The 72089-nt window shown below is 37.9% G+C and overlaps 4 protein-coding genes, 1 non-coding gene and 1 pseudogene across 12 annotated transcripts; 1 reads left to right on the plus strand and 5 right to left on the minus strand.

Moving 5' to 3' along the window:
* Positions 1-10787: 10787 nt before the first annotated feature.
* Positions 10788-12574, minus strand: LOC140820195 (serine/threonine-protein kinase STY17-like). Its single transcript, XM_073180524.1, has 5 exons — positions 12086-12574; positions 11603-11683; positions 11371-11424; positions 11166-11300; positions 10788-11088 (listed from the first exon to the last, which is right to left on the minus strand). Exons 1-5 carry the CDS (start codon positions 12125-12127, stop codon positions 11023-11025), a joined length of 378 nt encoding a protein of 125 aa, XP_073036625.1. The 5' UTR covers positions 12128-12574; the 3' UTR covers positions 10788-11022.
* On the minus strand, positions 12495-42459 carry LOC140820193 (serine/threonine-protein kinase STY46-like). Its single transcript, XM_073180521.1, has 6 exons — positions 41917-42459; positions 41186-41300; positions 40648-40733; positions 13136-13252; positions 12961-13015; positions 12495-12611 (listed from the first exon to the last, which is right to left on the minus strand). Exons 1-6 carry the CDS (start codon positions 42102-42104, stop codon positions 12495-12497), a joined length of 678 nt encoding a protein of 225 aa, XP_073036622.1. The 5' UTR covers positions 42105-42459.
* Positions 13971-15754, minus strand: LOC140819776 (TOM1-like protein 4; annotated as a pseudogene).
* LOC140819929 (uncharacterized) lies at positions 24341-34745 on the plus strand. Its single transcript, XM_073180207.1, has 2 exons — positions 24341-25922; positions 34327-34745. Exon 1 carries the CDS (start codon positions 24497-24499, stop codon positions 25790-25792), a length of 1296 nt encoding a protein of 431 aa, XP_073036308.1. The 5' UTR covers positions 24341-24496; the 3' UTR covers positions 25793-25922; positions 34327-34745.
* LOC140820352 (small nucleolar RNA R71) lies at positions 24995-25101 on the minus strand. Its single transcript, XR_012115428.1, has one exon. It is a non-coding gene; the product is annotated as a small nucleolar RNA R71 (small nucleolar RNA).
* A 2161-nt stretch (positions 42460-44620) lies between the features above and the next one.
* LOC140820228 (arginyl-tRNA--protein transferase 1-like) lies at positions 44621-48463 on the minus strand. Of its 8 annotated transcripts, none has more exons than XR_012115383.1 (5): positions 47840-48463; positions 47392-47671; positions 46857-47008; positions 46458-46596; positions 44621-46320 (listed from the first exon to the last, which is right to left on the minus strand). XR_012115383.1 is itself a non-coding variant. In XM_073180563.1 (5 exons), the coding sequence occupies exons 2-5, from the start codon at positions 47401-47403 to the stop codon at positions 44874-44876; spliced, it is 462 nt and encodes a 153-aa protein (XP_073036664.1). In that variant the 5' UTR covers positions 47404-47430; positions 47840-48463; the 3' UTR covers positions 44621-44873. The 8 variants fall into 8 exon arrangements, 1 of the variants encoding a protein (XP_073036664.1); XM_073180563.1 differs by lacking the exon at positions 46458-46596 and having other exon boundaries at positions 44621-44891; positions 45862-46142; positions 46857-47009; positions 47394-47430; XR_012115380.1 differs by having other exon boundaries at positions 46458-47008; positions 47392-47430; positions 48059-48463.
* Between the last annotated feature and the right edge of the window lie 23626 nt (positions 48464-72089).

Genomic DNA, 72089 nt, shown 5'->3' on the forward strand with positions numbered 1-72089 from the left:
TTTAGTATTAGCCGATCACCCAGATCTCCACGAAATACTTTTTTTTTTTTACTCGGGTAGTGTCATTTTCAAGCTACAAAGTTTTGGCGCTATCTGTGGGAAAAATATACCGATCAACATATAAAATCAATTCAGACATAAACATCTCTAAACATTACTCTACATATTAAAAAATATATTGAGTCGGATTTAGCTGAGCGTGGTAAATAGTAGATGTTTTTGGATAACTTCATCGATAGAGTTTAAGTAGGAATTTACAAATTTTCCCTAATGTTTTATCTGTTGGAATATATTCATCGTTAGACCTTTATTTATCTGTTAGAATATGAAAGTCTAATAACTTATGCACATGACACATGATCCCTCTCGCTAGCATGTTTAATGTAAAATGCACCTGCACAAGGCTTCAACCACAGGGAATGTTGGCGCTTCTCAATCAAAGTAATCCAAATGTTGCTACCACATTTTTGTCCAACACCGAAAATGTTTAACATAAAAGGAAGGGGATGGAGGGGGGGCAGGAACAATAATCTTTTAGGTTGCGCAAGTAGAATCTTAAACGCAAGACCCTGTAGTCGATACAGATCTATGTGAGAAATCTTTATCCCCAAAAATCAGCATGTAAGTTGGCAGGGGGATTTTGAACTGCCCACAGTAACATGTCTATAAGTATTCTCAAGTGAGAATCACTTTTACTAGAGCACTTAAATTAAATATACCAAACATTATAAAATCAATTCAGACATAAACAACTCTAAACATTACACGACCTATTAAAAATACACGGAATCTGATTTATTTGGATGAATAATGATTGAGTCATAAACCATCAAACGCCCTCAATCTCGAGTAATGTCAACAGGCTGGAAGTTGACAAGAGTAGAAGTTATCAATAGAGTTTCAGAAGGACTCTACTGCTTGTGATCTTTATAAATTGACCAAAGTTACTAGAATTAGAGTTGGTGGTAATGTTGGTCGCAAGTAGGCGGGGTACTACAATAGATTATGGTTCAAGTTGTTACAGTATATGTCCTGTAAGCCAACATTGGCTAGGGAATTTATTGACTCAGTTGTAATAAACAATCTTTATTTTAATATAATTCATTATTTCATGGTTTGTTATTTCTTTATCTGTATACTCATGTGATCAACTTAGATAAAGACATTGATTATACTTTAATACGAATGAATCGTAATTCGATGTTGAATCTCATTTGTAAACACTGTATAATCTAAATTCGTTCCTAGTCGATTCAGCCGCCTAAAACATGGATAAAGGTCGCTTGAGCTCGAGACTAGTATATGTGATGTTATGTACCGCATTCCTTGGTAAGGGCATAGAGATGTCCAAACATGCAGATGGGTAGTCATATGATAATTATACCGAACCACCCTCCCTCGGACTTTCCAAGTGGTCATTCATCGAGATGATAAGTCTGTGTTTATGATTGTACACCATTAGTCCTTACGACCCGAGACAACACTGAGGCTCTATATGCTAGGGCTATGCTTTGACTTGTATACCGACCCCAGGAGGGTCATCAGGTGACGAGATTGGGTACAGATGCGACACATATAGGAGCCAGTGCATTGTAGTCGAGAATCACCGCTCACCTACGGGTGTTGATATCTTATGTGATCTGATGAAATAATAGTATCTGGAATCTCTGACTAGAGTATGAGATATACGTTAGAGAAGGAGTTCTCCAATTGTACATGTGATGCCACTATTTATTCTCAAAGATGTGTCACATAGTTATCGAATTATTATGCAACCCTCGATAAACCAATGGTTGTAGATTCGATCGGGATATATGAGATTAAGGGACTGTACTGTACGTTAATCATAACCGACTGGTTCTTGCAGGCACTACCAGTGATACCTAGGAGATCATGGGGAGATGCTACTAGACACTCTTATCATGATTTGATGGGTTTAATCAGAAATATGATTTTTGACATTCTCGTGATCAATTTTTGATACATAGAATGGGGAAAATTAAGGTAAGCCCGAATGAAGGATTATGTCCTGAATCACAAGAAGTTGTGAACCCACGACTAGCTGTATCCCTGAACCATTGAGTGTCACACAAGCATTGGATCATTTGTTCCTGTTGAGAGAATAAATTCAAGAAGTTGAATTTATATTATGATATATTAAATTCAATGAGTTGAATTTATGATAATTAAATTTTGAGAAAATAAATTCAAGGAGTAGAATTTATGAGATAGTAAATTCAAGAAGTTGAATTTATGAATTTATGAAATTTGGAGAGAATAAATTCAAGGAGTTGAATTTATTGAATTTGAGAATTTAATTTATTAAATTGAGACTTCATATCCTTATCTTGAGTCTTCAAGTCAACCCTTCACCTCAGATTGAAGATAAAAAGATCAACCTTAGACCGAATACTGACAAGGGTAAAACTTAGGTTGATACTAATGAAGCTACAATTTCTCCATTTCGGGTTTACCAACAAAAATGGGATAAATTATAAACAAGGGTAGGCATTAACCCAGCTACAATAAGGGTTGATGTTTCAAGGAAATATCCTAGAGTATGGATGAAAACAAATTCATATCCAAAAGAGGTCAAAGTATGAATTCGGAGCTCTTGCCTCAGTTTATACCACATCACCCAGCTTCCCAGAAATTTCAAGACTACCTAAATGGATCCAGGAAGTTGTTCATAAAACTTGGGCGAATAAAGATTATGTGCCCTAAGGAGACATTATGGAGTTTTCAATACAATACCAGAACCAACAGGGAAAGGCTCACAAGAAGCTTTTCATTTTATCAAGTTAAGGAGGCCAGATTCAAATGTCCAAAAATTTATCAAGGATCCTCCGTCAGAAGAAACACCCCTTGTTGCTTCAATAACTGAAGACGACATTTCCACCAGAAGAGCATGGGGTCTATGGGTCTGTCTTACTGAGATGGACAAAGTCAAGTTTCCGTTTAAGATTTATCATAATTCAATAAACATATCATTAATGTTAAATACTATGACAGGAAAAACCACAAGTTTTGCAGAAGATCTATTCGAAAAGAAAAGAAATCTTCTGTGGAATAGCAGTTGTCGGGGAATAAAGAAACTCGTCGAAAATTCTGCAATATGGCTCATATGGGAAGATGGTCAGAACAGATCTACCCAGAATGCCCAAACCAAAAAGTGCTAGAATTCGGCAAGGGCTTCAGACCTCGAGCAGACAGGAAGCATCTTGCAGAAACAGGACCAAGTGGTGAAGGACCACAGACACGTTTTCCTCGGGGACATCAAAAGTTTAAGTCCCAAAGAACTAGAACATTTAACTAAAAAGATAATGTACCTTGAACATGTGATTGTAGGTCGTTTTGCTTTATTAAAATCTACACAAACAAAAATAAATCGAAACGACAACTTTTTTCCTCCTATTTTATAGTATTGTAGGTCGTTTTGCTTTATTTTCTCATATTGGTCTTCCAACATTTTATTTTTTAAAAAAATAGTTTTTTACGAAGAATTATTTATATTTGATCTCTAATTGTAGTCAGAAATTGGATATTTATTTCGGTCGCAAATTTGAGAAGGATTATTTTGTGGGATTAGGGACCCATAATTAAAATACCAAATGCAAAAAGATGGTCTCTAATATGAATTTTTTCTCTTAAAAAAATATAAAATAAAATCCCAAATTTGGTCTCTACTCTTTCGTTGGATCGCAATTAATTATTGACCACCCCGCAATTAGAGACCGAAGCTCAAAACTGCCCACTCCACGATTAGAGACTGAATTTATTGAACCGGCCCCTAAATTAAAGACCGATATTTTAATTCACATGCAAATGGTTGGGATCGTAAAAGAGTTTAGAGGATGGTAAATGAAATTCTTAAAAAATTTCTAGAAAACTCGAGTTGGTCGCAACAGTTATTAGTTGTTAATGTATTTTCTCGAACGACTATAAGTTAACTGAACCATTTAGAAGATTTTGAGTACAAAAATATTACGATTAGACTAGTGGTACAATATATTCAATGTTGAGTTTCATATCTTTCGAGATCCACCCTATGATATGGGCTAAAAAAGCCAAAATAAGTGATTTTAGCCCTTACAAAAAGAAAACTGATTCTTAAACCCCTTTCATGCTCATGTCACGTCGAGGTACTGCAGAAGAAAAAACAGCAAAATCCGATCCAATTTATCATAATCGATTAGTTAACATGTTGGTTAACCGTATTCTGAAACACGGAAAAAAAAAAGCATTGACTTATCAAATTATCTATCGATCCTTGAAAAAAATTCAACAAAAGACAGAAACAAATCCACTATCTGTTTTACGTCAAGCAATACGTGGAGTAACTCCCGATATAGCAGTAAAAGCAAGACGTGTAGGTGGATCGACTCATCAAGTTCCCATTGAAATAGCATCCACACAAGGAAAAGCACTAGGATTATTTTCTTCTCGGGACCTTTACCTTTTTTTCCTGATGTGGGAGTTAGAATTAATTCCCGTTTATCTACTTGTATCCATGTGGGGAGGAAAAAAACGTCCCTGCGATTTGGTTTGATGCAGGATGTGACACCCTAAAAACAAAGGTGCATAAATGCATTTTTATTAGTATACATTTTATTATTTTCACTTTTAAAATTTTATCACATTATTTTTCGGTACAAATTTTATTTGTCCAAAGTATCTAGAAATACATTAAACTACACTTAAAAATTCATCAAGCACTATAAGGTTCTCATTTCAAAATCAAATACCCAAAATATAATAAAATATTATAATTAAACTCAACATATATATTAATTAATTAATTACAATAATTATTAAGTTCAATATAAGATAATTAGGTTCAATAATTAGATACACGAATATATAGTAATATTAAGTTTGGATAAACATGAGATTTTTTCTATTTAATAAATAAATAAATAAAATAATATAATAAAATAAGGATGAAGTCTCGGCTATAAATACTGAATACCATCTCCAAATCACAAATTCAAAACTAACGGAGAGATCAGCCGAGAGAAAAGAAAGGGAAGGAAGAAAGAGAGAGAAGAGGAAAGAAAAGAGAGAGAAAAGAAGAAAAAAAATAGAAGGAAAAGCTATACATTTTCCGAAAAATCTCAATAAATCACCAACTATTCACCTCATATCATAAAACAATATAGCGCTGGAGGTGACGTAAGAGGATCGACCGAAAACAAGGAAATCCAACAAAGATATTCCGCAAATCGTCAACGGTATCCGTATTCAAGCTAGGTACTTTTCGCTTATTTTTCTTATAGCTACACACCAAACTAGAGGTCGGCTTGAATAACACAGTTGTACCTCTTGTTGCATAGATGAGGTACATACCGCCCGTCATTCCAAATATTGCCGGAACTAACATTTTCGGAATGCCGGAGTACCCTAGTTCACCATAGGACGATATTTAAATCTGGTATCGTTCGGTTAGGAATTCGACAAAACTTTCAATAAGAGAATTCAAGATCATAAAAAGTTACACATGCTGGAAACAAAACGGGCCGTGCGTGGCCGTCGGACGACCAGCCACACGCCGGAACAATCAGTGCGTGTAACTCACGTGCCGCCGGAACGGCGAATTTCCGGCGGCCGAACGTTTCTGATTATATTTCCGATTTTTTTGGCCAAATTTCGTAATATTTGGATATACCTTCTAATTAATATGAATTTTTGAAACTTAAGTAAAATCAACCGGGTTAAATTTTGAACAAAAAATAATCTGGAAATGATCAGCTAATTACTTAAAAACCTCTAACATATAAATATCATTCATAATATATTTTAGGACTTGCTCCAGGAACTCGGAGTATTAATCAAGCCTAAACTGTAAGTTAACAGGTGAGGAAATTACTATTCATTCTTCTATTAAAGCCCTTGGCATTTGGCCTCGAAATTTCAATAGCATTTATTTAATGTTCAAATATCATCCACAATTCATTTCAATTACTGATATATTTCCTTGCATATTTATGAATGGATTGATATATCATTAATTAATGGAGTCATGGACAACGGATTTCGGTCCGGAAATTGAGTCCACTGGACAACGTGGCTTCGGCTCGGAAAATGAGTCCAATGAACAACGGGTCAAAAGTCCCGGGTATATGGTTCATTTGAACAACGCGCACCGAATATTTCGGTCCGGAGAATGGTTCACCCGGCTCGTAAAAAGTGCTCAATTAGAGCCACCTATGTTAATTTATGAATTTTCATTTATTTATTATTTCATTGCATATCATTCATACTATCTAATTTTTTATGCCTATTATTTCATGCATAATTATGATAAAGTATTATTTAAAAGCCATATACTAATTTAAACTCACTAAGTCCTCAAAGACTTAACCCTCTATTTCTTTTCGTCTATTGTAATTTCCAGACACAGGAACCCCCGTATTGGAACAAGAGGAAAATAACTGAAGCTGAAATAAGAGCATTTGAAAGTTGGGATGATCTGTTTATAAATTAATGTTAAACTTCCTCTGTACATATGAATGTTAAACTTCCGCTGTAAAATAATTGTACATATTTGAAATAAGAATGTAAATATTTGTAGATAATCTTTAAATTATAGTAGAAAGTAATTAAATTTTTATCTACAATATCTTTCTAATAATAATAATGGTAAAAATAAAAAGAGAAGTTATAAAGAAAGATTGAAAGAAAAAAAATGTGGCACTTAGTAAGGGAATAATTATGAATTCCTAAACCGGGCGCTACACAGGAAGTAGGGGAAAAGAATTCTTAATTGTTGGTACAAAAAATAAAGCAGCTGATTGTATTCATGTAACATGAGAGAGATTTCCCATTCCTTAGCCGGAAAGATTTGAACATTTAACAAAACGGCTAGATAGGAACAATAAAACAGATATAATATTAAAGAGTTAGTAAATGAGACATGATATTTATAGATGTTCAGTTATTAACAACTCATATGTCACATTTTCTTTCACTTAGGAATGGATCTACTAAAAGACTTTGATTTATATAAACCTTGTACAAACTCACTTAAGTTAGAGTTATCACTGCTTAAATCGAAACTCTTTAGTGACAATTCAAACAAAATTGTAAATAAGTCTGACTGTAATTGGAACCCTTTGGTGCAGACAGATACAACACAACTCTTCAACATATAGCTTTGAATAGCTAGAGTCGGTGAAGTGACACAATTTGATCCTTGATGATTTGATATTAAATGTAAATGTGTGCTAGCTAGTGTACAACTCGACATTTGAAAGAAATAGATTGCACGAAATTTTGTATTAAGGAGATTGTAAAGACTTCATTCTTTCTGTTTCTTCAATCTTGAATCTACTTATTTATGTTCAAAAATCTCTAATGATCGGAAAATTTTCAACGATCGTATGTACTAACATTCGATAATATGACATTGTCAACTTCTCACAGTACACTGCATTTAATGCACATTTATTTATTTTTTCCTTTATATGGCTTTGGGTAATTCGACTTATGAAAAGTTGATTGACTCTTGATATATAAGGAAACATTCATATTAATGGAGAGTTGATAGGATACTGTGCATGATGTGTCATTGAACTTTAGCTTATAGAAATGTCCAACTAGAATTAGTCTGCGGCTTGTTCTACTAATGCGATCTAGTTGGATTGCTGATTGAACTGGAACAACTTGATATAATCATTTCAACGAGAGTGCAGTCCGGCTTGACTTAACGTCGTCGATTTAGAAACCTATAAATAAATATAAATAGCAGTTAGACCCTAAAAAACTCGAAACTGCCGAAACTGTTTGTTATCACCAAAACTTATGATATTTTAAATCTAACACAAACGCAAGGTAAAACACAAGTTTATTTTTGTTAAGAATATTTTCTATTTTTTTTCCAAACTTTGGCTGATTTTTCCATGAGTTATATGATATATATTGATAAGGCCAAATCTTATAAAGATTTTATTTTATAATATTTTTTTATCTATAATTTTTATCCCTAATTATGTGTCTTTTTGAATTAATAATTATAGATTTGAATAAAAAAAAATTAAAATGTCTAAATTAAGAGATAAGATAAATTTATAAAACTCCAAAGGAAACAAAATATCAAAGAAATAAAATATTCTTATATTTTATTCTTTGAGAATATTGATATTTTGGAAGAAAATCTGTGCATGTCTTGATAAAGATGAAGCCCTATTTTTGAAAATAAAATCTCTACAATTTTATCTACAAGTTTGAACTTGACATTGGCTTCAAGGATTTGGAGGATTAGGCCCATAAAAAAATATAAAAGGAGATTACGCAGAAGAAGTGAAGGAGGAGAAGAAACAGATATGTAAAGAAAGTAGAGAGAGGAGAGAGACGTGACAGAGGAAAAACTCCAGAGGAGGAGCCAGAGTATAGACACGTAAAGAAAGTAAAGTTAACAGAAGAGAGTAGAAATGAAGGGACAGAGATAAAAGGCAGAAACAGGAGGAATTCTTCAACACACCCCAAAAATCACGGTGAATTCCTTTCATTCATTCTTAATTATGTTTTTTTCATTGAATTTAAATATGAGTCTTCACTTTTGTTTTGAATTTATGGAATAAATTTCTTTAGGCTAAGACCACGATAGGGCCAAACAATACTTTGTTTGGTATTTGATTTATTTTCAATATATTATTTTTCTTGATTTTAATTGTTTATTTAATATTTCTTGTCAATAATCTGATCAACTATTTACATGTCTGTTGATTAATCATGAATTGGAAGATGATTGATTAAATATAGCAACAAAGACGTCATCAACATATGGTTAAACTGACTAGAAATAATATTCTGTTTCAGTGTACAGTTTTAGGTAAAAACTGAAATTCCACGAAGATTTAATGCATTTAGATCTAATTAAGTTCAATTAGAAATAATTGGACTGTTAGATTTAAATAGTTTTATTAACTCGAGAAATCGTTTAGTAAATAAATTGAAGATTTCAGCGTGATTGTCAAGGTCTAAATAATTAATTGAATTTTCATACGTGTCAATATAGAAGAGTTTGGTACCATTGTGTGTCTTGGTTCTTTATTTGAAGTTTAATCTCTCCTTGACCTTTGAATATGTCGTTTTTAGTTGCAATTATTTTATTTATTAGTTTAGATTAATAATTCATATATTTATTTATTTTGTCTAGCTTAAGTTAAATGATAAAAATTCTAGTAATTAAATATTAGTCTCTATGAGATCGATATTTGGACTCATCATCTATTTAATATAATTTGACCTAATCCGCTTGCTAGATTTATTCCTAACCGAAATCGTCAGTCACATATATTTAAAAATTTTATGTTGATAATTTTTATATCAAAATACGCAATAAATAAATTTAATATTTAGTGTTTATTTACATAAATGAATAGAGTTCACTTAATATTATATTGTTAATTACTAGAGAACATATTATATATTATGTAAAAAAAGCATAATATAAACTAACATAAAAATCTTACTTTTGTTCTTAAATTTTTTAAACTTCATAATTTTTTAGTGTAATTAGATTAATACTAATTTACCCTGAATAATATTATTTATTTTATTTATAATACTTTAATTTATTTTAATAATAATTATTATATTAATAAATATGTTTTTAATATGAATTAGTGTATAATTATATTTTATATAACATTTATTTTAGTCGGTGTATTTAATATATGTAATAAGTTCTTAAGCTTGTATAATACACGTGAGACTCAACCATTTATTAATAAAAATAAGTTTCCATCTATACGTTTTTTTTCTTTATTTTTCATGAATTATATAATTATATATATATATATATATATATATATATATATAATTAATATTAAATTTTAAAAAATTTGACAAAAAAATAGAAGACGAATTAATCAAAATTAAAGTGGGGTCCTTTCTTTCTTACTTTTTTTTAGGAAGATGAAATTTGAAAAAACAAAATAAATTGTTGGGTGCGATAATTGATACTATTGAGTAGAATAATATAAACGTGATGTTTGAGATGTTGTACGATTTAAAATATTTGAATTACATCATTACTACTAGTTATAAATTTAAGTAAAATAATCCTGTATAAATATTACTTAGTGCCCACAATTAAAGTACTCTCTCAGTAGTGATAGAAACTCTTTCCCAGCATACCATGTATAGACTTGTCAAATTGGGTCGGGCCTTCCCACTATAAAAATTGAACGGGTTGGGTTGATAAAATAGCAGCTCGTTTGGAGGCGGGCCAAAAGACTGAGCCCGTTTGAGTTGCGAGCCAAGATGGGAAGGGCCTAAACGGAGCGGGCCGGCCCGCTAAATTAGGATATAATTTTATATTTTTAAATTTTATATAAAAATTAGAATAAGTCTCCTGCTCGTTAGAATTCGACATAATTGATGTTGGAAAATGAAATCAAACATAAAAAGATATTTTATTCTCTTCAATTGAACGATAAGAATTATAAATATTGTCATTTAATTGAAGAGTAGAAAAAAGAGAAAAAATATGTGAATTTCTTGAGTCATTTTATGATACTGCTAATTTGATCTCTGATTCTTCTTATCTTACATCAAATTTGAACTTCATGCAAGTTTGAAAGATCGAGGTTTTGCTAAATGAGAACTTATTATTTAAATCGCGAATTGTCTGACAATATGACTAAAAATAAAAAATATGCGAATTACATGACAAAAAAAAATACAATTTCCAACTCCCCGTTTTTTCATAGAACCTGATAATATATTTCAGTGGCGTCTTCTTTTTATAAAAAAAAAAAAAAGGAAACATTCTTACAAACAGATGTTCAAGAGAATGTATACTCGAAGAGATTCAAGTATCAAACAAACACAGCAAAATTCAATTTATTAACATACCTAAAGTTATGATCTTCTTTTTTCACAATATACATATTTGTGGCAAAAAAAGTGACTTCGAATATACACAAAACTTTGCAGGCATATCTTTTGCTTCAAATCTTCACAAAAGAAATAAAAATACCATGTAGATTTTTGCCTTCTTTCATCTTCAATGGTTATTCATCCATTACCTTGACATGATTCTCCCAGATTTCTCCTTTCCCTAGCCCTTTCTTCTTCGAAAATCTTTTCAAAGAGAACAAATAAATTTCAAGCAAGCAACTTAAGAACGAAAGACGGTAGAGAGAGAGAGGGACTACTACCTTTTTGGTCATGCATTGCAATATATCTGTGATTTCAGAAAACTCCGGTCTCAGAGATGGTTCTTGCTGCCAACACTTCTCAAGCAATTCGACCAACAACGGGTGCGTGTTTCTTGGTATTGCTGGCCTCAGACCCTAAAGAAACCGGCATTTAGCTTCGATATTTCTTAGAAAAGAAAGCTATTTCCTTGCATGAAAATATTACCTGCTGGCCGACGCAGACTGCTGCCTGTAATGGAGTCATGTTTGCATAGGGAAGCTGGCATTTCGAAACCAAATTAAGTGACTTGAGCATAATTGCAACTCACAGAAGTTCAGTGATGAACACTGTGGGTGACGATGGCCCCACTCAATTTGAGTTTCTCCCCCAAACACATTGAATTGCCACAAATCTTGGGTCCACCTATTGATATATGTATTGCTATAAAAAAAAGTACCTTTCCAGTCAGGAGCTCCCAGAGCACAACACCGAAGCTGAACACGTCGGCTTTGTGACTATATGGCTTGTGTTCAATAACCTTCAAAGAATATAAGAAGACTAAACATTAGGCAATTCAAAATGGTTCGTTTTCAAGGAAGAATCAGACGCTTTCCCCTCTAAATGAAAATCTATGTTCCAATTTCATATATTTCTCTCAAGACAGTAAGTTCTGCACTTCTAAATACAAGGGTAGCACTAATAAAAATTTATGGGCCGACCCCTAGTTCAAGGGACTGACAATATCACACCAATGATATTTCGTTTTCATTATAACGGGATAAACAGACCTTTGAAACGTTAGTATGCCACAAGTTAATTGTTATTAAAACACAAATCCAAAGGGATACAATTTTTTGAATCAAATTGACAGATCAAAGAATTTTCTTTGTTCACTGGCACCAGACTACCATAAAAGTGGAGAAAAATAAAAAACAAGAACCTCAGGAGCCATCCAACGATATGTTCCGGTTTCTGCCGTCATAATACCTGACTGATGTTGCACCCGAGCAATACCAAAATCAGCAATTTTAACCGCCTATACAAACGTAATTTTGTCACAGAAATTTATAGAACTTCCTACAAAATTTCACCCATTGAAATAAACATTCCTTCAAAAAAAGATAAGGATGCCCAAGATAAATTATTCTTAGAAAAGACAACAAATATACCTCAAATTGGCTCATGTGATACACATACAAAAGTGTCATTTTGGAACTTTTGGAGGAAGTTTGGCTTCATTTTTTGGCCTCCCTTAACCATCCCCCAAAAAATGTATTACCTCCTTTGACATCTTCCAATACGAACATAACCTTTAGTTTAACTTTTCATTATCCCCTAAATATTCAAAACTATATTATGTACTCTCTATTTAAACCATCCACAAAAACTATATATATGTGATTTGACATCACCAACTCCAGCACATTCCCACATGATATTACAATCTCAGGCATCAGGCAAGTCAGCTGTTTCAGATATACAGTTATCAAAATAAATAATATATGGCTGTAGATTTTGGAGAGTGGTCACAAGAAACAGTGACACGGGTGGATCATCTTTCAACATAATCAAAGTTCTAGAATTAGTGAATGGAAACAGTACAAAATACCCAACGAAGGAATAAAATTAGAAATATAATGTAACCCCCCATCGAAAATACAATCTTCAGTCACAGGAAAGCAATGACAACCATAGTATCGTTTATGAATAAATAAAAGGCTCATGAAAGTTTATGTACTCATTATATGGCATATAGGATAAGAGAATTACTGGCATCCACAGGCATTTAACTAGTTCAGAATGAAGAGACATTACCCCACTAAGGAGCTTTGTTTTGTCTTTCGTTGATATTGTTATTTCAAGCTGTTGCCTGAAAAAATCACATCCCAGCCCATACACATTGAAAAAACCATAGTAAAATTGACAGTTCAAGAGGAAAAAAAACACATTCTAAAAACTCAATATAGATCAAAATCTTTCAGAATATTACCGAGTTAACTCCAATTTCTTACTCATAGAGCCATTCCTGTCAGGAGCATCAGATTCATCGGTTTCATATGAAAGATCAGTATTTTCAAACATCCCAAATGCCGGTGGAGGATGAAGACTGCAAATCGAAACAAAGGACTTCAATATCAGATGCACTTTTTACCTCGTTTTGTCCAGGGGTAAAAAAGCACCTTTTGGATGCATGTTTACGTAATTAATTTCCTACTGTTTGCACAATATTTGGTGTTGCGGGCGTGCCAGGTGCGAAAATGCATCGATTTGTGTAAAAATGATAAAAATCTAACTTCTAAAAACAAACGAAAGTGAATTCTAAATTTGACCGTCGGTTCTAATCTCCTAAAACAATTATAACGCCAAAATGAAGAAAACTATTGGAATTGGAGGAGCAAACGCTTGTTTATATTTTCAATAAACCGTAGGAATTTACAAGACATAAACATATAAATATAAAGTTGTTGAAATCTAAAACGAGTGAATGCTAGAAATATACTAGAAATCTTAAAAACTATCGCTTGAAGATTGAATTTTTTCAGAGAGTATTTTTGCAGATTTGTCTGTGTAGAGAGTTGTGTGTGTCTTTCTGTGCTTGCCGATCCCTTCTTTTTCTTCGCTGTGAAAAGTGGTTTCTTCCACTCCCCCATGATCTCCTCCTATACGCTCCACGATCTTTTCTATCTGTCCACGATCTCCCTCTTCTCTCACGATCTTCTCCATCTGTAGCGCTTTGTGACCCGTTTTGAATCAATTAAAAATCAATTGCCACACTTGATGGGCCTATATAATTCAAGTGGGTTTGTAATTAAATTGGGCTTCTATAATTAAATTGGGGTTCTATAATTAATTATTTTTAGCCAAACAATTGCCCCCGCAAGCATTGGCCCGTGGGCCAAAATGCTTGTATGTAAACCAGCTTTAATTCTTTTATCGGTCCGTGAGCATTTTCTGTAGAGTGAGTTTGTGATTTTTTGGGCCAAGCCCAATTCCTTAATGGATTTTTCACTACCCAGTAGAATTCCCTCCCACAGATTCAAATCGTGATCTTTGGCCCTCTTTCTTCATCTCTTTCGGCGCTGCTCTTCGCTCCTTGCTGCTATCGGAACATCGTTGTTTCTTCGAATCCCTTCGCCCCTCCTTTGTCATCGTTTCTCCCACGCCGTGGTTGTCGAAGACTTACCGATGGCTCAAGATTCTTCTCCGGTGCGCCCTTCTGAACCAAGCGTTGCGGGCGCGTTCTCTGCCTCGGCCGTCGCCTCCATCCCGCCGCCCATCACGTTCCCTGGCTCCGCTACCGGCCCTAACCCGTTCCTTGCTGTCTTTGGGTCGTCGATGGGCTCTCGAATGGGCGCTAGCCAATCTCCCTCGGAACAAGTGAACTCCCCACTCGGCTCGGGTCGCCTCAAGACAAGTTTTCTGTTCCCAACCATGTTGCTGCTGTTTTCGGATCTTTTGCGGGAGTTCAATCTAACCTTATTTGACAGGAATGGTTGCATTTCCCATCTTGAGCCGACCCGTGACTGCATCGATAATCTTCTTCCTTTTATTGATATTGCCACTGAAACAGCAGGTTTTCCGTGGGCAACATCATTGTGTCGGCTAAGAACTCGCTGCAAATCATCGTTTAAGGCCAACCCTTTGCATAGAAGATCCTCATCTGAGGTATCATTCACAAGAGCCATGACTCGTTTTTGGTACGAATGGCACTGCTCACCCAAGTCAACAATAACCTCGTCCTTGATATCTTGAGAATTTTTGGATCCAGGGCACCAAGTATTTCCATGAGAACATCTGCAAGTCCCTCAACATTCAGAATTTCTGGCAAGCTGAGTCCAGAAGCATCAAACTCAAGCGCGGCTTTAACAACAGCTTCTTCATAAACAGTAAGATCTCCTAAATGGGTTTGTGGCCGAGTGAACAATGGCACACTATTTTCCCCTCGAGGTGGAAATTCTACTCCAGTAAGCAGCATAATACTGGGGAAACCTTCCCCTAGGTCCTTCCAAAGCTTCCTGCCAAGTATCTATCAACACTAAAATCTTCTCCTTCACATTTAAATCGGGCTTTTTCTTTACAATTTTGACCATCTCATGTAAAATATCCCGTTCAACTATCTGCTGAAAAAACTCCCCGCAACTTTTGCTAAGAGCCTCTAGCACAAAGAGCGCAATGAGCTGTATTTTAGGGCTTTTATTCCCCAACATTTTCTTTAGTATCTTCAGTGTATCTTTCGCTTGGCTGGGATCCATATTTATCATGTTCACACAGCTTTATGTTAATAGTCCAGTCTGAACCAATCAACAAATCACTCGTGGCCCTCTCAGCAATAGCTGTCGCGTTAGCCATATTTGCCCCTCAGAAACCCTCGAGTCTGGTTCATTCCACATGTGGTGAAAAGAATAGGTATGTAGTCTCTTGTTGTATATGCGGTTCACATGTTTGCTCTTCACAGGTAATACTAGATTGAGAATTGGCCATGGGTTGGCCTCAGTTCTCCGGTGCATTCGACACTTAAGCCTCGGTGTCATTTGGGGCTTCTTGAAACACAGGTAACTCTCAACTCTTACGTGCTCTTACATGCTGCATCCACTCAAGATGACTCCCTCGTCCCTAGCATTTATGCATTGCACTTCAGTTGGGCCCCTTTCCCGCAGCATTTGCACTTCAGTCGGACCCCTTTCCCGCATACACGTTTACTTACTGTTCTTGCATGCGGTGACTCCGCTTCTTCGCTGTTGATTGTTGGTTTGGTGTTGTAGTTGTTGAGTGTTGGATGTGGAATGAGGACGAGTTTAATGTGATGTTGTGTATTGGATGTTAGGAAGGAGTTTCTATTCATTCTTAATCCACTCAACCCAATTCATTCCAACAGTTTCAATCAAAACCATAAGTTGGCTTAAAATTCCCCACTCGAGAGTATCCTCTTCCTTGATTCCCTATGGGAACACAATGAATCCAATATGATAAAAGTGGCCTACTAGCCAACTTTAATTTATCTTTCTCGTTTTTTGAGTCATAACCAACAAATATTTACATTAGTGGTCCCACGGCCTACTTAAAATAAAATCTTACAACATGAAGCTAAAAACCGTACAAAAATGGCTGGATAGCCTATTTCTATACCAAAGTCCACTTCTGGGTCCTCTTGGGGTTCGCATAACGCCCTTGTTCTCTTCTATTCTTCATTATTACTCGTTGTTCCGTTCGGTGAGCCCAACTCTCCGCTCGGTATATTTCTTTCTTGCCTTATTCTAAGTGGCCTAATGGCCTACTTCACGGGCCTGTCAATGCACATGCAAGCAACCATTTATGCAGTGGCTGTATAGTCGACTTTATCAATGATTTCTCGTAACATAAGAATAATAAAAACATCAACCAAATGTATGGACAAGTGGCCATAAGGCCGACTCCCCACATACTTAATTTCCTTTAGCACGAAAGCTACTGTAGACTCGAATTATCACCGTTCAAACAAAATTTGGTCCCTGAAAGTGGCTATAAAGTCCACTTTGTTCTCCATATTTCACAATATGTAAGTAATATAACAACAAAGGTATGCCAAAGTGGCCCAAAAGCCGACTCCCCGCTGGATATCTGCCTCTCTACTTGTTTTTATTTCCTCACCTGACTCCCTAATGAAACAAGATACCTCCAAAATGATGAAAGGGCCTATTGGTCCACTTCATTTGATCAGTCTCATTATTGGACCATGAACAACGGATCTTTACACCAGTGACTCTAAGGCCTACATCACATGAAGTCTCAAAATAAAGAATTAAACATATACAAAAGTGGCCAGTAAGCCTACTCTTATATCAAAACAAAACTCCCACGCTCTTCTGTTGTTTGCACATTGTTCTCATTTCGCTCCGTTATTTCTTCATTCCTCGTTGTTGTCTGGTTTGGTGAGCTTTAACTCCTCTTTCTCCGTAACTCTTTCCAGCCATGTCTCGGTGGCCTACGTGATTTCCTTTCAAGTAGCCCGGAAGCTACTATGGGCACAAATTTTCATTATTCAAACTAATACCAAAGTGGCCTCAAAGGCCAACTCCCCGCTGGATATTAGCCTTTCTGTTCTCTTTACTCACTGCCTTAACAAGCTGATCAAATCTTGCTTAATTCCTCCTTCCAGCAATGTGCACACATATACCAGCTTAGAATCATCAAATTCTCCTAAGTTGATCTCTTCCAACGGGTCTTGCACTTCGTGTTGGCCATCTTCCATTTGAGATGGTGCCATCAACAATTCATCAACTTGGAGTTCATCCTCTTCGTATTCTTCTTCTTGGACAACCTCAGTTCCATAGGTGCCCCACGCTTCCTCTTCCCTTAATTTGTCCGGTACTTGCTGCACATGCATCTTCCATATAGAGGTTGCAGCTACCTTATTTTCTTTTTGGTTCAAGTCAATCATCAATCTCCTCAATCAGCGGCTGAATTATCGGCCTAGACGGCACGATAACAGTAGGTTTGAGGATTTTTTCCAACACCGAGCTTGAAGTTGGTGTTTCCATGTACAGTGGATTTTCTTTCTTGATATTGCTACGAATTTTGATGGGCCCAAAATCCCTATTGTAATATCTAGCCTCAACTGCACTTGCACTTGTTTGAAAGGGCTGTCCGTCTGCTTCTACCACCTCCACATCATCTCCTTTCCAAAATAACAACAGTTGGTGCATTGAGGATGGGATGCACTGGTTTGCATGGATCCAATCTCTGCCTAACAATGTTTGGAAGTTGGCGGAGGAGTTCACCACAAAAAATGCACATAAAGACGACATGCTCCCTACAGTAACATCAGCGGGGAATACCCCAATGGTCTTGGTGGTTTCCCCGGTAAACGCAGCAACAGAAACCTCAGTAGGGATCAAATCTTCTTCAGTTTTGCCAAGATTTCATAACATCCTTACTGGAAGAACATTCACAGCTGAGCCATTGTCAGTCAAGATCCTAGACACTGGTTTTCCATCGACATGGGCCTTGATGTACAACGGCCTTATGTGATTGGTCATGACCGGTGTAGGCTTCTCAAGTATCACCTGATGAGGCTTATTTGGATGGCTCTCCTTGATAATCACTCTCGAACTCCCTTCAGATAGTTTATTTGCTTGCGCTGATTCCTTGGGCATCAACTCCCCATTCTCTTCTTCCATCATTTTAAATCTCTCTGGTAGTATCGCCACTCCTGTGGCACAATCCACTGTGATGTGAAACTCTCCAACACAAAAATTGATTGTTTTTTCTCTTTGATCATTCTCTTCGCTTAACAAATCATCATCATCCTCCACAAACTTATCCTCAGTAGCCGATCTTCCAAACTTGGATTTACTCCCCACTGGACTCCTTGCGACTAGAATATCATTTGTGGGTTCATTTCTCAACTAGCGGACTCCTCTCTTCTTGCAATCGCTCTTTCTCTCAACAGTCGTCTCTTTTGAGTCCTAGTCGGTGGCCTAGGGAACTTCTTGTGCTCGGCCACTCTCCAGGACTCACTGAACTCCCTTCTAGTTGGAAGGACGTACCTGGGCTTTGCTCCCCTGCTCTCAATCATTTTTCCTATTGAGATTTCATATGCACGCCGCTTTCTGCCTTGATCAGCTGATACTTTTCTGGTTTCCACCCTTCGTGACTCAACTTCATATGCATTTCTCCTGTCCGAATACCTTTGGCGATGATTGCGAGATGACTCCCCTCTAAACCATTGTTTCTCCACCACTGGTCTTTCAAGGAAATGTTGGTTCCTCAGCCTAGAGGCCGCGGATTCGCCAACATTGCTGGTTAAACGCTGCTGAAATGTTCGTAATTGATCGGTATTATACCTTCCAGAGGCTTCATACAATTGACCCTTAGGGATCTAGCATTTCTTGATTATTCCGTCTTTCATTGCAAAGGATCGGCTTCTTTTCTCATTGAGAAGATCCCTCAAATCTGTCACATTCATATTAACCAAAGCTACTGTGGGAAAATGATCATCATCCACAGCTATAGACTCTTGTTTGTTTGGGAATTTTCACAACTCCCTTGTTAATTCTATCTTGCAAAATGTTCTTGAACGCCCAACAAGATTTAGTAGCATGATTGTAGGAGTTGTGGTACTTACAATACTCTCGTCCTTTCAGCTCTTCTATGGGTGGCATCCTATGATCAGCTGGAAAAGTGATGAATCTTTCTTTTACCAAGAAATCAAAAACTTCCTCGGTCTTTGATACATCAAATGTATATTGCATGTCTTTGGGGAGTTGGGAGGTGTTCTTCTTTTCAATTTCTGTTGGCTTCTTTTTTAGCAGGGAAACTGTGCAAGACCCAACTGACTGAATCTCTGTCAATGCCACGTCTTCCACCTCTTGATAATAAGATCCCATAGCAGTTTTCTTCTTGTATGACTCTTCCCGCAAGAGTTCTTCGTATTCAGCCACTTTGGCGGCTAGCTTGAAGAAATCCCCGAACTCCATTCCCTGGAATTTCTTCCTTAATTCAAAATCCAGCCCTTTTTGTGCTATTTTCACGAACTCTGTCTCAGGTAAGAACACCTTGCATCTATTCTTCATCTTTTTGAACCTGTCGATAAAATATTCCACAGACTCTCCTTTCTTTTGAGTGACTATGGATAAGTCGGCAATGCACACTTCTGGCTCTTTCTATAGAATTGAATGTGAAATTGTCTTTCCATTTCTTGTCAACTCATCACTGAATTTCTGGGGAGTGAGGCATACCATGCGAATGCAGTTCCAGTGAGGGAATTCGGGAATAGCCGCAACTCTAGATTGTTGAAGTTCTCCAAGTTGGCTAATTCCCCGCATTGGATGGTGAATCTGGCTATGTGTTCCATGCTGGACTGGCCATCTTCCCCGGAGAATAAAGTGAAATCATGAACTTTATAACCCCTTGGATATGTGTTATTCACGTCTATGTAGTCTGGATAGGGTTTGTGGAACTCTGGGCGGCCAATCTGTTTCAAGGCCGGCCCATACAGCTCTTGAACAGCCTCTCTCACCATTTCTGGATCAATCCCGTGCATATTCCGAGCTGGGAGTGAGTGATGGTAATGATTTACCCCCCGAGCTTGAATCCCTGCATTTAACCCAATATTACCTCCTGGGAAACCCCCATCTACTCCTTGATAATCCATGTGTGACATATCTTCATACGCTCCTGGTTGATACAGAGGATTTGTTGCGCTGTACACCTGAGTAACAGGTTGCTTCGAACTCCCCACTCCATGAGCATGTGAATATGGCTGAGCCCTCCCTCCTAGGGTTTCTTTTCTCTTATGAGGATCACCAGCCCTTGAGTTTCCACCTCACAAGAGAGAAGAAACCTTAGGAGGAAGATCTCAGCCATATTCATGTGCTCATGGAGTGGGGAGTTCGAAGCAACCTGTTACTCAGGTGTACAGCGTAACAAATCCTCTGTATCAACCGGGAGCGTATGAAGATATGTCACACATGGATTATCAAGGAGTGGAAGAGGACTTCCCAGGAGGTAATATTGGTTTAAATGCAGGGTTTCAAGCTCGGGGGGCAAATTACTACCATCACCAACTCCCATCTCGGAATATGCATGGGATTGATCCAGAAATGGTTAGAGAGGCTGTTCAAGAGCTGTATGGGCCGGCCTTGAAACAGATTGGCCGCCCAGAGTTCCACAAACCCTATCCAGACTACATAGACGTGAATAACCCATATCCAAGGGGTTATAGAGTCCATGATTTCAATTTATTCTCCGGGAAAGATGGCCAGTCCAGCATGGAACACATAGCCAGATTCACCATCCAATGCGGGAAATTAGCCAACTTGGAGAATTTCAACAATCTAAAGTTGCGGCTATTCCCGAATTCCCTCACTGGGACTGCATTTGCTTGGTATTTTCCTCACTCCCCAAAAATTCAGTGATGAGTTGGCAAGAGATGGAAAGACAATTTCACATTCAATTCTATAGCCAGAAGTGTGCATTGCCGACTTATCCAGAGTCACTCAAAAAGAAAGGAGAGTCTGTGAAATATTTTATCGACATGTTCAAAAAGATGAATAATAGATGCAAGGTATTCTTACCTGAGATAGAATTCGTGAAAATGACACAAAAAGGGCTGGATTTTGAATTAAGAAAGAAATTCCAGGGAATGGAGTTCAGGGATTTCTTCGAGCTAGCCGCCAAAGTGGCTGAATACGAAGAACTCTTGCGGGAAGAGTCATACAAGAAGAAAACTACTATGTGATCTTATTATCAGGAGGTGGAAGATGTGGCATTGGCAGAGATTCGGTCAGCTGGTTCTTGCACAGTTCCCCTATTAAAAAAGCCAGCAGAACCTGAAAAAAAGAACAGCCCCCAACTCCCCAAAGACATGCAGTATACATTTGATGTGTCAAAGACCGAGGAAGTTTTCGATTTCTTGGTAAAAGAAAAATTCATCACATTCCCACCTGATCACAAGATGCCACCTACAAAAGAGCTGAAGGGACGAGAGTATTGTAAATACCACAACTCCTATAATCATGCCACCAAATCTTGTTGGGCGTTCAAGAACATTTTGCAAGATAGAATTAACAAGGGAGTTGTGAAATTCACCAACAAACAAGAGTCTATGGCGGTGGATGATGATCCTTTTCCCCCGGTAGCTTTGGTTAATGTGAATGTGACAGATTTGAGGGATCTTCTCAATGAGAAAAGAAGCCGGTCCTTTGCAGTGAAAGACCGAGTAATCAAGAAATACTGGATTCCAAAAGGTCAATTGTTTGAAGCTCATGGAAGACATAGTGCCGATCAAATACGAACAGTTCAACAGCGTTTCCCCAGAAATGTTGGTGAATCCGCGGCCTTTAGGCCGAGGAATCAACATTTCCTTGAAAGACCAGTGGTGGAAAAACAATGGTTTAGAGGGGAGTTCAGTGAGTCTTGGAGAGTTGCCCAACACAAAAAGTTCCCTAGGCCACCGACTAGAACTCAAAAGAGACGGCTGTTGAGAGAAAGAGCGATTGCAAGAAGAGAGGAGTCCGCTAAGTTGAGAAATGAACCCACAAATGATATTCCATTCGCAAGGAGTCCAGTGGGGAGTAAATCCAAGTTTGGAAGATCGGCTAGTGAGGATAAGTTTGTGGAGGATGATGATGATTTGTTAAGCGAAGAGGATGATCAAAGAGAAAAAACAATCAATTTTTGTGTTGGAGAGTTTCACATCACAGTGGATTGTGCCACAGGAGTGGCGATACTACCAGAGAGATTTAAAATGATGGAAGAAGAGAATGGGGAGTTGATGCCCAAGGAATCAGCGCAAGCAAATAAACTATCTGAAGGGAGTTCGAGAGTGATTATCAAGGAGAGCCACCCAAATAAGCCTCATCAGGTGATACTTGAGAAGCCTACACCGGTCATGACCAATCACATAAGGCCGTTGTACATCAAGGCCCATGTCGATGGAAAACCAGTGTCTAGGATCTTGACTGACAATGGCTCAGCTGTGAATGTTCTTCCAGTAAGGATGTTATGAAATCTTGGCAAAACTGAAGAAGATTTGATCCCTACTGAGGTTTCTGTTGCTGCGTTTACCGGGGAAACCACCAAGACCATTGGGGTATTCCCCGCTGATGTTACTGTAGGGAGCATGTCGTCTTTATGTGCATTTTTTGTGGTGAACTCCTCCGCCAACTTCCAAGCATTGTTAGGCAGAGATTGGATCCATGCAAACCAGTGCATCCCATCCTCAATGCACCAACTGTTGTTATTTCGGAAAGGAGATGATGTGGAGGTGGTAGAAGCAGACGGACAGCCCTTTCAAACAAGTGCAAGTGCAGTTGAGGCTAGATATTACAATGGGGATTGATAGAACTCGTTTTTACGTGTTTTTAGTGTTGGTTTTGAGTCGCATTCATGCATCATATTAGTTTGTTTTAGTTTAATTTTGCATTTTTTTAGCATTATTTAGCATGTGATTGATCTCGTGTATTTTGTGGTTATTTTGTAGGAATTGAACCAAAAAGTGGGAGAAAATTTGTCAAAATATCGAAGAGGATTCGCTAGGGCGGTCAAAAGTGACCGCCCCAGCGAGCATTTTGGTCTGGCCGAGGATTTTATGCGCAAGTGTCTCGCTAGGACGGTCACTTTTGACCGCCCCTGCAAAGCCAGGGACATGCTCGAGGAAGTTTATGCGAGGACCTCTCGCTAGGGCGGCCAAAATATACCGCCCTAGCGAGAAGCGAGATTCAGGAAGATTTGTTTCCAACTTTTTATGGACTCTATCCTACACCTAAACCTAATACACGAGATCAGCGATCTTTTTTTGGGGACTTTATCATATTTTTCATCACTTTTCTTGTAGGAGAGGCTAGAAAAAAGAGATTTCGAAGACCTCGAGATTTCCACGCGTCGTGGCCGTCATCCATCGTCATCTTTAGTATCTTCATTATTCAGTATTTTATTTCTTACATTGATTGTTAATTTTTATCATGAATTTCAGTAGCTAAACTCTAGATTTGTTTGGATTTGAGGGGATCCTACCCCGTACTCGGTGTTTAACATTATTTCTCGACGTTTTTATTAGTGATTTGTTTATGCTAGTTTCTTTCTTGTTTCAATCGAAGCCTAGCTAACTTCTTTGATTATTTCATGTTGTTGATGATTTCGATAGAACAATTAACAATAGGATCAAATAGTATAAACCACGGATTTACAATTTTAATAGATATACGGAATTGGGTACGTGCCGATAGTGATAGTTCACCCGGATGAAAGCTAGTGGATTCCATAGAATGTAATGCAATCTTGAACTGTTAAATAATTGAGGACACTTGAGTACTGCATGTTTATGATTAGTATTAATATAGCTCGACAGAGTATATTAATTAGTCTAGGGAATTCCGTCGAATGCACGAGTAAAAGTCGAGTGTAATTATTTAAAAACGAGTGGTAGGTGAACTGCTAATTCCCAACAAATTCATTTCTCAATTGATTTAATCCAAATTAATCATTGCTTTCTGGAATACGTTTTCTTTGCATTTTAATTATTTTAGTTGTTTAATTTACATTAGTTTAATCATCAACTCATTTTATCGTTGCTAAAGAAATTTTACTTGAAAATAAAATAGTGTAACGCAGTCCTTGTGGAACAATACTCGTATTCACTTACGTTTATTATAACTTGACTATCATGCACTTGCGATATTTAAATCAAGCTTTCATTTATAAAATAAATTTTGGGACTATTCACTGTGCAAGTTTTGCTCGATCAAGTTTTTGGCGCCGTTGCCGGGGACTGTTGATTCACAATTTTTTATTTTTCATTTAAATTCTTTAGTATTATTTATTTTATTGTTATTTGATACTCTCATTGTGTTGCAGATTTTTCTTGTGGTGCATGCGAAGATCACTCGAGTTTAAGCTTGAGCCTTTTGACCCCGAGATGGAACGCACAGCTAGACGTCGACTACAGCAGCAAAGAGCGAAGGAAAGAATGGAAGACGATCAACACAGAGAGGAGCCAAGGTGTATACCGATGATGGATTATGCACAGCCGTCTCTTGATGGAGCACGTCCAAGCATCGTAAGACCAGTCATCCGAGCTAATCAGTTTGAGATCAAGCCAGCTATCATTCAGATGATTCAGAACACTGTCCAATTTGGGGGAAGTGCACTTGACGACCCTAATTCTCATATAGCTGACTTTCTTGAAATTTGTGATGCTTTTAAGTTTAATGGCGAGTCTGATGATGCTGTTTGTTTGTGTTTATTTCCATTTTCACTGAGAGATAAAGCTCAGTCGTGGTTAAACTGTTTGCCTGTAGGGTCTATTACTACATGGGAGGATATGGCAAAGGCATTCCTGATCAAGTACTTTCCTCCGTCGAAAACTATGAAACTTAGAGCCGACATTACTACTTTTGCTCAATATGAGCAAGAGTCACTTTACGAGGCATGGGAGCGCTACAAGGACTTGTTGAGGCGATGTCCACACCATGAGCTGCCTCTTGGGTTAGTTGTTCAAACTTTCTACTACGGTCTGCTTACTCCTAACCGTACTATGATAGATGCTGCTGCCTGTGGTAACTTACTGAGAAAAACGGCTGAGGAAGGATATGAGTTATTGGAGGAGATGGCTGCTAGTAGCTATCATCCTCAGTCTGATAGGCAGAGACGAGGTGCTGGAGTTAATCAAGTTAATGATTTGTCGGCGGTTTCAGCACAGTTAGAGGCTTTGAATAGAAAGATTGATGGGATGAGCATGAGTGGGCCGGCTATGCGTCTGCAAGAAATTTTCTGTGTTAAGTGTGGGGGTGAGCATGACGTGCAGGATTGCCAAGATGGCAATCCATTCTATGTGCCTGAGGGAGCACCGGTAAAACAAGTGGGATTCCAGAACCGTCCTAGAAATGACCCTTATTCGAACACATATAATCCGGGATGGAGGAATCACCCAAACTTTTCATGGGGAGGTCAAAACAACCAAAATCGCCAACAAAGAGGTCAACCATATGGGATGCACCAAGGATTCAAGCCAGAACCGCCTCGGGAGGAGAAGTCCAATTTAGAGCAAATGATGACTAAATTTATTTCTGCAACAGAGACGAGATTTCAGAACCAAGATGCATCCATAAAGGGGTTAGGGAATCAAATTGGACAATTGGCTAAGTTGATTGCTAATAGGGAGCAATGAGCTTTGCCAAGCAACACGGAAACTAACCCAAGAGAACATGTGAAGGCTGTGGAATTGCGTAGTGGAAAAGCACTCGAGTCTAATGAGGAAAAGACCAAGCACGGTGAGGATGAGGTGGAAAATCGAGGAGGTAAGTCTTCTAACTCTACATCTACACCTATTGCACAGAATAAAATTTTTATCCCTCCACCTTTTCCTGCAGCAATGAAGAAAGCTAAATTAGATGCACAATTTGGTAAATTTCTTGAGATATTTAAAAAATTGCATATTAACATTCCTTTTGCTGATGCTTTATTGAATATGCCAAGTTATGCAAAATTCTTAAAAGATATCTTAGCAAATAAGCGGAAGCTAGAAGATCATATGACGGTGAATTTGACTGAAAATTGCTCCGCTTTAGTTCAAAACAAGATGCCTCCTAAGCAAAAAGATCCAGAGAGTTTCTCTATACCTTGCATTATTGGTGACATTAATTTTCATAAAGCTCTATGTGATCTTGGTGCGAGTATTTATCTGATGTCTTTTTCTGTGTTTAGGAGACTGGGATTAGGTGAACCCAAGCCAACTAGGATGTCGTTGCAGCTGGCTGACAGATCTGTCAAGTATCCACGTGGGATTATCGAAGATGTTTTGGTGAAAGTGGATAAGTTTATTTTTCCTGCAGATTTTGTGGTACTTGATATGGAAGAAGATTTAGAGATGCCTTTAATCCTAGGGAGACCGTTTCTGGCTACAGGGAAAGCACTGATTGATGTTGAAGAGGGGAAATTGAGACTGAGAGTTGGAGAAGAAGAAATTATTTTTGATGTCTTCAATACTCTCAAGCACACAATGCACAATGATAGTTGTTTTCGTATTGATGTCTTGGATTCTATCGTTTGTGATTTTATGCAAGATGGATTGAAAGAACCATTGGAGGCCACTCTCACTACTGAAAAGCAGGAGGACGAGCTAGACGAAGAAAAGATGGAGATGGTAGCTCACTTGAATGCCATTCCACCTTGGAGAAAGCAAGTGAGGCTTAGACTAGAGGAATTGGGAGACAGAAAAGATTTAATGCCTCAAAAGTCAAGCCTAGAGGAGCCACCTACTTTGGAGCTCAAACCACTACCTCCACATCTCAAGTACGTATATTTAGGAGAAAATAATAAATTGCCTGTTATTATTTCCTCTTCTTTAACAGATGATATAGAGAGTAAGCTTTTGGGAGTCCTTAAGGAGCATAAAGGAGCATTCGCTTGGAAGGTTTCGGACATAAAAGGGATAAGTCCTTCGATCTGCATGCACAAAATTCTGATGGAAGATAAATACTCACCTCTAGCACAACCACAAAGGAGACTCAATCCAAAGATGCAAGAGGTAGTAAAAGCTGAAACAATTAAACTTCTGGATGCAGGTATTATCTATCCTATCTCTGATAGTGCGTGGGTAAGTCATGTACAATGTGTGCCTAAAAAGGGTGGGATTACTGTTATTACTAATGAAAAAAATGAGTTGATTCCCACTAGAACTGTTACGGGTTGGCGTGTGTGCATAGATTATAGGAAATTGAATGATGCAACCCGTAAAGATCACTTTCCCTTGCCATTTATCGATCAAATGATTGAACGATTAGTAGGTCATGAATTTTATTGCTTTTTAGATAGATATTCGGGATACAATCAAATCACAATTACACCTGAGGACCAAGAGAAAACTACTTTCACTTGCCCTTATGGTACTTTTGCGTTTAGGCGTATGCCCTTTGGTTTATGCAATGCACCTGCAACATTTCAAAGATGCATGACCGCTATCTTTCATGACATGATTGAAAATTTCCTTGAAATTTTTATGGATGATTTCTCTATTTTTGGCTCCTCATTTAATGAATGTTTAGAGAATTTGAACTTGGTGTTAATTAGATGTGAAGAGAGCAATTTGGTGTTAAATTGGGAGAAGTGTCATTTTATGGTTCAAGAGGGGATTGTGTTAGGACACAAGGTATCAGAGAATGGAATTGAGGTCGACAAGGCCAAGGTGGAACTAATCAAAAACCTACCACCACCTTCATCCATAAAAGGAGTTAGAAGTTTCCTAGGGCATGCTGGTTTTTATAGGCGTTTTATTAAAGATTTTTCTAAAATTGCTAAACCTTTATCCTCTTTGTTGATGAAAGATGTTGAATTTAATTTTGATTCTACTTGTCTGCATGCATTCGAGATACTCAAGGAAAGTTTGGTGACAGCACCTGTTCTGACTGTCCCTGATTGGGAGTTACCGTTTGAGGTGATGTGCGATGCTAGTGATACAGCTGTTGGTGCGGTGCTGGGTCAAAGGAAGAACAAGGTATTTCATACCATCTACTATGCAAGTAAGACTTTAAATGATGCTCAATTGAATTACGCTACTACTGAAAAGGAATTACTTGCTATAGTATTTGCTTTCGACAAATTTCATTCATACCTTGTTCTGTCTAAAGTAACTGTGTATACAGATCATTCTGCCCTAAAATACTTGCTTGCTAAGAAAGATGCGAAACCTAGGTTAATTAGGTGGATTTTATTATTGCAAGAATTTGATCTCGAGATTCGAGATAAAAAGGGTGTGGAAAATGTAGTTGCTGATCATCTGTCTAGGCTTGAGCATGTTAGAATTAAGGGCATTGACGATGATATAGATGACTGGTTTCCTGATGAACAATTGCTTGAGGTAAATGCGTACCCTTGGTATGCCGATTTTGCAAATTTTCTTGTCACTGGCACACCTCCACTTAATTTATTGTTTTACCAAAGAAAGAAATTCTTTTCAGACGTGAAATAATATTTTTGGGAGGAACCTTTTTTGTTTAAGATTTGTGCAGATTCCATGATAAGAAGATGTGTGGCGGAGGAGGAAACCAATCAAATTCTGAACCATTGTCATGACCGTGAGGTAGGTGGTCACTTTGGACCCATACGGACGACATCTAAGGTACTTGAATGTGGCTTCTATTGGCCAACTCTTTTTAAGGATGCTCGTTTGTATGTTCTCAATTGTGATAGATGCCAACGCACAGGTAATATTTCCAACCGTCATGAGATGCCTTTAAATAACATTGTTGAGTGTGAAATATTTGATGTGTGGGGGATTGATTTTATGGGTCCTTTTCCTGCGTCTTTTGCAAAGAAATTTATTTTGGTGGCAGAGGAGTATGTATCTAAATGGGTGGAGCAGAGGCTTGTGCCACTAATGATGCACAAGTGGTGTTAAAATTTTTGAAGAAACATATTTTTAATCGATTTGATGCACCACGTGCAATCATAAGTGATGGTGGCACCCATTTTTGCAACAAAATTTTTGATAAACTGTTGGGCAAATATGGTGTCACCCACAAGGTTTCCACTCCATACCATCCCCAAAGTAGTGGACAAGTTGAAGTATCCAATCGAGAAATTAAGAGGATTCTAGAGAAGACGGTTAATGTGAATAGAAAGGACTAGTCCATTCGGTTAGATGATGCTTTGTGGGCTTATCGTACTGCTTTTAAAACACCTATAGACACTACACCATATAGGTTGCTTTTTGGTAAAGCATGTCATCTACCAGTAGAATTAGAGCATAGAGCATATTGGGCGACCAAAGCACTAAACTTTGATTTTGCTCTTGCAGGTGAAAAATGATTGCTGCAGTTGAATCAATTAGATGAGTTTCGAGGAAAAGCTTATGATCTTGCACTATCTTACAAGGAACGCACCAAACGAGCCCATGATAAACACATTATAAGAAGGGAATTCAAAGTGGGTGAAGCGGTGTTGTTATACAATTCTCGCTTACGACTCTTTCCGGGCAAGCTAAAGTCAAGGTGGTCAGGACCATTCACTATAGCCAAGGTGTTCCCATCGGGTGCAGTGGTGTTGCATGACGGCAAGGATGGGACATTTACTGTGAACGCTCAAAGATTAAAGCACTATATCGGTGGCACAATTGAGCCACAAATTGGAGTCACTCGGCTCCATGACAGTCATTGAGGACATGGGTGAAAAGTCGAGCTCTAGACTATAAATTGAGAACTACTTCTACTCCTTATATTGATCTTAATTATATTTTCTTTATTTATTATTTATTAATCGCATCATTTGCATTTAGGTAGTTGCATGGCATTGCATTCATTTTTAGACGAGAATGTCTCGCTAGGGCGGTCAAAACTGACCGCCCCAGCGGGCACTTGCATTTTTCAATAACATACCGCCCTAGCGAGTCGCGCAGATTAAAAAATATTCTTCCTCTTCTCTTCTCCACTTCGAACCCTACCCCTCCACCTCCAATTTTCGGCGCCCCCTTCCATCTTTTGTGCTCAAGACTTATTATTTGGTGATTTTTCAGGGCAAAGACTCAATCTTGGTCTATACACTCCACCAGGAAGCATTTAGGCTACAATATTTTCTTTCTCCGGTGGTCTTTCAAGCAACTCCGGTCATTTTCCACAGATTCCGGTGAGCATCTCCGGCGACCCTCAAGAATTTTCCGGCGTTTTGATACTTTGTGCACTCCAGTCTCGACATGACACCCAAAAGATCTAAGGTAACTCATGGTGCTTCTAGTTCTCGGTCCACTCCATCTATGTTTGTGAATGAAAAAGCTAGGAAGAGATTTGAACATGCTAGACTACATAGGAAACCAATCCCTGAGCGTGGATTTAGCTCGTCTATTATCGATCATTTTTCGGAGTCCCAAGTAGAAAGAAGAGGGTGGAATATCTTTGTAGCACAACCGAATGCGGCTGTGGTTCCGGTTGTGCGTGAATTTTATGCCAATGCTCCGGAGGGGAATGAGCATAAGGCATTTGTGAGGGGACATCTAGTCCCGTATGATTCCAAGACGATCAATGAAATGTTGGGTTTACCGTCGGTGGACGATTCGGTGTTTCAGGCGTGGGTGCTTAACCCGGATTATGATTTGATCATTCGCACACTCTGTTATCCGGGCACCACGTGGAAACAACCGGGGACTTATACGATCTTTCTTGAAATATTTTTTAAAGTGGAGGAGGCATTGTGGTATGCATTCTTGTCTAAGAGATTGATGCCGGTCGGTCATACGAGTGATGTGCAGCGTGAGCGGGCGGTTGTTCTTTATGCCATCTGTACTGGGCTGGTGATTGATGTGGGCAGGCTCATTTTCGGACAGCTTAACATGTGTATTAATAGCATCAATTTGGCTTTTTACTTCCCGACGATAGTGACTGAGCTGTGTGCCCGAGCGGGGGTGATATTCGCAGATGATGATGAGTGGTTACCGCCGATGAGAGCCATTGATGATGCTCTTTATAAATCCAAGAGGGAGAAAAGACAGGCTGAGCTGCTCGAGGAGGTTTTTTTCGGTTATGGGAGAGCAGCTCAACCACCTCCGGCCTTAGGACATGCCCCACCACCTCCGCAGCCACGCCGCCGTGCCATGCGAGATCGCGTTGACGAATTGGGCGCTTGGGCCAATTATTAGACTCAGTACCAGGCCGTTAATCAGGCTCACATTCAGAACATCGAATACTTGGTGGAACTCCCTCTTCAGCTGCTGGGGGCATAGGATAATTGTACTGAAAATGGAAGGGTGGCAGGCAGTAAACTCCCCTGATCAGAAATCATCCTCCTCCTCATTCTCTGGCGGTGGAACTCCCTCTTCAGCTACTGGGGGCATAGGATAATTTACTGAAAATGGAAGGGTGGCAGGTATGCGGGTGTAGGTGGCCGTCCGGAAGTGTCGATGCCCAAATGAGTTGAGATCCCCTGCACCAAGTATTCGATGTTCTGAATGTGAGCCTGATTAACGGCCTGGTACTGAGTCTAATAATTGGCCCAAGCGCCCAATTCGTCGACGCGATCTTGCATGGCACCGCGGCGTGGCTGCGGAGGTGGTGGGGCATGTCCTAAGGCCGGAGGTGGTTGAGCTGCTCTCCCATAACCGAAAAAAACCTCCTCGAGCAGCTCAGCCTGTCTTTTCTCCCTCTTGGATTTATAAAGAGCCTCATCAATGGCTCTCATCGGCGGTAACCACTCATCATCTGCGAATATCACCTCCGCTTGGGCACACAGCTCAGTCACAATCGTCGGGAAGTAAAAAGCCAAATTGCTGCTATTAATACACATGTTAAGCTGTCCGAAAATGAGCCTGCCCACATCAATCACCAGCCCAGTACAGATGGCATAAAGAACAACCGCCCGCTCACGCTGCACATCACTCGTATGACCGACCGGCATCAATCTCTTAGACAAGAATGCATACCACAATGCCTCCTCCACTTTCAAAAATATTTCAAGAAAGATCGTATAAGTCCCCGGTTGTTTCCACGTGGTGCCCGGATAACAGAGTGTGCGAATGATCAAATCATAATCCGGGTTAAGCACCCACGCCTGAAACACCGAATCGTCCACCGACGGTAAACCCAACATTTCATTGATCGTCTTGGAATCATACGGGACTAGATGTCCCCTCACAAATGCCTTATACTCATTCCCCTCCGGAGCATTGGCATAAAATTCACGCACAACCGGAACCACAGCTGCATTCGATTGTGCTACAAAGATATTCCACCCTCTTCTTTCTACTTGGGACTCCGAAAAATGATCGATAATAGACGAGCTAAATCCACGCTCAGGGATTGGTTTCCTATGTAGTCTAGCATGTTCAAATCTCTCCCTAGCTTTTTCATTCACAAACATAGATGGAGTGGACCGAGAACTAGAAGCACCATGAGTTACCTTAGATCTTTTGGGTGCCATGTCGAGACTGGAGTGCACAAAGTATCAAAACGCCGGAAAATTCTTGAGGGTCGCCGGAGATGCTCACCGGAATCTGTGGAAAATGACCGGAGTTGCTTGAAAGACCACCGGAGAAGAAAATATTGTAGCCTAAATGCTTCCTGGTGGAGTGTATAGACCAAGATTGAGTCTTTGCCCTGAAAAATCACCAAATAATAAGTCTTGAGCACAAAAGATGGAAGGGGGCGCCGAAAATTGGAGGTGGAGGGGTAGGGTTCGAAGTGGAGAAGAAAAGAGAAGAGGAAGAATTTTTTTTAATCTGCGCGACTCGCTAGGGCGGTATGTTATTGAAAAATGCGAGTGCCCGCTGGGGCGGTCAGTTTTGACCGCCCTAGCGAGACATTCTCGTCTAAAAATGAATGCAATGCCATGCAACTACCTAAATGCAAATGATGCGATTAATAAATAAAGAAAATATAATTAAGATCAATATAAGGAGTAGAAGTAGTTCTCAATTTATAGTCTAGAGCTCGACTTTTCACCCATGTCCTCAATGACTGTCATGGAGCCGAGTGACTCCAATTTGTGGCTCAATTGTGCCACCGATATAGTGCTTCAATCTTTGAGCGTTCACAGTAAATGTCCCTTCCTTGCCGTCATGCAACACCACTGCACCTGATGGGAACACCTTGGCTATAGTGAATGGTCCTGACCACCTTGACTTTAGCTTGCCCGGAAAGAGTCGTAAGCGAGAATTGTATAACAACACCGCTTCACCCACTTTGAATTCCCTTCTTATAATGTGTTTATCATGGGCTCGTTTGGTGCGTTCCTTGTAAGATAGTGCGAGATCATAAGCTTTTCCTCGAAACTCATCTAACTGATTCAACTGCAGCAATCGTTTTTCACCTGCAAGAGCAAAATCAAAGTTTAGTGCTTCGGTCGCCCAATATGCTCTATCCTCTAATTCTACTGGTAGATGACATGCTTTACCAAAAAGCAACCTATATGGTGTAGTGCCTATAGGTGTTTTAAAAGCAGTACGATAAGCCCACAAAGCATCATCTAACCGAATGGACCCGTCTTTTCTATTCACATTAACCGTCTTCTCTAGAATCCTCTTAATTTCTCGATTGGATACTTCAACTTGTCCACTACTTTGGGGATGGTATGGAGAGGAAACCTTGTGCCACTAATGATGCACAAGTGGTGCATGCGAAGATCACTCGAGTTTAAGCTTGAGCCTTTTGACCCCGAGATTGAACGCACAGCTAGACGTCGACTACAGCAACAAAGAACGAAGGAAAGAATGGAAGACGATCAACACAGAGAGGAGCCAAGGCGTATACCGATGATGGATTATGCACAGCCGTCTCTTGATGGAGCATGTCCAAGCATCGTAAGACCAGTCATCCGAGCTAATCAGTTTGAGATCAAGCCAGCTATCATTCAGATGATTCAGAACACTGTCCAATTTGGGGGAAGTGCACTTGACGACCCTAATTCTCATATAGCTGACTTTCTTGAAATTTGTGATACTTTTAAGTTTAATGGCGTGTCTGATGATGCTGTTCGTTTGCGTTTATTTCCATTTTCACTGAGAGATAAAGCTAAGTCGTGGTTAAACTGTTTGCTTGTAGGGTCTATTACTACATGGGAGGATATGGCAAAGGCATTCCTGATCAAGTACTTTCCGCTGTCGAAGACTATGAAGCTTTAGAGCCGACATTACTACTTTTGCTCAATATGAGCAAGAGTCACTTTACGAGGCATGGGAGCGCTACAAGGACTTGTTGAGGAGATGTCCACACTATTTTGTAGGAATTGAACCAAAAAGTGGGAGAAAATTTGTCAAAATATCGAAGAGGATTCGCTAGGGCGGTCAAAAGTGACCGCCCCAGCGAGCATTTTGGTCTGGCCGAGGATTTTATGCGCAAGTGTCTCGCTAGGGCGGTCAAAAGTGACCGCCCCAGCGAAACCAGGGACATGCTCGAGGAAGTTTATGCGAGGACCTCTCGCTAGGGCGGCCAAAATATACCGCCCTAGCGAGAAGCGAGATTCAGGAAGATTTGTTTCCAACTTTTTATGGACTCTATCCTACACCTAAACCTAATACACGAGATCAGCGATCTTTTTTTGGGGACTTTATCATATTTTTCATCACTTTTCTTGTAGGAGAGGCTAGAAAAAAGAGATTTCGAAGACCTCGAGATTTCCACGCGTCGTGGCCGTCATCCATCGTCATCTTTAGTATCTTCATTATTCAGTATTTTATTTCTTACATTGATTGTTAATTTTTATCATGAATTTCAGTAGCTAAACTCTAGATTTGTTTGGATTTGAGGGGATCCTACCCCGTACTCGGTGTTTAACATTATTTCTCGACGTTTTTATTAGTGATTTGTTTATGCTAGTTTCTTTCTTGTTTCAATCGAAGCCTAGCTAACTTCTTTGATTATTTCATGTTGTTGATGATTTCGATAGAACAATTAACAATAGGATCAAATAGTATAAACCACGGATTTACAATTTTAATAGATATACGGAATTGGGTACGTGCCGATAGTGATAGTTCACCCGGATGAAAGCTAGTGGATTCCATAGAATGTAATGCAATCTTGAACTGTTAAATAATTGAGGACACTTGAGTACTGCATGTTTATGATTAGTATTAATATAGCTCGACAGAGTATATTAATTAGTCTAGGGAATTCCGTCGAATGCACGAATAAAAGTCGAGTGTAATTATTTAAACACGAGTGGTAGGTGAACTGCTAATTCCCAACAAATTCATTTCTCAATTGATTTAATCCAAATTAATCATTGCTTTCTTGAATACGTTTTCTTTGCATTTTAATTATTTTAGTTGTTTAATTTACATTAGTTTAATCATCAACTCATTTTATCGTTGCTAAAGAAATTTTACTTGAAAATAAAAATAGTGTAACGCAGTCCTTGTGGAACGATACTCTAATTCACTTACGTTTATTATAACTTGACTATCGTGCACTTGCGATATTTAAATCGAGCTTTCATTTATAAAATAAATTTTGGGACTATTCACTGTGCAAGTTTTGCTCGATCAGGGATTTTGGGCCCATCAAAATTCGTAGCAATAGCAAGAAAGAAAATCCACTATACATGCAAACACCAACTCCAAGCTCGGTGTTGGAAAGAATCCTCAAACCTACCGTTATCGTGCCGTCTAGGCCGATAATTCAGCCGCTGATTGAGGAGATTGATGATTGACTTGAACCAAAAAGAAAAGAAGGTAGCTGCAGCCTCTATATGGAAGGTGCATGTGCAGCAAGTACTGGACAAATTAGGGAAAGAGGAAGCGTGGGACACCTATGGAACTGAGGTTGTCCAAGAAGAAGAATACGAAGAGGATGAACTCCAAGTTGATGAATTGTTGATGGCGCCATCTCAAATGGAAGATGGCCAACACAAAGTGCAAGACCCGTTGGAAGAGATCAACTTAGGAGAATTTGATGATTCTAAGCTGGTATATGTGAGCACATTGCTGGAAGGAGGAATTAAGCAAGATTTGATCAGCTTGTTAAGGGAGTGAGTAAAGAGAACAAAAAGGCTAATATCCAGCGGGGAGTTGGCCTTTGAGGTCACTTTGGCATTATGTTGAATAATGAAAATTTCAGCCCATAGTAGCTTCCGGGCTACTTGAAAGGAAATCACATAGGCCACCGAGACATGGCTGGAAAGAGTTACGGAGAAAGAGGAGTTAAAGCTCACCGAACCAGACAACAACGAGGAATGAAGAAATAACGGAGCGAAATGAGAACAATGTGCAAACAACAGAAGAGCGTGGGAGTTTTGTTTTGATATAAGAGTAGGCTTACTGGCCACTTTTGTATATGTTTAATTCTTTATTTTGAGACTTCATGTGATGTAGACCTTAGAGTCACTGGTATAAATATTCGTTGTTTATGGTCCAATAATGAGACTGATCAAATGAAGTGGACCAATAGGCCACTTTGGAGGTATCTTGTTTCATTAGGGATTCAGGTGAGGAAATAAAAGCAAGTAGAGAGTCTGATATCCAGCGGGGAGTCGGCTTTTGGGCCACTTTGGCATACCTTTGTTGTTGTTTTTTACTTACATATTGTGAAATATGGAGAACAAAGTGGACTCTATAGCCACTTTCAGAGACCAAATTTTGTTTGAACGGTGATAATTCGAGTCTACAGTAGCTTTCGTGCTAAAGGAAATTAAGTATGTGGGGAGTCGGCCTTATGGCCACTTGTCCATACATTTGGTTGATGTTTTTATTATTCTTATGTTACGAGAAATCATTGATAAGGTCGACTATACAGCCACTGCATAAATGGTTACTTGCATGTGCATTGACAGGCCCGTGAAGTAGGCCATTAGGCCACTTAAAATAGGGCAAGAAAGAAACATACCGAGCGGGGAGTTGGGCTCATCGAGCGGAATAACGAGTAATAATGAAGAACAGAAGAGAACAAGGGCGTTATGCGAACCCCAAGAGGACCCAGAAGTGGACTTTGGTATAAAAATAGGCTATCCAGCCATTTTTGTACGATTTTTAGCTTCATGTTGTAAGATTTTATTTTTAGTAGGCCGTATGGCCATTAATGTAAATATTTGTTGGTTATGACTCAAAAAACGAGAAAGATAAATTAAAGTTGGCCAGTAGGCCACTTTTATCATATTGGATGTGTTTCGATAGGGAATCAAGGAAGAGGATACTCTCGCGTGGGAAGTTTTAAGCCAACCTATGGTTTTGATTGAAGCTGTTGAAATGAGTTGGGATAAGTGGATTGAGAACGAATAGAAACTCCTTCCCAACATCCAATACACAACATCACATACAAACCCACCTTCATTCCACATCTATCACCCAACAAACACAACACCAAACCAACAGTCAACAAATCAAAGGCGGAATCACCGCATGCAAGAACAGTAAGCAAACGTGTATGCGGGAAAGGGGTCCGACTGAAGTGCAAATGCATATACGTGTATGCGGGAAAGGGGTCCGACTGAAGTGCAAATGCATATACGTGTATGCGGGAAAGGGATCCGACTGAAGTGCAATGCATAATGTTAGAGGCGAGGGAATCGTCTTGAGTGGATGCAGCACATAAGAGCACATAAAAGCACGTAAGAGTTAAGTCTTACCTGTGTTTCAAAAAAGTCTTAAATGACACCGAGGCTTAGGTGTCGAATACACCGGAGAACTGAGGCCAACTCATGGCCAATCCATGTTACCTGCTAAGAATAAACATGCCAATGTACACGAAAAGAATGAACCAGCAAAAGAAGATACATGGGAATAGCAGTCAAGATAGAATCAGAATCAGTAGATTGCTTGGGGTCAAAACCACTGCGCGCACACGAGAATTGTTCAGGAAAACCAATTGCTACTGTGTATATTATAGGGCCAAACAATGGCCAATCTACCGCAACTACAAAGCAAAGGCCAATGTCTGGCCAGATAACACCGCAGTTCGTAATTTCCTTTTTAAAGGTGGACCAACAAGGAAAATAAGCGTAAATGTTTGCTGTACCGCTTTTCAGAAAAGAATCAGTACAAGATTTTGGTACGGGGAGTCACACTCTTTTCTCGAACACATCAAGGTTAGTAGAATTGCAAGTCAATCAAGATGGCAAACAATATTCAAGGAATTGAGAAACATTGAATAAGGTTCAAGAGAAAGAATTACCCACGACAGTAGAAAGTGGTGAACTTAAGGAGGTCGGTTGCGCCAAAGGCTCCCCGAAAGCCGGTGTGACCACTGAGCATCGTGTGGAAAGGAGGGCGGCAGCCGTAGAAACTTCGAAGCTAGCCGTGACCGCAGCCGTTAAATGGTGACTCAAGCCAAGAGGAGCGTTCGCCCTTGCGGAAGACGACAGTCCAACGCTCGTGGGAAAACCCATCGATGACCCAGCGACGGCGAGGAAAGGATTAACGCCAGTGGCAGACCCGGCGAACACGATAGGTGCAGGGGCGGAAACATTGACTTGAGAAGGAGACGAACCTGCGGCGTGGGAATCAGGGAGTAGCGACGGGCGTTAGCGGCGGAGAACGAGTGGAAGGAAACAGCTGGGAGCGAAGAGTGAAGGCGCGATGATTGAAGGACGAAGGGGGAGTGGGGCTAGCAAAGCTGCGGGCTTCTACAGCAGTGAAGTGCCCGGCGGTGGAGGAGGACAAGGAATCTGCTAGCTCCGAAGATAAGATGCTGGGATGAGTTAACAGATGGAGAGTTGGTGATGAAGATGGCTTTTGTTGGGACTAGAGGATGGAGCCACTGTAGTGGGAAAATGCAGCAAATAAGAGGTTATACTTAAGAATTTGAAATTTGAGTTGGGGATTTGTAGATCCTTGAAAGTTATTGAAGATTAGGCCTGCACTAGAAGAAGAATGTGAAGGAGCTTGAAGAAGAGCGGGATGAGTCATTTCTCTGTGATTTGAAATCTTACAGCATAGCGGGCTTTTGGTATCCCGCCCAAAAACAAATGGTATGGCCCAAGTAAATGCAATTTGGGCCACACTATTACAAATGAGTGGATTAAAATGGGTTTATATACAAGCATTTTGGCCCAATGGGCCAATGCTTGCGGGGGGCATTTGTTTGCACCAAAAATTAAATTGAGCTCAATTAATTGTCTAAGCCCAAAAGTTTCAATTATTAGAGAAAAACAAGAGGCCCATTAGTGTATTTAAATAATCAGATAACGTCCAAGCAAGAAAATCGTGGGAGAAGATAGAGAAGTCGTGGAATGAAAAGATCGTGGAGTGTATAGGAGGAGATCATGGGGGAGTGGGGGAAACGACATCTCACAGGGAAGAAAAGAAGGGATCGGCAAGCAACAGACACACACAACACAACTCTACAGACAAATCTGCAAATACTCTCTGCAAAAATTCAATCTTCAAGCGATAGTTTTTAAGATTTCTAGCATATTTCTAGCATTCTCTTGTTTTAGATTTCAACGACTTTATATTTATATGTTTATGTCTTGTAAATTCCTACGGTTTATTGAAAATATAAACAATGTCAGACGTTTATTCCTCAAATTCTAATAGTTTTCTTCATTTTGGCGTTATAGTTGTTTTAGGAGATTAGAACCGACGGTCAAATTTAGAATTCACTTTCGTTTGCTTTTAGAAGTTAGATTTTTATTATTTTTACACAAATCGGTGCATTTTCGCACCTGGCGCGCCCGCAACACCAAATATTGTGCAAACAGATAGTGCTTGTGATATTTCCTCAATTTTCATCGCAGTCAATTCTTCAACCAAACGGTTTGAAATATGAGCATACATCTCTGGAACATTACTTGGATGCAAATCCAACTCCCTGGTCGGCTCTTCAGCGGCCGTAGCGGCCGGCTGCTCTGTCAGTGGAGCGTGAATCTCTTCCTGGCTTGGTTGAGACTTCCCATCCCCTTGATTGACGTTTTCTTTTCTCCTTGGCGGCATAGTGATGGTCCCACCGGGCGTGCCAAAAATATGTTTGCACAATATTTGGTGTTGCAAGCGTGCCAGGTGCGAAAATGCACCGATTTGTGTAAAAATGATAAAAATCTAACTTCTAAAAACAAACGAAAGTGAATTCTAAATTTGACCGTCGGTTCTAATCTCCTAAAACAACTATAACGCCAAAATGAAGAAAACTATTGGAATTGGAGGAATAAACGCCTGACATTGTTTATATTTTCAATAAACCGTAGGAATTTACAAGACATAAACATATAAATATAAAGTTGTTGAAATCTAAAACGAGAGAATGCTAGAAATATGCTAGAAATCTTAAAAACTATCGCTTGAAGATTGAATTTTTTCAGAGAGTATTTTTGCAGATTTGTCTGTGTAGAGAGTTGTGTGTGTCTTTCTATGCTTGTCGATCCCTTCTTTTTCTTCGCTGTGAAAAGTGGTTTCTTCCACTCCCCCATGATCTCCTCCTATACGCTCCACGATCTTTTCTGTCTGTCCATGATCTCCCTCTTCTCTCACGATCTTCTCCATCTGTAGCGCTTTGTGACCCGTTTTGAATCAATTAAAAATCAATCGCCACACTTGATGGGCCTATATAATTCAAGTGGGCTTGTAATTAAATTGGGCTTCTATAATTAATTATTTTTAGTCCAAACACCTACTTTCCAAATAGACTATCCCCTTCGTTAGTGAATCTTGAATGGACAGAGGAGTCCTCACCAGGATTCCCATCAGACATAGGATGAACCTGCTTTGCATGAACTATGGATACTTATTTGACTAACTCAAATAGGAGGCCTACAGGAAATGCGAATAGAAAATTAACTTCCAAATTTAAACTAAATACAAAACTTTAGATTTAAATCCAAAATTTTCACTTTAGGACTTTGTATTGCTCTCAAATTTATGCACGATGTAAATGTCAGTCCACTAGTTCATACTTTAAAACATTGATCCCATCAGTCAATTTGCTTCGTAACCAGCACAAAAAATTTGGAAAAAAAGTTGTTCATGAAGCTATATATCAAGCATTAAGACATGAAACAGAGAAAATTTTAGATCATATCAACCAGAGAGTAGCTTACTCTGCATGAATCCATAAGAAACGAAGAATGCAGGCCTAATAGCAATAAGCATCAGTATAATCCAAAACGATATCTCTAGTCATAAATAATTAAGAACAATTAAAGTATTATGCACCTGCACGAGGGGGACTTCAACCGCAGGTCTGGTGAGAGGATCATGTGCCATGTGCAACAGTTTCTTGTGCATCAGGACATCCTTTGCCCTTTCAGTGTTCAAATCCAAAGCATAACTACAATATTAAAGCAGGGCAATCAGTCGTAATGAAACCATTTCAAGCTCCATAAGAATTGCTTCTAAATCTAGTCTATCGGTACCCAATAAGATCCAGCCATATCTCAACATTCTCGCAACATTTGAATCACTAATGAACAGTTTCCAGAGTTCAATAAGGCACATCTCTATATTTCTTCGTCAACTATGACTTTGCCTACTGTTAAACACAAAAATAATCCCACAAACATCTCTAATCCAAGCAAAAAAAAATTGATCGCCTCAAGTATGCAAGTACTAAGCAACATGCCAACACAAAGTACAGTTACATAAATTTTCACTGCAAGAAACAAAAGGGCTCCAATAAATCAACTTAAACCATAAAGGAGTTCGAATTTTACTAAATAAGTACTACTAAAATCCACTACAACCATGGAATTTCAATTTTATATGTTTTGATTCGTCACTAAACTCAAATTCTCAGCCCAAGTACCAAACAAACCATTTCTCTTATCCATCTCCACTTTCCCAAAGCTGATCAAATATACCAAAAATAACCCCAAAACACACATGGCCTGGCCTACCTTCAACGATCAAATATCCCAAAAAAAGAGGAGCAAAGATTGAAACTTTACCGAAGAGGAAGCATACAAAAATGAACCCACAACTCATCTTCAAACCCCGGCTGCGCAGCCTCTTCCCCGTCCAATTCCTTCAATCTATGCTGCACTTCTTGAAATACTTCAACTTTCAGGCTTCTTTCCCGGCACTGACCCGGCGAACACTCCGATGCCCTGCTGCTACAGCTCTCACTGTCACCCATCAAACCTTCACTTCCACAAGAAAAAACAAAAACCCGAAAAGATACAAAACATAAAACTCAAAGAATATGCACTTTGATACAGATTCCAAATAAAAAAGGAGTGGATAGGGGCGTGGGGAGTGATGTAAGAAATGTATCGATCGTGATATATTATATATATATATATTATGTATGCATATTCTTTACAGCAAATTTGCATGAACTGAAAGTGAAAGGGGCTGATCAAAATTTCAATAATTAATATTGATAATAAAAAAAATGGGAAAATCCACAGTTTTATGTTTGCTGCCATTGATTCTAATAGCTTAGGTGAGTCGAAGTACTCTCAATTTTTATTTTTTTTGTTCACAAGATGTTTTTGCTGCCATGGATCAAGAGAAATGGTCTCGATTTATTTATTTTTGTATATAAAATATTCACACGAAAATCTTATACAAACATAATATTGGGAGTGTTCATCGGTCGGTTTGTTTAGATTTTCGGTTTTTTATTTCGGTTTTTTCGGTTTTAGAAATATATAATCCGATATCCGAACCATTTTTCTTCGGTTTGATTCGGTTTTCTACCAAAACAGTTCGGTTATTTTGGTCGGTTAATTCGGTTTTGGTATAATTATTTAAATTAATAATATAAATATATTTTAAATATAATATATTAACTTTTTACGTGTTTTCTTAGTAAAATATTTAAATATAAGGTCTAAATTCATTAAACAAATAATAATCAACTAAAAATTATTCAAAATGAGTTTTCATTCACTAAATATCATATCAAAATATATAATATAAATAAAAATATAAAAAAATTATTAATTTAATGAAATTTCGGTTTTTTTCGATTTTGACATATATAATCCGAAACCGAACCAAATAAACTTCGGTTTTAATATTTATATCCGAATTACAAAATTCGGATTTCGGTTCGGTTCGGTGTTCGGTTTTTTCAGTTTAGATTTTTGGTTTTTTCGGTTTTATCCGAAGTTTAAACACCCCTACATAACATAGATTCTCTGCCTAGCTTTGCTTCTACCACTGTTCTTTCTTGGTTTTTACGGTTTAATATCAATTCATTTGTTTTGTCAATTTTCAAAGATTTATTTACAACTTTTTATGAGCTAAATTCTTGGAGCTTAATAATTGAACGTTTTAGTTTAATGAAGCTCTATCATTTTAGTATTTTTTTTAATAATACATTTTTAAAAATCGTTTGTTTTTAAAGAATTTGTCGAACTAGAATAAGTGTTAACGTTAGAGGCCAACCAATTACTTCACTTGTAGAGCTAATACTTTAATTTATATTTGATATTCGGTAAATACGATTTATAAAAAGTTATACAACATATGATAATGATACAACTCGATATTTTACGACGTATAATAGCACAAAGAGCAACGCTTTGATCATTCTCCCTTATAAGCAAATGTTTATTATCCCATACTCTTCCCAATTTAATTACCACACAAGCTCACAACTTGTGGGAAAAAAAGCATGTAAATTAACTATCTTTGATATCAATTATAGGATCAATAATTTGTTACTTGCCAGAAAATATAGTTAATGATAATATTACAAATCAAATATTTTAAAACATATGGAATCTAAACATCATTGTGATGTGTGGTTTATGCTTTACACCGGAAGCCCAATGGGCCAACCCAATTGCTGGTAGGAACTTATCAGTTTAAATTGGGTCAAGAATGGATGGGCCTAAAAGCTGAGTAACTGGAGTAGTTGATGGGTTAGTGCGATTTTCTCTTCTTCGTTTAGAGCTCTCTTTGTGATTCTTTGTAAACTTTTCATCTTGGTTTTTTCATAGTGGATTGGTCCTTGATCAAGTGGATGCAGGACTCGATTATAGTCCGAACCACTATAATTCTTCTTTACAGTGTTCTCTATTGTTTTGGCTATTTTCTAGATTCATATTAGTACTGTGCGATCTGATATAACAATCATATTTCGATCACTCGTCCAATAAAAAAGAAAAAAATATTTGCTCCGTAATAGAGTATTCGGAATAAATAATGAGTTAAAAAAATCAATAAATAAATTGTATGCTCAAATATTTAGCCAAAACTTTTGAAATTTTTATTAGCGAACTAGCCACCGAGGCACACGCGTTGCGTGTGTCATGAATATTGAGCTAATATATTAAATATTCGTGATATTACAATACTATGACACTGAAACATTTTTATTAAAGTACGATGTGTATGTAACGTCGTACGTGAATATTAAGGATAAAATAAGTTATATAAGTACGCTAAGAGGTAACATTATGCAAAGATTGAAGAAGGTCTAAAATAGTAAGTGTATCTTGTCAAACAATTGAAACGACATAACTATTGATAAGATTTTACACAAAATTGAAGTGAATTTCATGACTTGTTACATGTCCAAACACAAAAAGCCTTGTATAGAATGAGTGCAAAAGAAAGTTATTGGAGTTAATAGCTTTTATGTTTTTCTTATAGGTGACGATGCACGCGTGTTGCATATGTAACGTAACAAATAAATAATAGTTATACATTCAAACATATTTTTCCTTTCATTCTAACGTACATTTGCACACACGTTTCATGTGTAACGTAACAAATAAATAATATTTATACTTTCAGACACACTTTTCCTTTCATTCTAACGTATATTTATCTGAATTTCATATGGATTCCACAATAAAATAAATCCATGTAAGATAATAGTCATATTCGATGATGGCGAAGCGCTAACAGCATGAATATGAATTTCCTGTAGTCGGAGAAACTGAAAATCTCATGACTCCATCTCTCCCTGATATCATGTCGCTTGAATTAAACTAATAGTATAACATCTTATTAAGACTCAAGAAATGAAAAGGATTGTGAAAACTAACAAATAGAAACAAATTAAGAAAACCTAAAATTGATAACCTGAACATTAAACAAAAACATTTATAAACTTAAGTTTAACATACTTGAGCAAGCTCTTCAAAGAATAGAAACACAATAGTAAAATATGTGGAGGCTCTGAATGGTGAAGACCGAAGAGTATAGAAAATTGGTTAAGGGTCGTAAATCTACAGCGATCAATCTCTTTGCACATGCAAAATATTAAATTTGTTTCCAAAGTTGGATCTTAGATGAACATAATTCAAAAATATATTGGATTATTTGAAAAAGATGAAGAATCGAGTGCAACTTGTTTAATTTATTAATTGAGTTACAACTCTATTAGTTGGAAGGAAACCCATTAATTTCATATGATTCAAACACGATCTTAAACACTGGATTTAGTTTCATATAACATATTTTGTACGAAGAGAAACATGATATTTTTAAAAAAATTAAATAGATCAGAAGGATGAAAATAATCAATGAAATAACTAATGATAGAAAACAAAGAATAACTAACTGATTATGAAACAAATGCAAATGCGTTATTTAAATTTAATTTGTCATAACACATTGCTTTCTCAGAGAGAAAAACACACGTTTATGAGAACGCAATGACTTTGGTGGAAGTATTGATATTATAAATCATACAATATTTTATATGTAATGTTCAACCACATATGAAAGATAAATTATAATTTTTGGATCTCAAAAAATATTAGACAAAGATAAATTATAATTTTTGAATCATTGAGTAATGATGTCACTGTGAGGGCAAAGTCTCAAATCCAAACGACAATTAGACAATAAAAAAATGTTTTGCACATGAATCATATGAGTTGAATCATAGACAAACCAAAAGATTCTGCCTGCTGCTTTAAATGGCTCGCCAAAATTTCTGCAATCGTCTTGGGAGAGAGCTCGGATGAATCTCTCTTTACCCCCGAGCCATGTTCAGATGACTTCACAACGTCAACATCCTTCCTCGTCCGTCTTAAAGTAGCTGCAATCTGGAAGGCAATATTGCAGGAGAGTGTGAGATCTTCGAGCATGACTGCTTGCAACTTTCTTTTAGCAGGAGCAACTCTTTTGACAGATGCCTTTGGCAACTGGAAATCAGAGGAAAGCTCCCCATTCTCCATGCATAACTGTACCGCATGATCAATCTCACCTGATAAGGAATATATAAACAGATGGGCCTTCTCCTTACCTTTAAAATCAACTTTCATTGAATCCGTTGCATCAAAACTTTTATTCGCGTTATGTAAACTACAGCAAGATCCTCAGAAGCTTCTGTCTCACCAATTAACTCAACTGAATTTTTCACCTCTAGTTTGCCATCAAGAAACCTAAAAAATATGTCCACTACTCAATAGTGGTTATTCAATAAATTCTCAGAAGTAATTTTTTTATTCTAATATGTCCATTTACAATTTGTATAAAAACTTGAGAAGTTATTTTGTGATTAAAAAGTTAAAACTTTTACTTTAATCTTCCAATTAAATATCACGAAGGACTGAATTTTTGAAACCTTGCAAGTGTTTCTTGCTTCTTGCATCGTCCACTCAACTCAAGATATAGTGGCATCATTATCTTGATCAGCAATCGATGATACATATTCATTTCTTGAGTTGACCGCGCATAATCATTTGAATTATGAATTTTTATTCATGGTGATATTAATCATTAATTAATACCAAGTGCAAAATGTAAACTTCATATTGTGTACATGTAAACATCTGAATTTGCAGATAATCATGCAAATATGCATCACTCAGAACATGAACACTTTTTGGCTATTGTTGCTGGATTTAAAACTCGTCTACAGTACAGTTGAGAAAAATGCGCACCTTACAGACAATAATTTGTGTTAATATGAGTATACCTTTGCATTCTTTTTGATACTCGAATTTGTTCTTTTGAAGGAATAAAATCGCTGGCCTTAAGACGGATGGTATAAGAGGGGCAACATGTTTTCTTCCATCTCCGGCTTGTACAAAAAACAGCCAGATCGTCTCCAGCCTCTGTCGAGGAGTGCTATGGAGAAGAAAACCATGAGAAAATTAAATGTTATGAAGATAAATTGAATATCAATCAAATAAATAATAAAACTAAAGTTTACATAACAAATAGAAATAAGCATTTGGGATCTGCCGCTGAGTAACTTGAATTCATCGATAAACCATGCTAGTGATCACAAAAAAGCAGCAGAACATGCATGTTCAATAACAATAACTGGAAGTCCTGTGTTATTGGCTCCTTGACATGGTCCATAACAAAATTCAAGGGAATGGTGATTAAGTTGACTGAACTTGACATTGCCGAAGAAACCAAGCAAACAAATTTATAGAGAAAATGATATCAATATTGCATAAGGTAAGATCTTATTGAAATGCATGGAACAAATCCAAAGTATCAACCTTGATAGTCATCAACCATTAGACTATGTGTCCAAAGTCCTGCAGTAGCGAAGGATATAAATATAAGTGAGTGCAAAAACAAATAATGGAGTAACTCTATAATAATTAGCCAATTAGTAACATCGTGATGCAGAGCTTGAACCAATGAATAATCAAGATAAAGGTAAGCTTGTGGTCTGGTTGAATCAATTTGATCCTTGAGAAATTAAATTCCATTACTTTCTCAGCATCCCCGAATCATTTTACTCCAGAAACAGGTAAAAGGGTGTTGAGTCAAAACCTAAATCATCAAACAGAATCTCAACCAAATTTATGTCTCCTCTCACATCTAAACAGATTTTATACTCACTCAATCGATACATAGTTGACTGGTGAAAAACAAATAACTGATTCTCGACCGGTAAAAAACAAATAAATGAGTCTAGATGAGGAAAATACAGAAACTTACCGTGAGAAATACTGGTACGTGCACCAGATTTAAAGTAAAATCTGGTGCACAATAGATTTTTTTTTATCTTTGTGTTTTTCTCTAACGCGGGGTTGATTCAAATTAAATGATGGAATAATGAATCGAAACATATCAACAATTGAAGCAAACTAAATAAGAAAACGTGGTTTTGGTAAGATTTTCTCATACGACTATCAAGTGGAATTGATTGTGACGCACCGTATCAATCATGTTGTGTGGGTTATTGTATTGGCACCGAGAAAAATCCTTCAAAAATCTAGCCGAAAAATAATGCCAAAATTTTCTCGACTCGGCTTCCAATTCCCCATTCAATTTTCCCACGATCACCGCATCTGCTACCACGAGTCTCGCTCTGTATGAGGAAATCGACTTCGTGCAGAAGCTACGACCGAATATTTTCGCAATCAATAGTGTTGTAGGGTTCTTTTGAAAAAAAAAATTGTATTGGAAGAAAAAGAAACAGACGATGGGGTTGATAATTTTTGATAGCCGAAGAAGAAGCAACAACCATCTTGATTTGTAAATTTTCTGTTTCAGAGAAACTGTTGTTCCGATTTCTCTGTCTGAGAGGGTGATGTTTGAGTTGAGAAAAGCGTGTACTGATTGAGGGGAAAAAATACAATCTGTAATTGAAAAGAGAAAAAGTGATTTAAGAAGGAAAAACAGAAGAACGTGGGCAGGTACAGGGGTAATTTTGGGTTATTAGAAAACAGACCAAGACACCGTCAGTTTCTATGTGGTGTTTAAACTTAATAAATAACTAGTGTACCGACGCACGCGTTGCGTGCTTGTATAATATTTTTATAATTCATTTTATTTATATTTAAATGAGGATAAAAATATAATTATAACAAATAGTGAGGGACTAAATTGTAATTTTAATATATAAATTAAAAAATAAATTAAAAAATAAAAGAATAAAAAAATGATCTCTATAAGAATTGAACCTTTAACCTATACTCTTAGTAACAAAGACTCTATCCACTAAACTACATATAACTTGCATTCAAATTTTAACATTTTATTAATATATAAAATTAATAAAACAGACCATGACACCAAAGTTAGTTACTCTAAGTGCCTCATCCTTAATAAATAGTATAGATGAATCTTCATGAACGAAAGATGAACTCCACAAAACTCAAACCAATATATTGATGAACTTACCGCAAAAATACAACGGGAATGTCCTATTTATAGTAAATGGACAAGAAGAAGAAGAAAGCGTATTTCCCTAATACAAAAACGTGTAACAACTACTCTAATACTCCCCTTCAAGATGGAGAATGAATGTTGTGAATACCCATCTTGGATAAGAGCTCTCGAAACCGTGTGGGAAGAAGAGATTTTGTGAACAAATCAGCAAGTTGCAAACCTGAGGCCACATATAACACTTTGATGATCCCAGCTTGTAACTTTTCTCGTACCACATGGCAATCTATCTCGATGTGTTTAGTACGCTCATGAAACATAGGATTGGAAGCAATATGCAGGGCAGCCTGGTTATCACAAAACAAAGGCAGTGGGGTATCACAGCAAACTCGAAAATCATTGAGCAATGAAAGCAACCAGACCACGTCACATGTTGCATTTGCCATTGACCGATACTCTGCTTCGGAAGATGATCTAGAAACAGTATGTTGTTTCTTTGACTTCCAAGATATCAATGATTCTCCCAGAAGGACACAAAAGCCTGAAATTGAGCGTCTTGTATCAGGACAGGCTGCCCAGTCAGAATCAGAAACAAACTCAACTTGGGATTAGATGATGAGCTGTAGAACAAGCCCTGACCTACTGTCCCCTTAAAATATTTCAGCACCGAATATATAGCTTGTAAATGTGTGTATCTTGGCTTTGAAACAAATTGACTTAGCTTGTTAACTGAGTATGCTAAGTCAGGACGTGTGACAGTGAGGTAAAGAAGTCTACCAACAAGACGTCTATATACGGAAGGATCAGGGAGCAACTCACCCTCTTCTTCACTGAGCTTCAAGCCTACATCTAACGGCGTGGTACGTGGTTTACATCCAGTAAGTCCTGTATCAGCAAGCAATTGGAGAGCATAATGACGTTGGCGTATAGAAATGCCTCGTGATGAACGTGCTACTTTAATTCCAAGGAAGTACTTGAGATCGCCCAAGTCTTTTAGCTTGAACTGATTGTCCAAAAATGTCTTTAAATCAATGGCTTTTTCCTCATTGTTCGTGGCGATGACTATATCGTCCAAATATACCACTAAGGCCAGAAACACATCGCCACGATTGCGAATAGACAATGAATTATCTATATGAGATTGAACAAAACAAATACAAAGTAGTGTGGAAGAGAATTTGACAAACCATTATCTAGAAGCTTGCTTCAAACCATACAAGGACTTGTGCAATTTGCAAACCGCATTAGTAGGTAAAGGCTCCCCTTGTCGTTGATATCCCGGAGGCAACGACATATACACTTCTTCAGATAAGTCACCGTGCAAGAATGCATTATTTACATCAAGCTGTGTTAAAAACCAACCATGAATGGAAGCCAAGGCTAACAAAGTTCTCACGGTTACCAACTTTGCGACAGGTGAGAAGGTCTCAAGATAATCAATACCCTCTTGTTGTGTGTAGCCCTTAGCTACGAGGCTTGCCTTATATCGTTAACGACCATCAGCAAAAAATTTTGCCTTGTACACCCACCTACAGCCTACAACACGCTTGGTAGGTGGCAAAGACACAATGGACCAAGTCTCATTACTTTCCAAAGATCGCAATTCCTCAGACATGGCTTGCCTCCATTCAGGTTGGACAACGGCCTGAGAGAAGGTGTTTGGTTCGACAACAGATGATATAGTATGTACAAAGGATTTGTGAGCTGGATACAAACGATAATCACCAAGAGTAAAAGATATCGGGTGAGCAGTACAATTAAAAAAAAGAGGAAACAGTGGTATAGCAATGAAATCACTCAAATGACTTGGAGGTTTGATTATCCTATTGGAACAATTTGAATGTATCGGGTCATGTTGAGCAGGAACATGAGAAGATTCAAATTGTGTAGGTAAGACACTGTCAAAGAAGGAATCTAAATGTGAAATGGAGGATTCACTGTGAAAAGGAAAGCTGGTCTCATGAAAAATCACATCACGAGAAATGTATACTTCATTTGCAACAAGATTAAGGAGTTTGTATGCCTTAAAACCCAATGGATAACCCAAAAACACAGACTTAATGGCACGGGGTGAAAACTTAGTACGATGACTCAAGAGGGTAGATCCATAACACAAACAACCAAAGACTTTCAATGAGAATAAGAGGGGGGTTTGAAATATAATAGTTCAAATGGAGTTTTATGTGAAAGTTGGGGAGAAGGAGTTCGATTGATCAAATACATAGCAGTTTGAATACAATCACTCCAATAAACTAGAGGAATGCATGACTGAAAAATTAAAGCACGAGCCACATTGAGTATGTGTTGGTGTTTTCTTTCCACAACTGAATTCTTTTGCGGTCATTCAACACACGAGTGTTGGGAAACAATGCCTTCGCTACGAAAGAAATTATAAAAATCGAGATCAGGCGCATTGTCTGCCCGAACAGCCTTGATCTTACGTTCAAATTCGGTGCTAATCATTTTGAAGAAAATGGGAAATATAGTAGAAACATCAGACTTAGCCTTGAGAAAGTAAACCCAAGTGAATCGCGAATAGTCATCCACAATAGTTAGAAAATACTTATAGCCTACTTAAAGTGGAAAATGGCCCCAAATATCAAGATGTATGAGATCAAACAAATTTGCACTAACTGAATTTTTTGAAATAAAGGATAAACATTTCTGCTTAGACAATGGACAAACATGACAGTCATACTTCTTTGTGGGACATAAGGACCCAAGAGCTAAATCATTGTTTATGACAGACAATATGGAAAAATATGGATGACCCATTCTAGAATGCCAAAGTTTACATTGGGTTAAGGAAGCACTACAAACAGTAGATAATGGTGGAGAAACTTGTGATACCAGGCTGGAGTTGGTCAGCACATAGAGTTGCCAACTCATCTACCCATCCCAATCATCTTGTTTTCGTTGGGTGCCTGAATTTGACAAGAGTCAGAAGAGAGAGAAACTGAGCAAGGGAGATTAGTTGTGAGTGAACTAATTGACAACAAGTTGAAGTGAAATTGAGGAACCAATAAAACATTTTCCAGAACAAGATCACAAGACAAACGAACTGAACCAATATGTGTGGCTGGTGCAGTGGAATTATTCGGCAATGTGATAGTGGAAGCAAGAGATGCATATGAAGAGAAAAGTGATAGAGAACAACAAATATGGTGTGTTGCTTTAGTATCCAACACCCAATCACAATTCAGAATTGAAGTAAAGGCAAAGGATAAATGATTTATACCACTGAAACAAGAAACAGAAGGCTCATGCTGTTGTGCAACTGAATTGGAGCCATATCCAAGTTGGAGTTGAGAACTAAGGAAGGCAATGAGTTGCTTGCAATGCTCAGGACTAAGTGAATCACTCAAACCTTTGAGCCTTTGTCACTGGAATGACAGACTGGAACAATGTCATTAGAGGCAGAAGTTGAAGCTCGAACTTGATTAGCTCGGTTGCGATTATCTTCACTTTGCTTCTGCTTGTATTTGAGAACTAAGGAAGGCAATGAGTTGCTTGCAATGCTCGAACTTGATTAACATGAAATTCACTAACGTGCTCAGTGCTTACTAATTCTGATTTCTGTTCTGAAACCTGTAAATTCTGAATTCTGATTTCTGTTATGAAAATACGAGTTTTCTGTATATTATTGTATTACTGTTTCTGTTGAAAACGATTTCGAAAACTAGGAGTTATTCCCGCCCCTGCTTACTGAGTGACAACCATATCACTCACCCACTAAACTCATCTCAGATAAAAGCGAGGAGGAAAAGTTAGAGGAAGAAGAGCATATTCAATTCTGGGGCTAGTGAAAAGGACATTTGTTTATTAGTTCTGATTTATGTTCATTCCGCTGTATCTGTTAAGATACTGTAATATTTGGTTTTACATTTCCGCTGTAAAACATTAGTGATTCGAGTTGTATCAGACAATGAATTATTTCGTATTATTAATAAAAGACTGGTTTCTGAATTTTGTACTTCTGAAGCTTGTTGTTTTCGAATGTAAATTGGAGAGCAACGCCGGTGTCAACCAACCCCCGTCTCGGGGCGTGACATTGAAGTGGTATCATAGCAGAACCGGGTTTCATAATCTGGGGAGGAGGAACTAGAAATAATAAGTTCTTATAGACTTCTGAAAATAAGTTCTGAAAGTTACTGAAATAAGCTACTGTAATAGACTACTACGTACAATTAGGAAAATCAGTAGGGAAGCAAATCAGAATACAGTAGCATGTCTAAAAAAAACAGTAGACCTAAAACCAGTAGCCCGAAACCAGAACCAGTAGATGGAAAACCAGTAGTCTGAAATCAAAACCAGCAGAAGGCAACCAGTAGATCTGAATGCAGAAGACTGGGTCAGTAGACTCGGAATGCAGCAGATTGGTTCTAATACTGCTGGAAAGCAGCAGACGGTGCTGGAATGTAGCAGACTTGAATGCAGTAGCCTCAGAATTGCAGTAGATAGTGTATTCCAGCATGAGCATGCAGTAGACCTTGCAAATGGCATGGAAGTTGAGGTGTTTTTCCGCGCAAACTTCAAACGGCCATAACTTTTGATCCAGGAGGAATTTTTACTATTAAAAGTAGGCATTGGAAAGCTCTCGGCGAGAAGAACCTAACCTAGAACCACTTAACGTTCTAGCACCGCCGAAAAACCCCAAAATCCATCGTTTAGATAGTGATATCATCATTTCCGTAAAATTTTCCAAAATTTTGAAACTTTGGGGAATTTTCATTTCTAATTGGCTTAGTAATTTTGCACCAAACTTGGTACCATTCATGTTCTTGATATCAAGGATTTTTAGTAAATTTTTCACGTAATTTTGAGATCGAAAATTTTTGAGCTATTTCTTCTGTTAATTGTATAGGCAGTACTGATTCTATTCATTTCAGTATTTGTCTATAACTCGACCTGTATTCTTGATATCATTTCTGAATCTTCACTCTCATGTTTTGGGATGTAGGATATGGCAGACCAGAGTAGCTACATTAAGAGCTTAGAGAGGAAGTTAGAGAAACTAAAAGAGCTTAACTACTGCCTAGAACTGGACAAGGATGAATTGGAGCGTAGAACAAAACACCTAAGAAGTGATGTTCCACGGTATGCTCACTACCTGCATGAAACAGAAGAGAGGAATAAGATGACTCAAGAAGAGTTTGAGACCTCTCGAAAGACTGTTTCCGAGTTCATCGAGTTACGTGATACATTAATTGAGAAGATCCAAATACTTAAGGATCAAAATCACCAACTCGTTCACCAGCATAATCAGTATAGTGAACAGACGGATGCTCAGATTCAAGAGCTGCAGGACACCGTTGAAGTTCTTAGCGACCAGAATGCGGTTCTGCATGGTCATATTGAACATCTGGAAGCAGTAGTAGCCAATCATTTAGAAGAACCCGAGAAAGATCCCGAAGAAGAAGAAGAAGTTGAAGAGGATCATATGGAATTAGATTTTGGAGAAGTGATAGATTAGAACACCAGTAGTAGTAGTTTGTAATAACACTTGTCTCATTTGCATTTCTGTTTTCATTTCAAAGTTCAGTTGTAATTGCACTTTCTTGGCAAATCAATAAAAGTTATTTTATCCATTGGTTTCATATTTAAATTTCAAGTAATTACTCAATCATTTTGTTTCTTTTCTTGAGTCCATATTCTGCCATCAACCTTAGAACTTTCGTATTTGTAGGAAATGGACGGAAGACCAGTAAGGAACAATCGCAACCCTTGTTACAATAACTGCAACAATAACCGCAACGATGAGGATGCACAACAGCAACAACAACAACCACCACCACCAGCGGTCGGACTCAGTCAGGCCGATTTGATGGCCATAGCCACGATTGTGGCAACTACGCTGCAAGGGTTGGTCAACCCAAATGCTAATCAGCCACCACCACCACCTCCAGCTCAGAATGGAACGAAGCAGCACTATGAGGCTCTCCGAAGAGAAAGAGTTCCAAACTTTGATGGAAGCTCCGACCCTGAGGTCGGACAAAATTGGATGAAAGAGGTGGAAAATCATCTTCGACTACTTGAGGTTCCACAAAGGATTAGAGTAGATGTGATTACACCATTTCTGGTGGATAAAGCTGCCAAATGGTGGAAAGGAGTCTCACGAGCTATGATAGAGGCGGGACCTATCACTTGGCAAAGGTTCCGAGAGGCATTCCTGAGGCAGTACTTTCCGACAGCAGTTCGAGTGCAAAAGCTCTCAGAATTTGAAAGCTTGGTTCAAGAACCAAATATGTCAGTGGTGGAGTATTCATCTAAGTTCCACTCATTGGGAACTTACTCCCCAACCATCATGGGAGACGAGGCCTTGAAGATTCATCGCTTCAAGAAGGGATTGAACATCTCTATTCAATATTCCCTTGTTGTTATCGAGCCCAATAGTTTTGATGAATTGATGAGAGCCGTGCACCAGGGCGGAGAATGACATCAAGAGGCGTGAAGGCGAGAACAAACTCAAACGTCCTCAGCCAAGCCAATACCAATCGGGCCATCAATTCAAGAGGCCTAGGTTTTCAAGCAACCAATTTACCAGTGCTCCATCCAAAGGAACCACTTCTTCTCAATCAAACAAAGAAGGAGTAAAGTGTCAAACTTGCGGATTCGCACACACTGGTGAATGTCGTAGGAATTCTAGAGCTTGTTTTCGTTGTGGAAGATGGACCATCGCATTGCTCAATGTCCTCTTCCAGATCCAAGGAATGGACCAGCAGGAGGAACAACTCCAAACAAGCCTAAGGAGTACAAGCCAAATACTCGAATTTATGCTATCACCCAAGAGGAGGCTGACAACTCGAATGATGTCGTAGCTTGTACCATTCTAATCAATAATATACCTGCTTATGTGTTATTTGATTATGGTGCTACGCATTCATTCATATCTAAGAGATTTGCCAAGAAGTTAGGAGCTAAGCCTGATAACATAGAAGAACCATATAGAGTAGCAACTCCTGCAAATCGAATTTTAGAAACTCGCACTCTATATCGGGATATTGGTGTTCTCATAGATAATCAGAGTTTCAAGGCAGACTTAATTCAACTAAACATGGTGGAATTCGACGTAATTCTTGGAATGGATTGGTTAGCCAAGAATCATGCTTTAGTAGACTGTCATGGAAAGACGGTAACCATCCAAGAGAAACTTTTATTTCATGGCAAGACCAAAGAACGAAAAACTCTTCTTTCTGCTTCTCAAACCTGGAAAGCAATGAAAAGTGGAGAAGAAGTTTACCTAGCTATGTTAAGCGAGGTAAAGAAAGAAACCACACTTACGCTAGAAGAGATTCCGGTAGTACAAGAATTCCCGGATGTCTTCCCTGAAGAACTCCCTGGCGAACTTCCCAACCGCGAGGTGTAATTTGAGATTAATTTAGTGCCCAATGCTGCACCAATCTCAAAATCACCATACCGAATGGCTCCAGCAGAGTTGAAAGAACTCAAAGAGCAACTTCAAGAATTGTTGGATAAGAAGCAAATCCGACCAAGCGCCTCTCCGTGGGGAGCTCCTGTCCTATTTGTAAAGAAGAAGGACGGAATCATGAGGATGTGTATCGATTACAGAGAGCTGAACAAGATCACAATCAAAAACAAGTATCCGCTTCTAAGGATAGATGACTTGTTTGACCAACTCAAAGGAGCTTCAGTCTTTTACAAGCTTGACTTAAGGTCAGGCTACCACCAACTGAAGGTCAAGACAGACGATATTCCGAAGACAGCCTTCAGAACAAGATATGGACACTATGAGTTCATGGTAATGCCATTCGGTTTAACCAATGCTCCCGCAGTATTCATGAATCTCATGAACAGGGTGTTCAAACCATTTCTTGACAAGTTTGTTGTGGTATTCATCGACGATATTCTGGTATATACGTCAAGTGAAGAAGACCACAAAGAACATCTTCGTCTCACCCTCCAGATACTGAGAGAAAAGGAACTATACGCCAAGTTCAAGAAATGCGAATTCTGGCTAGAGAGCGTTGCATTCTTGGGACACATAATATCAGCAGCAGGAGTATCTGTGGACCCTAAGAAAGTCGAAGCAATCTCAGATTGGCCTAGACCAAAGACTGTGACAGAAATTAGAATTTTCTTGGGATTAGCAGGCTATTATCGAAAATTTGTTGAAGGATTCTCTTAAATAGCCATACCCCTCACCAAGCTCACACAGAAGAACTCTAAATTTCAATGGAGTGAAAAATGTGAGCAAAGCTTCGAGACTTTGAAGAAGAAGCTTACATCCACGCCAGTGTTGGTATTGCCAACTGAAGACAAAGACTTCACCATCTACAGTGATGCATCTAAAGAAGGTATAGGATGTGTACTCATGCAAGAGGGAAAGGTGATTGCATACGCATCAAGGCAGTTGAAGCCGTATGAACAAAATTACCCAACGCGTGATCTCGAACTAGCTGCAGTGGTATTCGCACTAAAGATTTGGAGACATTATCTTTATGGAGCCAAGTGTGAGATTTTCACCGATCACCAAAGTCTCAAATATTTGTTCACACAAAAGGAACTAAATATGAGACAAAGACGATGGATCGAACTCATGAAGGATTACGACTTGACAATAAGCTACCATCCAGGCAAAGCCAACAAAGTAGCAGATGCTTTAAGTCGAAAGAATATGAGTAAGGTGATCCTGACATCACTTTCAGCACAACCATGTCTTCGAGAGACAATCAAGATGAGTCAAGATAGAGATTCTGCTTTGGTGAAACTAAAAGAGCAAGTTAAAGAAGTGAAATCACCAGATTTCGAGACAGATAACAAAAGAATCTTGTGGATGAAAGGAAGATTGTGCGTACCAGACATCTATAACCTTCGACAAGAAGTAATGTCTGAGGCACATAAGTCGAAATTTTCAGTCCATCCTGGCAGTACCAAGATGTACAGAGATTTGAAGAAAAATTTTTGGTGGAGTGGAATGAAGAAAGACGTTGCAATATTTGTTTCCAAGTGTCACGTGTGCCAGCAAGTCAAGGCAGAGCACCAAAGACCTAGAGGACTTCTGCAACCTCTAGAAATTCCAGAATGGAAATGGTAACATATCTCCATGGACTTTGTTGTCGGGTTACCAAAGTCTAGACAAAGTCATGACGACATCTGGATAATCGTAGATAGACTCACAAAATCTGCACATTTCTTACCTATCCGCATGAATTATAATTTGGACAAGCTAGCCACATTGTACATGAATGAGATCGTACGATTGCATGGAGTTCCAGCTAGCATACTGTCAGACAGATATCCGAGGTTTACATCCCGCTTTTGGAAGAGCTTTCAACAAGCTATGGGGACCAAAATTACTCTTAGCACGGCCTATCATCCTTAGACCGATGGCCAAACAGATAGGACAATTCAAACTCTAGAATATATGCTAAGAGCATGTGCTCTAGACTTCAGTGGTAATTGGAGCGAACATCTGCCCTTAATCGAGTTCGCGTACAATAATAGTTACCACAGCAGCATTGTAATGGCACCATACGAAGCTCTGTATGGACGAAAGTGTCGATCACCACTGTATTGGAATGAGGTAGGGGAAAAAGCCATTGTTGGACCCGAAATGATCCAAGAAACAGTGGATAAAGTTGCTGTGATCAAGGAGAGATTAAAAACTGCACAAGATCGACAGAAAAGTTGGGCTGATCTTAAAAGAAGACCCGTGGAATTCGAAGTTGGAGAGAAGGCATATGTGAAAGTGTCACCCATGAAGGGTGACACTCCGATTCAATAAGGCTGGGAAACTGATTCCCAGATACGTCGGACCATTTGAAATCCTCGAGAAAGTGGGAACACTTGCTTATAGATTAGCACTTCCACCCGACATGTCAAGAATTCACAATGTATTCCACTTCTAGAAGCTGAGAAGATATATTCTTGATCCAAGTCATATTCTGGAAGCTGGACCACTTCTGGTCGAGAGCTATCTAAATGAAGAGCTGAAATATGAAGAAATTTCGATTCGAATTGTGGATAACAAAGACCAAGTACTGAGGCGACGAACTATTCCATATGTCAAAGTACAATGGTCCAACCACACCGAAAGAGAAGCTACTTGGGAGTTGGAAGAAAAGATGCGAGAACAATACCCTTATCTCTTTGAAGATCATACATAGCCAAGTTTCGAGGACGAAACTTCTCATAAGGAGGGAGGGATGTGAGAACCTGAAATTCCAGCAGTAGCAGCAGCTAGTAAATTTCAGCAGAAGCTAAAAATTCCAGCAGAAGCTCAAAATTCCAGCATAAGCTAATATTCCAGAAGCTGGCACCTTTCCAGCAGAATAGAATCTAGCAGACAGAATCCAGCAGTAGAAGAGCGAATTCCAGCAGCAGAAGAACGAGATTCCAGCAGACAGTTACTGATTCTACTTAGGACTTGTAACTGAAGCATTTATCATGGAATTAAAGTTGTAATGGCACATAATGGCCATTAAGTGGAAGGCTAACAGTCAGAATCTTGCCTATAAATAACACTCTCAGATCTCTGAATTAGTGTTACACAAATCTGAGATTATCACTTGAATTTTTCGAGCCAAGGGAGGGTGCTTATTTTCGAGCAGTAGAAGCCAGTAGCAAGAACGAACATATTCCAGACTTCTACCGAAACCTTATTGCAAATTACGATAAGTGGGCTTATGTATAAATATCTTGAAATCAGTTTGTTAATATCTGTTTTAAAGCACAGTTTCCGTATGTTTGATTTCTGATATCTGATTTTGAAGCACTGAAACTCCCTAGTAAACTAATGGTAGGAATATATATTCTGAACATTTCTGAATTCTGATTCTGATTCTGGCCTCACCCCTTAGAGGAGAGAACATAAAGGGGACTGATATCAGTTTAGCCATGAAATTCACTAACGTGCTCAGTGCTTACTAATTCTGATTTCTGTTCTGAAACCTGTAAATTCTGAATTCTGATTTCTGTTATGAAAATACGAGTTTTCTGTATATTATTGTATTACTGATTCTGTTGAAAACGATTTCGAAAACTGGGAGTTATTCCCGCCCCTGCTTACTGAGTGACAACCATATCACTCACCCACTAAACCCATCTCAGATAAAAGCGAGGAGGAAAAGTTAGAGGAAGAAGAGCAGATTCAATTCTGGGGCTGGTGAAAAGGACAGTTGTTTATTAGTTCTGGTTTATGTTCATTCCGTTGTATCTGTTAAGATACTGTAATATTTGGTTTAACATTTCCGCTGTAAAACATTAGTGATTCGAGTTGTATCAAACAATGAATTATTTTGTATTATGAATAAAAGACTGGTTTCTGAATTTTGTATTTCTGAGGCTTGTTGTTTTCGAATGTAAATTGGAGAGCAACGCCGGTGTCAACCAACCCCCGTCTCGGGACGTGACAAGAGAAGTGGAATTACTTCGAATTATTGCTCTGATACCATATTAGCGAATGAATCTTCATGAACGAAAGATGAACTCCACAAAACTCAAACCAATATATTGATGAACTTCCCGCAAAAATACAATGGGAATGTTCTATTTATAGTAAATGGACAAGAAGAAGGAGAAAACGTATTTACCTAATACAAAAACGTGTAACAACTATTCTAATAATTTTCTCGTACTTTTCTTTGAAATCCAAAGGGAAAATATGAATCATTATCAAAATATTGTTGGAAAGTATGATAACGTGAAACGCAATGAACAATATCCAATGTGGGATTACATCATTTCCCACTTGAAGTATGTTTTAGTTGAATAAATAAGATTGTAACATGGGAAAGTATTGGGTTTTTATTAAAATTAATTTAAATTTAAAATTTTTTTTCAAAAATAATTGAAAAAAAAAAAAATTTCAAAACTACTGCAATCCGCGCTTACGGAGCGCGGACGCTGCACACGTGGATCAGCGTCCGCGCTCCGTAAGCACGGACGCCGGTCCATGTCAGCATCAGATAATATTAGCGACGGAATATATATATAAACCGTCGCTAAATTGCGACGGTGTTTTAAACTGTCGCTAAACCGTCGCTAATAGTTGCAACAGTTTATAAACCGCCGCTGTAATGGAATCCGCGACGGTTTCAACAACCGTCGCTACATTAACCGTCGCTAAATGCATCCCAAACCGTCGTTAAATGAACATAATTTTAAAAGAGAATTTGCGCTCTGCGAAAAACTATTTTTGTCGCAGTGAAGAAAGAGGAAATAAAAAAACAAGAAATTCATCAAAAAATAGGGGTGTTCATCGGTCGGTTTTTTTTTCTCTATCTTCATTAGGCACTAGGGTGTTCATCGGTCGGTTTTTTTTTTCGGTTTTAAAAATATGTGATCCGATATCCGAATCATTTTTCTTCATATCGGTTCGGTTTTCTACCAAAATAGTTCGGCTAGTTGGGTCGGTTAATTCGATTTTGATATAATTATTAAAATTAATAATATAAATATATTGTAAAATATAATATGTTAACTTTCTACATGTTTTCTTAGTAAAATCTTTAAATATAAGGTCTAAATTAATTAAGACTAGTTTTAATTATAATCTCATTATAATCCTGATCGACGATCCAATTATAATTAAAACTAGTCTTAATTAATTTAGACCTTATATTTAAAGATTTTACTAAGAAAAATGTAGAAAGTTAACATATTATATTTTATAATATATTTATATTATTAATTTAAATAATTATATCAAAATCGAATTAACCGACCCAACTAACCGAACCGTTTTGGTATAAAATCGAACCGATATGAAAAAAAATGATTCGGATATCGGATCACATATTTTTAAAACCGAAATAAAAAAAAACCGACCGATAAACACCCCTATTTCTTGATGAATTTTTTGTCTTTATTTTCCTCTGTCTTCGAACGACAAAAATAGCTTTTCGCACCGTGCAAATTCTCTTATGAAATTATGTGCATTTAGCGACGGTTTGGGATGCATTTAGCGACGGTTTGAATTGTCGCTAAATGAGCGACAGTTTTTGAAACCGTCGCGGATTTAATTACAGCGGCGGTTTATAAGCTGTCGCAACTTTTAGCGACGGTTTAAAACACCGTCGCAATGTAGCGACGGTTTATATATATATTCCGTCGCTAATATTATCTGATGCTGACATGGACCAGCGTCCGTTCTTACGGAGCGCGGACGCTGATCCACGTGTGCAGCGTCCGTACTCCATAAGCGCGGATTACAGTAGTTTTGAAAAGGTTTTTTTTCAATTATTTTTGAAAAAAAAATTTAAATTTAAATTAATTTTAATAAAAACCCGAAAGTATTACTATATAAATTTATAGTCATATCTATTATTTAATAGAAGGCCGATTTTATATTTTAGTCTAATAATTTGTTGAAATTTGGTTATAATACACTAACTATTAGTGTTGGATTATTCTAATCTAATTCTTGACATGGTGGCTAGCGCCAGATAATTCAACAATTTATGATATTGTTTCAAAAATTTCTAGCGTTACGTCACTCTGGTTAAATAAAACAAAAAAGTATTTGTGGGGACCCGGACGCTAATCAAGTTCTTAATCATCATTGGGACTAATTAATCAATTATAAAACAGGGTCTAAATTTTTTTCTAAAATACACAGCGGAAACGTAATGTAATTAAATTCAAATTACATATTAAACATAACATACAATTATTGTATGATCTACAATAATCCAACTAGGTTCAACTACAAGTCAGTGCTGAATCTTAAGTTGCTTCAAAGCCCGGATCTCCACGCTATCTAGTCCAGCATTGTTCTCTTCTTGACCCTGATCCTAGCCCACCTGTTGCCATGCACACATACAAACAAGACAACAGCCGGATAACTCCGGTGAGATATAAATATCCCAGTATAAACAATGTACACATGCAATCATATAAAAGCATATACGAAAGCATATAAGAATTACTCATAACATGTCTCAAATCAGAAACATAAATCAATATCAAACATTCAATAATCATGAATGATATAAACCATGTAAATCAACATGTCGTATCAGACTCAACTCAACCGACGCGTCGTCTCAGACTCGACTCCACTGACGCGTCGTCTCAGACTCGACTCAACTCTAACCTAGGGATCCCGATGTCTGAATAATAATAATTATACCGAATCTCAGTCGATATGAATGAATCAATCCCTAAACGGCATCGATATAATTCATATATCCAGTGTCTGGGCGAAACAGCCACAGAATTGACGACTCAGTCAAGAATTAGGCGAATCAGCCAATAACCAGACGAATCAGCCTGTAATTAAGCGAATCAGCTTAAGTTTAGACGAATCAGTCAATAACCAGACGAATCAGCCGGTGATTAAGCGAATCAGCTTAAGTTTAGACGAATCAGTCGATAATTAGACGAATCAGTCAATAACCAGACGAATCAGTCGGTGACTAGGCGAATCAGCCTATGACTCAACAACTCAGTAATCAATACATGCATTCAGTATCTAAGCAAATCAATCGATGACTAGCGAATCAGCAGGCATTACATGCAGTGGCTATGAATCAATAGACTACAAACATCAATCTCATCAATTACAAATATCAATGTAATAAAATAAGTATGTGATTTAGGGAAACTCGAGTCAACCGTCCTCGAGTTGTGCAATCCCAACTCAACATTAATTTATACCTTTCTTTCTGATACTCTGACTCGGTCGCAGTCTCGGACTCAAAGCCTGTCAATACTCAATCTGACAATCACAATATCGAGGGTACAATATCAATACACCACTCAATCAATACTGGATATAATCAGAATCCAATCAAATTCTGTTTCAACAACATAACGGCATAATCTCAATATATCCAGCCATATCATATCAGTCAGATATCAATTCCAACATCTCATAATCAATAACAACTCAATTCTGATATCAATTCTCAATCAACTCAACTCTAAAAATCATAATAATTTCATATGGTATCTGTTCCTCAATCCAGTTCCAATTATACGATGTCTAACATACCAAGAACATCATATATGAATCATATCAGATTCTGACGATACCATAATTTCAGAACATATCAAAACGTAGTAAAACTTACGTCCAGTCGTAGCCTACGTTGATAGGAATTCAATACCTAAATCGGATTCAAAATCGGACGGACGGATTTCTCACAAAAGGCGTAAGGATTTTTCACAACCTTCCTCGGCCCTTTTCTCGATTTCCTTTCGTTTCCCTCTTTCTGAAAATTGCACTATGTGTGTGTGTGTATATATATATATATATATATATATATATATATATATATATATATATATATACATACACGTAACATGCAACAAGCCAAATGTCAAGTTCTTGTTCCGCATGCCTCGCGCTCGAGCGGTAAGAAAGTATCGCTCGGGCGCGGTACTCTCTGCCCAGATGCTTGGCTTATCACACATTGGCGCTCGATCGGTAATATTCTACCGCTCGGGCGCCAAACGTTCTGCCCGAGACATATCTCTGTTGAACATTGGCGCTCGGGCGGTCAAAAACTACCGCTCGGGCGCCACTAGTTCTGTCCAATTTTGTATAATTCATCTACTTGGCCCCGTTCGGTCTCGGCATAATGCATCTATAATCATATCAGATTACGTTAATCATCTCAGATTACGTTAATCAAATTCTTGGGCATTACAGTATTAAATAACTTTATTAAAACCAAAATTTAAGGGACCAATATTCATGAAAAAAACTTGTGTGAAACGGTCTCACGGATCGTATTTTATGAGACGGATATCTTATTTTGGTCATACATGAAAAAATATTACTTTGTATGCTAAGAGTATTACTTTTTATTGTGAATATCGGTAAAGTTGACCCGTCTCACAGATAAAGATTCGTGAGACCGACTCACGAATCTTTATCTGTGATATCGGAGCAGTGACCTCAGATGGTGGACCTCATTGGGCTAGCTTGCTGCCGTGCCTAGAGGATTAATTTATATATTATGTTCTCATCAAATAATTTATTTTGTTTATCATTTGTAATGAAGTATATAGGAAGAAATTTAATTTATAAATTAACAATATATTGTCTTTCTAAGATAGATGACTCGATTAGTGAATTGGTATGAGTCATATATATTTAAGCAGCTATATATTTTGATGTAAATAATGTTAAAGATAAAATTAATATCTTTTATCAAATATAATAACTAGAAACAAAAGATATATGATAATTTACTTTTTTAAATTATTTTATTTTACTATATTAATTGAAAAAATTACCAAAATCTTATCGTACGTAAACCTATTTTGGGTTTTGATATTTTAAATAGTCCTTCTGTTTTTGTTTTGTACATGTTTTTGTTTTAACACATCATTATTTTGGTTTTTGATGATTTAAAAGTTGGATTTTAGGTTCAGTTTGTAATTTGTTATTTTAGTCAGATTTCACTGAAAAACTGAAATAAAATTGGATACATAAAAAAAATATCGGGTGTTAAATCAACAACATTTGTTTTTATGTGTGTTTTATATCAACAATATCGGTGTCACACCACTATTTTGAAGAAATTTCACCAATAGTAAAAAAAAAAACAAAACTTAATTTACTATATCAAAAACAAACTTTAACTATTTAAAGTGAGTAACCTCCTAATAAGTTCTTAAGCGTCAAGTTACTGACGTTGCGCCACTTGATTTGGTTAGCTAGTTGGACAATAAAAGAGTGACATTAGATCTTAAATAGTGATATCGTCTCTGTTACAGAAAATGCTAGAGGTAAAAAAAAAAAGATAAGACTAATACCTAAGAGATATGAGACAACATCAACTGATAGTAATGCATCTTCTCGGAGTCATGGGTCTAACAGCCCGACCTATTAGTACCCAAGTAGATGTAATCTGAGCTGTCACAAATATAAGGAAATAAAATTGTGTTTTGGCTAATAGTTATAACTTTTGGCCAAATGGGAAGCGTCGATTCTAACAATTGGTATCAAAGTGAGGTCATGGGTTCAACTCTCCAAAAAAAAAACATATTTCATACTTCTTAGGGAGGAACTTGGGTTAAACATATATGAGTGAAAGTAATACCGGAATGAGTGACGTCAAAGAAAGTTTCTCACGTGTTAAGCTGCTGACATTTTGTTTCAACCAATCCATTTTAAAATATATAAAACCTTATCATTATTTGAATAATTGAAAACTTAAACTTAAACTTAAACCGAAAAACTTGAAATGTAAAAATAATAATAATATTTCTTTTTTGAAATTTTCCAAAGGTCACGCGCGGGCGCCCTAGATCCACGGCCCTGCGCGCTTGGCTCTCTCGAGCCACCTAAGGTGCGCAGTTGCGCTGTGATATCTACGCATTTTTTCTTTGAGGTAATCCTTTAGTTTTATCTCCATATCTACTTTCTATAACGGAGATATAGAATATAAAACTTGAAAACGCACGATCCGGAAGTCATGACCAATATATTGATAATTTAATCATTATATTTTGATATTTCTGTTTTAACGCATCATAAAAACAGAAATTATATTTTTGCTTTTATACATTAAAAAGGTCAACAACCTAAAGATATTAAAGCTCGTTAACCAAAACTTTAATTTATTACTTTAAGTTTTGAAATTCACCTTAACAGACAACTCATATCACATATAATTTACTTATAAGCTCATATAATTGAAACTAACAATAATATTTAAAGTTATTTTTCTCATAAAATGGAATGAAAAAAAGATGTGCACTTGTTTGTTGCTAAAAGGCAGAACACAAAAGATTGTACACTATGCAGTTTTTTAAATGTATGATGCGTTTTTTTCTCAGCCTTAAAATTCTATTTGAAAATTTCATGGAATGTCAAATATAGGTTTTTCTGGTGTTTGGGACTTTGTTTTTTAGTTGTTTTGCAAGATTTGTGTGGAACTCTTGATCAATCTTGTTTTTTATTATTTGGAGTTATTTTGCATTATGAATGTGTTCATGTCATGGTCGAAATTCGGTCTTATTACAACTATTTCTATTTTTTAGGCTTTCACTCATTTTTTTCATCATGTGTTGATCTAGTATGTTAGCAATATCTAACATCACGTTAGCTCTCTAAAAAAAAAAAACCTAAAAGTATAAAAGAAATCAAATTATTGCGCTAAGACTGACATTTGACAAATCAAACAACTATAAACTAATACATACATATATATATATATATATATATATATATATATATATATATATATATATATATATATATATATATATATATATATATGACCAATTCTATAACTTTACCTACCACTTAATTACCAATCACTTATCATGTTCTTACATTTTGGGACTTAATTATTAGTTGTATATAAGTATATAACATCTAGGATTTGACGATTGTTCTCACTGTACCAAGATGAGTCATTCCTATAAAACCCGAAAATTTCGAACATTGTAATTAAATATTCGCATTCCTCAAGGAAATTTTTAGAGCATAAGATTTTGGATTCTTGTATTAGGATAGACATTTGCATGATGATTGGAGAATATATTGGAAATCTTTGAGGTTGAGTTTTAATAGTATATACACTTGTGCATGTATATTTTTGAAATTTGGGTAGGAAATATTGCAAGATTAAAAAGTATCATACAATATTTAGAGAAATTAATGCATGAATATTACTAAATTTGAATGGTAGATACTCAAGCATATTTGGGGTCAAGAATTAAGGAAGGAGATGGTTGTGAGATCTCATGTATGAGTATGTTGTATAATTCGAAAATCAATTAGATTTACATACCTAAATATTGTGGTGTTTGAATACTAGACTATATGCAAGCTTCAATTGAATGATTAAACTAATGGAAGCCAATCAAAGAGTATTATATTAGGAAATAAAGAGCATAAATTGGTAAGCTAAATCATCAGCCATGGAAGGGAATTTTTGGAGTCAAAATCATGAGATTTGGTACAAGTTTGGGCATGATTTGAGTACTTTTCTTAGCCTCCTCTCCTTACCTATAAATAGTCCATCATTCATAGTCTTCCTCACAACCTAAGTTTGAAACCTAGAGCTGCAAGTTTTGAAAATTCCAATAGCATACTCTAGGCTAAATTTTGCTTAAAAATCGTATTAGAGATAGGCTAGAATGTGAGCCGAAGTGCCACCCGAGCAAGGAGCAAGAAGCAATCCGATTTGAGTGTGGTTCGGACTTTCTCGTTTCCTACAAAAAATAATGTAAGTGGGCTTATTTTGAAGTTTGATTTTCGATTATGCATTTTTCGTTTTGAAAATTCGATCGAGTACAAATTCTTCTTCTCCTTCATTATTGATACGATTATCATATGATGTGTGTAAGCACTGTGAGAATTCGACTAGATATAGGTGAGAATCTCAATATGACATGTTTATGGCCCTTACATAGTGAGATTGTAACTGTTATATGGCATCGCCCCCTTAGAGGAGTAAAAATTAGAGACTAGTATCAGTAAAACATGGAAAGTAGAGGAATATCAGTGCTTGATCAATGTTATGCATGTGATATGAGCCATATTATACATGGTATGTGTTTCAAAATTTATGCATGTTGTGCTAGAATGATTTCTACTTGCTGAGTGACGACCATATCACTCACCACTTACTATCCCTCCTCAGATAAGCCGGAAGAACAGATTGAAGATGAAGAGTTGGATCAGTTTTGGAGCTGGTGACTTTCGAGATTATTAGTTTAAGTTTGAGTTTAATTTAAGTATCAACGTTTCTGCATTAATTCTGTCATTTTCAGTTGTTTCGTTGTAAAACAATGTTATATATTTTTTTTAAATTATGATAAAAACTGGTTTCGCTTTACACTATAATACGAGACTTGTTGTTTTTGGTTGTGATTGCTAAACAACGCCGATGTCGACTAACTCGGTCTCGGGCCGTAACATTTCCAGCGTGCTTATGTCCTCACTCACACACACATAAAAAACTTCCCAGGGAGTCACCTATCTCAGAATTGCCCCAAGTCAAGAATGCTTCACTTTGGAGTTCTTATGTGACGACCTCCTGACAAAAAGATGCAATTTCTTTATATGAGTAGTATTTATCAAATTTTTTAAGTACTCATCAACTGCACAGTTCCATACCTGAACATTTTTTGGAATCCCTCTCAATCCAGTGTGCTGTCGATTCATTCATGTTTCATTAGCCTAAAAGCATGTCAGAAGCTGCTCATTGTTTGTGCAACCTCTCATTGCACTGGTGATCACCCCCCGCTCTCTTCGGCCTAGGGCCTAACCTGCCCACCAGCTTCTGCTTGGTTCGTCCCGGAACCACACTGTACTAAGAAAGTCAACTCTGATACAAATTGTAACACCTCAAATTCGAATATTGTTCCCAATGTACCAAGACGGGTCTTTCCAGCGTGTTTATATCCTCACTCATACGCACCTTAAAAAACTTCTCAGGGGGGGTGTCACCTATCCCAGAATTGTCTAAAGTCAATGACGCTTAACTTTAGAGTTCTTATGTGATAAAATCATGAAAAGAAGATGCACTTTCTCGATATGAGTAGTACTTATCAAAATTTTTAAACACTCCTTAACTGCACAGTCCCATACTTGAACAATTTTTGGAATCTCTCTCATTCCGGTGTGATATCAGTTCATTCATGTTCTCTTTGCCTAGAAACCTACCAGGAGTCGCTCATTGTCCGTGCAACCTCTATTGCATAGGTGATCACCCCCTGTCCTCTTCGGCCCCGGGCCTGACATGCCCACCAGCTTCCGCTTGGTTTGTCCCCGAACCACACCGCACTAAGAGAGGTTGACTCTGATGCCAACTTAAATGTCACGCCCCGAGACCGAGGTTAGTCGATATCGACGTTGGTTAGCAATCACACAATCAAAAATAACAAGTCTCGTAGTACAGTATAAACCAAAACCAGTTTATATCATAAATTCCAAAGAAATAACATTGTCTTTAGAACAGAATAACTTAAAACGATAGAGATAACGCATAAGTGGTTCACAACTTAAATAAAACATAAACTTAAACTAATGTTCTCGTGTATCTATCACCAGCCCCAAAACTGGTCTGACTCCTCTTCTTTGGTCTGTTCTTCACGCTTATTGAGAGAGGGTAAATTAAAGGGTGAGTGATATGGTCATCACTTAGCAAGTGAGGCCATTCGAACACATACATAACAAATAAACATAAATTTCTAAAACAACATGCCATGCATGATTCATATCATAAGTATATTTTTGACCTAGGCACTGAGATTTTTCTACTTTCCATAGTTAACTGATATCAGTCCTTAATTTTTACTCCTCTAGGGGCGAGGCCGTATAATGGTTACAATCCCACGGTGTAAGGCCCATAACATATTTCATATTGGGATTCTCGCCCATATCCACTCGAATCTTCACAGTGCCAACACATAAAACATACGATAATCATATCAAGAATGGATTATAAGGAGAATTGCACCCGACTGAATTTTCGAAAAAAAATGAAAATGAAAATTATACTTTTAAAATAAACCCACTTACCTCAGATCTGAACGAACAAAAACATGGGAGGGGTCCGTGTACTGGGAATTTCAAATTTTCCTTGGACCTGGACTGCAGCAGAGCTTCGCTACTCGACAGAATTTAGAGAGCACAATTTCAAAAATTCAGTAGCACTTGGAGAGGGAATTCTTAAAATTATGATTGAATTTGGGTTTGAAATTTCGAATGGTATGGAGTGGTACTTATAGGGGCGAAGTGAAAATCTTGTCATATTTCATTTAATATTCCTTCAAAAAATTCTCAGATAATTATTTCATAATTCGATATACTTCTTTCATACATAATATTGTGCCATAATTTAAAAAATCGTGTATCTCAAGTATAAATTTCTAAATTCTGCTCATGTATTGGATGGCTGAACGTATGTAGTAGCCCGAATTCCAAATTGGGTAATTAACGAAGTAATGGTGATTAAGAAGGTTTAAGGTGTAATTTTGGCTATGGTCATGATCGGACGGACCGAAGAGGGTTCGGAAGCACCGAAGAGTTCGGACGATCCGAAGTGTAGTTCGGTGAATCCGATCATAGGTGTCAAGTGTTGATCGACACGTCATTTTCCATGCATGTTCGGACGGTCCGAAGTGTATGATCGGAGGATCCGATCATGAGCTGTCAAGAGCCAATGGACACGTAGCGTTCGGACGTTCCGAAGTGTTGTTCGGAGGATCCGAACATGGCCTATAAATAGTGCTCGGATTTCTCATTTGTGACTTGCCAATTCATGATTTTTGCCTCATAGTTGAGAGGATTTGGAAGGTTTCTAGGGTTAGTTGTTGGTCGAGCGATAGCCAAGAGCTGCCAGGAGTAGTAGCGTAGCGGCGCCTGAGTTTCAAGGCAATCGACATCAAAGGGCTGTCGACGGACGAAGGTAAACCCTAAACCTTTGGTAGTACTAGGGAGTACTGGTTTTGCTAGTCGAGCATGGTAGTATTGATTGAGTATGCTTTTGATGCGTAGGCTTGTGCTAGACCTGATTAGCGGTGTTGCGTAAGGCTAGGCTTGCTGTGATAGAGGTACGAAAGTACTATCCGAGATATCCTGGTTGAGTATACATTCATATATGTGTTGCATGAGTATTTGCTGCATTGTTATATGTCATATGATGCATGCTATTATGTCACGAGTTATGATGCATATTGCATATCATGTTGAGCCGTATCTCCTTCGAGATAGCCTTTACTGTTGAGCTGTATCTCTTTCGAGATAAGCTATATCTTGGGGCCGCTCAGCCCTGTCTTGTGGACGCATGGACACCGAGAGTACACAGTGGCCGACGGGTCGGGAGGGCTTCGGTGGTCCGGGACATTTTAGGTCCACGTCTGTCTTGTAGTGGATGCAGTGACCCAGAGGTTGGACCGCGCGGCACTATCCACTTGGCGCCTCTAGACTGAGCATTTTGAGATCCTTTGTGATTCCTGTTTCTTGACTACCCTGGTATCATATCATAGCATGTGCATTTCATATAGGTTTGTATACTCATACTTTTGTACTGGGCGTTCTTATCGCTCACGTCCTCGGTTTTGTTTATTCTTGGACACCCCATTCCCCCGGGGCAGGCCTCAGGTTGGATGGCTCAGGAGGAGCAGGAGGAGGACGTTGAGTAGC

Source organism: Primulina eburnea, chromosome 18 (genome assembly GCF_022965805.1).
Source record: "Primulina eburnea isolate SZY01 chromosome 18, ASM2296580v1, whole genome shotgun sequence".
Lineage (NCBI taxonomy): Eukaryota > Viridiplantae > Streptophyta > Magnoliopsida > Lamiales > Gesneriaceae > Primulina > Primulina eburnea.

Bases quoted from the DNA above. Each gene is read 5' to 3' on its own strand.
- LOC140820195 (XM_073180524.1), bottom strand. From the start codon at position 12,127: ATGACGGCAGAAACCGGAACATATCGTTGGATGGCTCCTGAG. The intron at 11,684-12,085 runs GTTCTTGTTTTT...TATTCTTTGAAG, and splicing joins ATCGTTGGATGGCTCCTGAG to GTTATTGAACACAAGCCATA. The intron at 11,301-11,370 runs GTAATATTTTCA...CGGTTTCTTTAG, and splicing joins CAGTCTGCGTCGGCCAGCAG to GGTCTGAGGCCAGCAATACC.
- LOC140819929 (XM_073180207.1), top strand. From the start codon at position 24,497: ATGCGAAGATCACTCGAGTTTAAGCTTGAGCCTTTTGACCCCGAGATG.
- LOC140820193 (XM_073180521.1), bottom strand. From the start codon at position 42,104: ATGGGTGACAGTGAGAGCTGTAGCAGCAGGGCATCGGAGTGTTCGCCG. The intron at 40,734-41,185 runs GTGCATAATACT...CATGCAAAGCAG, and splicing joins TTGAAGTCCCCCTCGTGCAG to GTTCATCCTATGTCTGATGG. The intron at 13,253-40,647 runs GTAGGTGTTTGG...TTCGATTTGCAG, and splicing joins GGGGATAGTCTATTTGGAAA to TCTTCATCCTCCACCGGCAT.
- LOC140820228 (XM_073180563.1), bottom strand. The intron at 46,143-46,856 runs GTATACTCATAT...ATTCCTTATCAG, and splicing joins GTATCAAAAAGAATGCAAAG to GTGAGATTGATCATGCGGTA.